Source organism: Palaemon carinicauda, chromosome 1 (genome assembly GCF_036898095.1).
Source record: "Palaemon carinicauda isolate YSFRI2023 chromosome 1, ASM3689809v2, whole genome shotgun sequence".
Classification (NCBI taxonomy): domain Eukaryota; kingdom Metazoa; phylum Arthropoda; class Malacostraca; order Decapoda; family Palaemonidae; genus Palaemon; species Palaemon carinicauda.
The window spans coordinates 48,261,562-48,319,061 of record NC_090725.1 but is presented as its reverse complement, the minus strand read 5'-3'; the positions used below and the strand labels follow the sequence as shown (position 1 = coordinate 48,319,061).

Below are 57,500 nucleotides of genomic sequence, written 5' to 3'. Positions count from 1 at the left end.
TATTTGATGTTTGCTGTTTTAATGTAAATAAAATAATTTCTTATTTCAAAACACTTATTTTTCTCTATAACCTTAAAATAAAGAGAAAGAAAATAGAAACGAAACAATAATAAAAAGGAAAGAAAAATAAACCAAAAAAATTTTGATGTTTGCTGTTTTAATGTAAATAAAATGAATTCTTATTTCAAAACACTTATTTTTCTCTTTAACCTTAAAATAAAGAGAAAGAAAATGGAAACGAACAAATAATAAAAAGGAAAGAAAAATAAACCAAAAAAATTTTGATGTTTGCTGTTTTAATGTAAATAAAATGATTTCTTATTTCAAAACACTTATTTTTCTCTATAATCTTAAAATAAAGAGAAAGAAAATGGAAACGAACAAATAATAAAAAGGAAAGAAAAAAAAAACAAAAAAATTTTGATGTCTGCTGTTTTAATGTATATAAAATGAATTCTTATTTCAAAACAATTATTTTTCTGTATAACCTTTAAATAAAGTGAAAGAAAATGGACACGAATAGAAAAATAAAAAAACAAAAAAACAAAAAGGAATGAAAAATAAACCAAAAAATAAAGGGCAAAAAAAAAAAAAAAAAAAATACCAGCAAGGACACTGACTGAGATAAGATGAAACACTTGTAAATATTTGTAAACAATTGGACTGTGATACTTGTACATATTTGATGTCTGCTGTTTTTAATGTAAATAATAAAAAGGAAAGGAAAATAAACCAAAAAAATTTTGATGTTTTCTGTTTTAATGTAAATAAAATGATTTCTTATTTCAAAACACTTATTTTTCTCTATAACCTTGAAATAAAGAGAAAGAAAATGGAAACGAAAAACAAATAAAAAACAAAAAAAAGGAAAGACAAATACACCAAAAACATTTTGATATCTGCTGTTTTAATGTAAATAAAATGCTCTCGTATTTCAAAACACTTATTTTTCTGTATAACCTTTAAATAAAGTGAAAAAATGGAAACGAATAAAAAATAAAAACAACAAAAAGGAAAGAAAAATAAACCAAAAAATAAAGGGCCAAAAAAAAAAAAATACCAGCAAGGACACTGACTGAGATGAGATGAGACACTTGTAAATAGTTGGACTGTGATACTTGTACATATTTGATGTCTGCTGTTTTAATGTAAATAAAATGCTTTCTTATTTAAAAAAATAAAGGGCAAAAAAAAAAAAAAAACACACACGAAAAAGAGACGTGTCTTTTATTTAAAAAATAAAACAACTATGCAGCTCATGGAGGTACTACAATTTTTTTCTTGCCAAGGGCCAGCACCAGCAGGGGACATGTAGTAATGTGAAAGGTAGTCTCGCTGATCCTTTGCATCGTTCTGGGTATGATGGCCGGTTAGAGGCACCAGCCCCTGCAGGTGTTGCTCAGTCCTCCATCCACCAGAGATCAGATCATGTGCATCAGGATCTTCGTAGTCCACTTCTGAAATTGCGTGTGGGTATCTGATGAGGATGAGGTTGTGCAGGACACAGGCACACATGGTGATCAGGTTGATGGTGTAGGGGTTCTGCTGCATCTTCGTCAAGAAGCAACGGAACCTTTGACATAAAATTCCAAAGGCATTCTCCACGACACGTCGGGCACGAGACAACCTGTAGCTATATGTGCGTTCTCGTAGGACTTGTGACCGATGGGAGAATGGGTTCATCATCCAGGTTCGGAGAGCAAAGGCGTCATCCCCTACGAAGTGATAGGGCACTGGGTGGTCATCATTAGGAAGTGATTTTGGTTGAGGCAATCCAGCTCTGTTGTCTTCTACAGCATCATGCAGGGAACAGTTACTCCATGTTCCTCCATCCGACTCACCACCCTCTGCCCCAACATCCACATAGAGGAACTTGTAGGTAGCATCTGCCACTGCCATCAGTACAATGCTGTGGAAGCCCTTGTAGTTGTAGTAGTAAGAGCCAGCATTGCGTGGCTTTTTTATGGCGATGTACTTTCCGTCCACAGCCCCCAGACAGTTGTGGTTATTCCATCTGGAGCTGAACCTGGCAGCAACTTCCTTCCAGTCCTCTTCAGTTTTGGGGCAGCGCAGCACTTCATCCTTGTAGACCGCGATGACGGCTTTACACACCTCAGGTATGAACTTGCAAATTGTACTTGCTTCAACCCCGAAGCTGTACTGCAGACTTTGATAGGAATTTCCAGTGGCTAAAAAGTGGAGGGTGGCAGCAAGCTTGAGTCCAACTTGAAGCGGTTCCCTCATGAAGGTGGACTGTTTCTGGAGGTGAGGGGTTAACTTCTCAACCATCTCTTGAAACAGGTCAGGTGTGATTCTGAGGTAATTTTTGTAGCCCCTTTGATCTTCCTTGTGGAGTTCAGTCAATAGACTGTCATACTGTCCAAACTCGTGCCTTCTGGTTAACCATTCCCTGACCCACACTTTCCTTTGTATCTTTCTTCGAAGTGGGGTTGCCTTTTGTTTCTCTTCTTCCTCTGCCAGCCTTTTCTGCTGCTCTAAAACAATGGCTAGAGCAGCTGCCAGGTATAGGTATCTTCTCCTCTTTGCAATGGTGTCTCTGACAGTAAGCATTGTTGTCTCTTCCAAAGCCAATTCAAGAATGTCCTCGGGTTGGAGAAGCCCCGTTTTTATATGGCGTGGCCAAGTCGGCACGACACCATCCGAATTGTGTTAACTCGTCGTGCCAATGCGGGAAGTGTGCAAACTATGCGTGAACTCGTCGTGCCAGTTCGTGTCAATGTGGGCACGCACTTGTGAACTATTCGTGAACTCGTCGTGAACTCATCGTGAACTATGCGTGAACTCGCCGTGAACAGTGCAGAAACCTCCCAGTTCGTGCCACAAAATGTCACGACTTGCCACGACAAATTCGTGGCAAAAAGTCGTGCAAGTGTCAGCCTGGCTTTATATGAAGTTGGACTATAAACCAATTTTCTATGATCTTTTTGAGGACTTGTCTTACATCCACAATTTGCTGTTTATCTTGAGGGCTGAAAATCAGGCTAAAGGAGGTAAGAGATTTCTGATCCAGGTGTGGAGCTTGTGAGGCTTAGGGGCCATCTCTCAGAATAAGTTGCTAGCTGCTCAAGTCTATCAGCGTGTCATGTGCCTTTAGTTAATCTACTCCGAGGAGTGGGAAGGAGATATGTGTAGTGATCAATGTCCATAAGACGATATTTACAATAGACATACTATGAACGTTGGGGGATGGATTTAATCGTTCATTCCGGGTAGCTGGGAGAAAATATTTTCATTACTATTATTATCATTACTAGCTAAACTACAACCCTAGTTGGACGAGCAGGATGATATCAGCCCAAGAGCTTCAACAGGGAAAATTAGCCTAGTGAGGAATCGATATAAAGTAATAAATAAACCACAAGAGAAGTAATGAATAAGTAATATAAAATATTTTAAGAACAGTAACAACATTACAATAGACCTTTCATATATATACCATAGAGAGATTTATATCATCCTGTTCAACATAAAAATATTCATTACAAGTCTGATCTTTTGAACAAATTCAACAACCTAATAAGGAACATCATTCCATAACTTGATCACAACTGGAATAAAATTTCTAGAATAGTTTGTAGTATTGAGCCTTATGATGGAGTAGGCGTGGTTATTTGAAGTAACTTCATACCTAGTATTATAAGCGGGATGGTACTGTGTAGGAAGATCAAAATGCAAAGAATGGTCAGATTTATGTAAGTTTTTTTCATTTCAGCAATTCTCTCTGGTTTGAATTTGGTATTTAGGGTATTTTGTAAGAGGCTTGCATAATAGCTAAGTTCGCAGTTAGTATTTCTTTTTGGTGAGGTGACCTTATATCCTTCAGCGACCAAGTACTCTTTCTATGATTAATCGTTATCCATTTATACAAAAGTTTTCCAAATGCTATAAAATTATAGATTTCTAAACTCTTGGATAAGAATTTTGGGGAGGCTGAAAAAGATTTGAAAAAAAGATGAAAATACATCCTAGCTTTAATCAGTTCATTATTATTATTATTATTATTATTATTATTATTATTATTATTATTATTATTATTATAACTAACCTATAACACTATATGGAAAAGCAGGATGTTATAAGGCAAGGGCTCCAATGGGGAAAATAGGGTGTCCGGTAATTACATCGCCGTAATTTCATCGCGGTAATTACATCGTGGTAATTACATCTCATGCATTTTCACCGCAATATAGATACATCGCAATATATCACATCGTCTGTAATTTCATCGTCAGGTAAGTAAACTGCTCAAAGCCAGTAATAAATGAACAATAAAACATAAACGTCAAATTTAATATTGTAATAATTGTTGATGGGATCTAACTATCTAACTATTGGAAAACAGCCAGCTTGTTGACTTTTCCTAAAACAGAAATTAATCAGAGAAATTTTCCGTTTATTTTAGCAGCTTGTCTTCATTTGATAATAACTCGGACTAAGCCCTTCAAGATGCCTCTGGAGTATGTTGTAAGCACAAGGAATAAGAAAAAGTTAATTGACAATAGTCATCTATTTGTGAAAGAGAAAACAAATGGCGAAAAAACTATTTGGAACAATATATAGCAGGCGCGGAACCTCCCCGTAAAAAAAAAAGAAGTATAAGGATACAACATTAAAAATTCAAAGAATAGTCAACGATTTTGAAAATTACGAACTATTGAATTATCTAAGAGGTATCGCTCATAACTTGTCGTTTTGAGTACAAAGAAGACCGTTTGTCAGATTTTTTGTTTTTAAAATGGTGTGTTTATTTTATTTTGCTTTGTTTTTAGAATGACGTTTGCGCTTGAATTACTTTTATTAATAAGGGCTGCTTTGCATTATAGCCTATGTATTAGTATATAAATAGATAAAATAAAATTTTTAATGGAAGTTGCTTTCTTTTTCTTTCTTTAAAATGTATGAATGAATTTATGAAATTTAGGCTCAAAAGCTAAGCACTGGGCAGCAAAGGTCATTCAGCGCTTAAACCTAAATTAGATATATATCAAAGTTTGTTAAAAAATAAATAAATTAATTAAAAACTATAATAAAAATCTGAATCAATATATATATATATATATATATATATATATATATATATATATATATATATTTATATATATGGTCTAAAATCTATCATAAAACTCTTATTAAAAATATACTATTATAAAACCATAAAAGCAACTATAATTTGTAGAATACATCTATTTTCTTTAAAATAAGACTGGCGTCAAACAGCTAATAGTTCTCGAAGCCGAACAAAAAATGAATAGCTTATTTAAAATCCTATTAATACTAAATATTTATTTTTCCTTTTTCAAATAAAAATTTTCGTGGTTAATATAAAGACAACCATGAAAAGCATAAAACAACTAAAAATTTATAATCTTTAAAAATTCAAGACGATGAAATTACAGACGATGCGATATATTGCGATGTATTTTTAAAGCGGTGAAAATGCATGAGATGTAATTACTATGCGAAGTAATTACCACGATGTAATTACCACGATGTAATTACCGCGTTGAAATTACGGCCATGTAATTACAGGAAAGGAAATAAACAAACTAGGCAGTATATCTTCGCAATCCATGTTAGCCAACGCTTATATGTGTATAAACGGATGAGCAGCCTGGTGGAGTAATGGAGTATTGGATGTAGAGGAAATGCTCCCCTAAATCTCAATGAAGTTACTGGCAGCTGGGTGACGGATTGAGTTAATGGCGATTGACAATATGTCACATCGGCTTCTACTTTCGAAGCCTGGCAGATGATCTTACTAAAATGAGTATGTACTGGCAGGGGTCACTTGCTTAGTTAGATACTCACTGCGCATCACAAAGAACTGGCTATCCTTTGATGAATTTAGCCAATGAATCCTCTATGGATTTAGTAAAAATAACAGTATGTAGTGGGTTGCTAAGAATATCCCAGTTTAAAAATATTAAAGAACATTAGAAAATTGGTAATGGGAATGTTAGAACCATGAATCAGATTGGAAAGTTACAGCAAGTGGAGAAAAATTTTATGAAATTTAGTTTGAATATTTAGGCTGTAAGTGAAACACATTGTAAGGAGTTAGTTGAAGAAGTCTTAGACAATGGCAATATATATATATATATATATATATATATATATATATATATATATATATATATATATATATATATATACTAAGGTAGAACAGATGGAGTTGGAAGAGAAGGGGTAGGATAATAATGTTACCAAGAGCAGAAAAGGCATTAACGGAATGGAAAGCTGTAAATAGTAGAATGTTACTTGCAAAGTTTAAATCAAAGCAGTGCGATATGAGTATTATAGTTTACTATACACAAACAAATGATTCCCTCGAAGAAAAGAAAGATGAATACTATGAAGAACTGCAGAGTATAATACATGAGATTGCAGAGAGATATATGAAAATTGTGATTGGTGACCTCAATGCCAAAGTTGGAAGGGATAATCAAGTATAGTGAATGTAATGGGTGTTGAGGGGCTTGGTGAAGTTGCAAATGAAAATGGGGCACATTTTATAAGTTTTTGTTCAATAAACAATCTTGTTATTGGAGGTACTCTTTTCCAACACAAAGAAACCACAAATATACAGGGACTTCGCCATGTTGCAGTTACAAAAATCAAATATACCACATACCTGTTAATAAGGAAAGATGAAGGACTCTGAGTAATGTAAGAAGCTATAGAGGTGCAGATATTGGAAGTGATCACCAGCTGCTCATTGCCACACTGAAATTAAAACTGAAAGCACCCAAGAGAAATGTAGATAGAATACCTAGGTTTGATACAACCGAGATTCTAGAAGGTGAACACAGAGAAACATTTGCAATTAAATATAGGAATCAATTTGCATACTTAGAGACATTAAGAGATAAAGAGCAGACAATTAATGAAGAATGGTGTGAAATTAAGAACAGCTTAGTTGGTAATGAAGTTTTGGGACATGAAGTTACAAGGAGAAAACCATGGATAACAGAGAGAAAAATCTTAAAGAGTTTGGTTTAGTAATACAAAATATGTACTCCCAGCTACATGATGAACTGGGAGCAAGCAAACAAATAATCCTACTTTAACATAATTTGTATTGGAATCAGGACAACAGATAGGGTGATGAATTCCTAAACAAGATCAAGGAAAACTATCAGAAAAGACCAAAAACCTAACAAAGAAAAGATGAGAAGTGAGGGTAAAATCTAAGATATTTGAAATAGAATTAGCAGAACTATCCCTCCCTCCATATTTGTAACCACAATCAGACCAAAATTGAGGAGACACTAAAGGAAGGAAGAAGCCTCAAATTAATGAAAAAAACTTGGAACAGGGTTCCAACAGACATTTGCTTTAAAGGATGAAAATTTTAATACTATTCACAATTGAGATATAGTGATAAAAATTACAGAGAATTTCTATACAATGCTATACAATAGTGATATAAGAAATACACAAATAGAAATAATGAAACACCTGAGCCGGTACCAAACATAACAGTAGGAGAAGTAAAAACAGGATTGAAATGCATGAAAAGAGGCAAAGCAGCAAGAAAAGATGGCCTAGCAATTGAGTTGAAAATAGATGGAGGCTATTTCATAGTGGTAAAACTGGCTGAACTCTACACCAAATGCCTGTAAAAATACTCTATACCTACAGCTTGAAAAAAACTTTATCTTTATACTAATTCACAAAAAGGGAGACACAAAAGAACTGAAAAATTACTGTCCAATATTTCTTTCTCTCCGTGATATATAAACTACTTATAAAGATCATATTATGCCGAATAGAAAGACAGGTAGACCTCAATCAACGAAGAGAGCAGGCAGGGTTTTAGAAGTAGGTATTTAACAACTGACCATATCCATAAAATTAATCAGCTAATGGACAAAACCCTATGTATGGAATTTATAGTCTATGAGAAAGCTTTTGACTCTGTCAAAACCTCAGCAGTAGTGAGAGCCCTTCAAAAAATGAATAGAAGAATTCCGTGTTAGAACACTTGAAGATCTTTATACAGGAAGTACAGCAATCCTAAAACTTAATAAGGATAGTGAAAAAATTCTGATAATAAAAGGAGTTTTAGACAGGGATATCCTATCTCTCCTGAATTATTCACAGCATGCCTAGAAGAAGTTTTTAAGAATTTAAATTGGGAAAATATAAACATCAATATTAATGGGGAATACATTGACAACTTATAATTTGCAGATGACATAGTTGTGTTTGGTGAACCATGGAAGTAAATACAATAGACAATAGAAGATTTGGATAGAGAAAGCAGAAAAATAGGGCGACAAATAATTATGAGTAAATATAAAATAATGTTCAATAAAAAAGCAAAGACAACAATAGAAGAGTTATGGATGAGCCTCTAGTGATTGTTAATGAATATACGTACTTAGAACAGACAGTTAATGTTTCCCAAGGACACGTGACCGAAATTAAATGAAGGATAAGCATGCGATGGAGATCATTTGGTAAACAAAATGAGATTATGGAAAGTAAAATACCAGTATTAAATTATGCATCAGAAACTTGGAGACTTACTAAAGCCTTAGAACATGAGCTACTTACAACTCAAGGAGCTATTAAAAGAATAATGATGAGAATAACACTAGGAGACAGAAAAAGAGCAACATGGATACGAGAGCAAACTAAAGTGGAGGAAAACCATGAAATGGTGCTGAATGTTGACGAAAATAAAGGTGACTGCATATGCTGAAATTACGACTGGAATGACAGACAACATCAGTATTACCAACCTCAATTAATTGATTCATAGGAATAAAGATACCACAGTCTTTTACACGGGCTTTTGTCACCAGTCCACTCTTGGCAACAGCTTCCACGACCTGGAAGCCTTCTGTGACCATACCGAGAGCGTTGCTGAAGGTCCTATCTGGCCTTCTGAGGAAAATGTGAAATCTAGTTGACAACATCTCGCCTAAGACTCCTCCCTTCTTGTCTCTGATACACAATAAACCTGTACAACAGTTTCCGAGGCCTTTTACGATGGTTCCTCCTTTAGAGCCGTCACTTCTCAGGTAATCACCTCCGCTAAGGCGTCCTTTTTCATTCTGGAAGAGCTCGGTGTTCCTGTAGGAGACGCCCTTTTGCCCTGAGCACATCAGAAACATTTGACGGGTCAGAGGATTGTAATGTGGGAGCTTTATAAACACTCTTCCTAGTGATGTCTTTTCATTGGTCTCAACTTCGATGAATACTGTTCTCTCTCTGGGCCCCAACAGCATTTCAATATATTGGTACTGTGGAGAAAAGATGTTTTTCATTAACTACTCTTGTTGGTTTACTTGTAAATATAAACAGACTTTTATCGTTTCGTAATGTTTTATATAAATAATTTACATATACAGTATACATGTATATATACATATATACTGTATATATATATATATATATATATATATATATATATATATATATATATATATATATATATATATATAGTATTGGCGGTCATTGCGCCACCTTTCTACCAAACAAAGACCCCACCAGCAAGGACTTCGTCGGCCGGCCACGAGTTTTGGGACCCTACCCAGAGTCTCACCCACCCCCCAACCCTCCTATACCAGTCTACTCCCCTTTGAGGTCTCATTTTTCAGCCATCTTTACTTCACGTGGTGACGTCAAGATCCCAGGAGAAAGAGGAGGCCTATGGATGTGGGTGTCAGGACACGTGACCAAGCCTGACCAATAGGACACCCCCAATTGGGGGCCAAGTGGGGTTGAATCTACCCAGGAAGAACTGGGTATCTTTCTTCGTGACTCAACCTCCGTGAGGGAACGACATCTTCTTCACCCTCAAGACACCAGGGAGGCAGGACCTCTGTTTACATATCCTCCACAAGGGGGGAACCAGAGTCCTTTTTACTAAGGAAAGGTGTCTGATTTTGAGATCCTCATTATCCTTACCCAACCTCCCATCCCTTCTAGATCACATCCCATTTTTCCTTTTATCCTTTAAAGAAAGATCCTACCTACTGAACCTTTTAACCTATTCCCTATAACCAAACCACGTGTGCCGTTTAGTCCTAGTCTTAATCAATTCACCCTGTGACAGTGTTGATTCCCATGTGTAATGTTTAAATCCTCAAGCTTTGCATTTTCATATAATTTGCTTAAAGGTTTTAACCACACGACTTCATCGTGTTCCCAGCCAGTAGAAGTAAGTGTGCTGTTAATGATTTAATTTATCTCCCTTTCCAGGGAACGTGATTGCTGTGCTGAAGTTTCATCCACGGTCCACCAAACTCCATTCGAAGCTCCTCGTGGCTTAAATTAAAATATAATTATCTGTTGTGCTCCCCTTTCTTTTATTAGTTTTTATTTGAATATTGTTGTAAATACATATATTTGTCAGTATTTCTTGTCTTATTGCTGACTGGCAACCTTTCTCATTGTTATTTCTTTTTTGTTATGGCCCTTGAGTCCCTTAAGCAAGGCCGGACTCGAACCATGGGCCCGTAACATACGGGCGACCTTGCCAGGATTCGCTAAGGCAGTAATTTCAATTTATTGTTATTAACGTAAAATTCCCCCTTTTCTGTCTTTAGCGACTTGATGAATCTCAATTTCATTTCAAGTAAATTATATTATCACTGGAGTTAGAACCGTGGAAGAAAACAGCAAAAGTATTCCATTTTCATTGTTAAAGTTTTGTGTTTATTTGTGCGTGTGTTTGCACCGCAAACTCTTTTGTTTTAAAGCCCATGTGGTAGACTCTAGTCCTATTGTTTAGCAGGATAGCCAACGGCATGAGAAGAATTTGTGTTCTGTTTTTTCTGAGTGTTTATTATCACAGTGGTTAAAATTTTTCATTTATTAAATATATTGTGCATTACGTGAATGCGTTATTTTGTGTTTAAAAAAGAATAAGTGAAGTGAAATTTACGAAATTTTAGGACAAAAAACGTGGCAGGCTGAGCACGTGTTCACTTAAAACATGGGCAACCTGATATAACTCAGCCCACAGCCGAGTTTCCGAACGAAGTCAAGGTTTGTTATTGTTTGTTTAGTTATTGTTAACGATTTCTATGCAGACCCGAGATTTTAGCCGAATTATTGTGCGTTGGTAAGTGATTCACGCACATATCAATCGAAACGGGACAACTCATCATCGCCATCTCATCGCCAGCCAACTCACAAAAGTATTCCATTTTCATTGTTAAAGTTTTGTGTTTATTTGTGCGTGTGTTTGCACCGCAAACTCTTTTGTTTTAAAGCCCATGTGGTAGACTCTAGTCCTATTGTTTAGCAGGATAGCCAACGGCATGAGAAGAATTTGTGTTCTGTTTTTTCTGAGTGTTTATTATCACAGTGGTTAAAATTTTTCATTTATTAAATATATTGTGCATTACGTGAATGCGTTATTTTGTGTTTAAAAAAGAATAAGTGAAGTGAAATTTACGAAATTTTAGGACAAAAAACGTGGCAGGCTGAGCACGTGTTCACTTAAAACATGGGCAACCTGATATAACTCAGCCCACAGCCGAGTTTCCGAACGAAGTCAAGGTTTGTTATTGTTTGTTTAGTTATTGTTAACGATTTCTATGCAGACCCGAGATTTTAGCCGAATTATTGTGCGTTGGTAAGTGATTCACGCACATATCAATCGAAACGGGACAACTCATCATCGCCATCTCATCGCCAGCCAACTCACCACCGCCAACTCATCTCCGGCCCAACTTATCCCCGGCCCAACTTATCTCCGGCCCAGCTCATCTCCAGCCCAACTTATACCCGGCTCAACTCATCACCGGTCCAACAAACACACACACACACACACACACACTGCAAGGCAGTGTAAATAAAAACGAAACAACAGTTACTCAATTACCAATCCTACTATTTGTAAATAAAAATACCGAACTATGAAATCAAAGTTTGTCAACAAAAACGTTAGTAATTTTTAACCTTTCAACGCATGACGACAATTACTCAATTACCAATTAGAAAAAAAGTACCCAAGTATGAAATCAGATGTTTGTCAATAAAAACGTTAGTAATTATTAACCTTTCGATATATCACTTTGTTTTACATTCTTTCAGTAAACCCATTACAATGGAGACAATTTTAAGTCAGAGAGGCAAAGCGAAATTTTCTCATGATTGCAATTTGATAATATTTGGAATCACTTATAGCAGGCAGTTCACCACCGGCCAAATTAAAAAAGTACAGGGATACTGATTCCCGCATTCTTAGAATTGTCCAAAATTTTAATGAAAGGACTCCCATTGAATATTTAAGAGGCATTTCTCATAACATAAAATAATTTTTTTTTTCTATATTTTCATGGATTTTTTGTCTTTAATTAAATGGTGTTAATTTATTTTTAGTGTCATGAAAGAGTCAAACTTGATTCTGAATAAAGGTGTTTTTAATATTTTCTGAATTTCATTAATCACTGCCGGGAATGAGTTGGGCCAGGGATGAGTTGGGCCAGGGATGAGTTGGGCTGGGGATGAGTAGGCGGTGATGAGTTGGCGGCGATGAGTTGGCGGCGATGAGTTGCCGGCGATGAGATGTACCCCATTCCATATCAATGATTTAATTTTGTGCATGAAATATATTATCATTTATCTTTAGTGCTAGGATACAGGCTAGTCTCATATCGAAACTCTTGGCTTACGAATCACGTAAACGTTTAAGGCAGTGAGGCATAATTCTGTAGAGTAACGGTAAGAACACGTGGCATTCCTTATTTCAATTTTTTCCTTTGACAGTAAGGGTATGTAATTTCATTTTATTACTTTTCGTGGGATATTATTTTTATGTAGATTTTTTGAAAGGGATAATTTTCGTATGATTGTGTAAAAAATTGTTAACCTAAAGATAAAGGATTTACGACATCACATTCAATTTAATTTTTTATTTTTCAGTCAGGGTATAGAATCATTTAGATAAAATATTTGGGAAGAGTAATTTCTCAAATTCATTTTTTTTTACTAAAGGGAAAGTATATAAAAGGGGTAATTTTCTTAACGAAGCATTAAGCAAACTCAGTGACATTGTATGTTTTATTTAATTTATCATACTTTAAGTATAAATACAAACTTTGCTTTAAGTCACAGAGTTGCAAGTGGTGGAGTTGCAAGAACGCACCCACACATTTTTACAAATCCATTTTTTTTCCTTATGACTAGCATAGGAGGGACACACATCGTGGAGATTCCATTTTTTTCCTTATGACTAGCATAGGAGGGTCACACATCGTGGAGATTCATTTTTCCCTTGTGACTAGCATAGAAGGGTCACACATCGTGGAGATTCCATTTTGTTTCCTTATGACTAGCAAAGGAGGGTCACACATCGTGGAGATTCCTTTTTTTTTCCTTATGACTAGCAAAGAAGGGTCACACATCGTGGAGATTCCATTTTTTTCCTTATGACTAGCATAGAAGGGTCACACATCGTGGAGATTCCATTTTTTTCCTTATGACTAGCATAGGAGGGTCACACATCGTGGAGATTCCATTTTTTTCCCTTATGACTAGCATAGAGGGTCATCCATTGTTGTGATTCCATTTATTTATGAGTAGCATAGAGGGTCATCCATTGTTGTGATTCCATTTATTTATGACTAGCATAGAGGGTCATCCATTGTTGTGATTCCATTTATTTATGACTAGCATAGAGGGTCATCCATTGTTGTGATTCCATTTATGTATGAGTAGCATAGAGGGTATTTAATTCCTGTGATTCCCTTTATTTATGACTAGCATAGAGGGTCATCAATTGTTGTGATTCCATTTACTTATGACTAGCATAGAGGGTCATTCATTGTTGCGATTCCCTTTATTTATGACTAGCATAGAGGGTCATCCATTGTTGTGATTCCATTTATTTAGGACTAGCATAGAGGGTCATCCATTGTTGTGATTCCATTTATTTATGACTAGCATAGAGGGTCATCCATTGTTGTGATTCCATTTATTTATGACTAGCATAGAGGATCATCTATTGTTGTGATTCCATTTATTTATGACTAGCATAGAGGGTCATCCATTGTTGTGATCCCATTTATCTATGACTAGCATAGAGGGTCATCCATTGTTGTGATTCCATTTATTTATGACTAGCATAGAGGATCATCCATTGTTGTGATTACATTTATTTATGACTAGCATAGAGGGTCATTCATTGTTGTGATTCCATTTATTTATGACTAGCATAGAGGGTCATTCATTGTTGTGATTCCATTTATTTATGACTAGCATAGAGGGTCATTCATTGTTGTGATTCCATTTTTAAATGACTATCATAGATATTCACCCATTGTTGTGACTCCATTTTTTTAAGACTAGCATAGAGATTCACCCATTGTTGTGATTCCATTTTTATGACTAGCATAGAGATTTACCCATTGTTGAGATTCCATTTTTTTTAAGACTAGCCTAGAGATTCCCCCATTGTTGTGATTCCATTTCTTCCTGACTAGTCTAGAGGGTCACCTACTGTATAGGTGTGATTCCAGTTTGTTTTGTCTAGCATAGAGGGTCACCTATAGTTGTGATTCCATTTCTTATTGTGTAGCACAGTTGTCATATATATCGTTACTTGTTTGGACGCATTACAACCGGACAGCCTAAGCTCACCCATTGTCATGACCCTGGTTCTCTAGTTAGGGTCCAGTTTAATTACTTGCAAGGCTTACTATTTGGTGATAGTTCTTTCTCGAGAGGCATTTTTTATAGCCTTTGTGCATTTTCCCCAGCTCCATCTTCATCCTTCCTTCCATGAGACTCTTGCCTAAGGCTAAAGCGTCTTTCCCCTCCGTGTAATTTCTTGCACGGTCAGCGTCGTACCTTGTGCTGTTGAGTTTGTTCTTGTCGCTGTCTCCACAAGAAATTAGCAAAATGACTGCTGCTGAGATCAGTGCATTTGTGGATTTGGCAGAACGACAAGGCTATGAGGGGGAGGCATTGCGAAGGTATGTGCGGGAACTCACGGATGAAGCCAATGCCCGGAGAAGAAAGGAGCAAGAAAGGATGCAGAATGCGAGAGAAATAGCGAGAGCGTATGAATTAAAGAAGCAGGAAATAGACGCTCGATTAGCCCTGCTCAATAACTCGCTACCTCAACCTAATGGTGCCAACGACCAGCAGGACAACTGCAGAGAGAACCAGTGCCTTGAAGGAGTCACCAAAGATCTCCCTACAGTGGAGTTCCAGATAACCACGCCTAATCTCCATAGGAAGTGCGGACTAGGGGGAATGAGCGACATCGGACATGAGGCCTATGATTTGCGCTTGGGTCAAGAGCCTATGACGGTGGTACGAGTGCTCCTCAGATGCAAGAAGGCTCCCTAAAGCTTTGAGGACGAGACCTGCAGGGGAAGACGACTGGCTAGGCACCATTAACCTTAGGGAAATACCTTGGCTAAGTGAGGAGGCCCAAGAGTTTTCCTCCTCCAGCAGGAAGTCTGAGCCTCATACGCCAGAAGTTAATTCTGGTGAAGGTGTGCTGCATCCTACCACAGGGGATGGAGCTATTTCCAGTACCATGCCAAAGGTCTCAGAGGAGGGCCAGGAGTCTCCCCCTTCCAGAAATGAGTCTAAGCCTCGTACCCAAGAGAGCTCCCCAGCTAAAGCAATGATGCTTCCCACCAGGCCAGAGGTCTCAGAGGAGGACCGAGGGGAAACACCCATAATTCCAGAGACCCCAAGGAGCCAAACAGAGCCCATCAGATTTCAGCTGTCGGACGAGATGCTGGAAAACTACGGGGAAGCTGCCGATTCAGACGAAGCAGAAATGATTACTCTCTCAAAGGAGAACTTCCTGCAGAAGGATGGGGTGCTCCTCAGAATCACCCAAGGCCCTCATGATCCTGCTGAGGCCCTGTGCCAGCATGTAGTTGTCCCCCGTAATTCCCGCTTGTCGGTGCTATGAATGGCCCATGAGGGACTGGGAGGGCACTCTGGAGTGAAGCGCACAACCCAACTGCTGCAGCCTCATTTCTTCTGGCCGGGCTTGCAGAAGGGTGTTGAGGCTCCCGTAACCTCTTGCCACCCGTGCCAAGTCATCGGTAATTTAAAGGAAGTAGTGCCAAGGGCATCGCTCCAACTCAACCCACTGACATTCCTAAGGGACCATAACCCAGCAAGTTACTTGACTGAGGTACATAGGAAAAATAAAGGGCTCATGAGGTGGTGCATAGACCTCCAGAACTACAACTGGAAGGTCAAGCACCTAGAGCTTAGATGAGAGAGATGTGCTCTCCAGGCATTAGTGCTCAGTTCACAGTGCCATGTCCCCAGTAAGTTAATTTATTTTGTATGAAAAAATGTTAATTGGCCTTGGTGTCTCCCCAGGTAGATAAAGTTGAAGAGCCATTTTGGCTTCATTATTTACATTTGATTTATTTTTATTGATTTATTGTATCCTTTTGCATAGATGTCAATTTTCTTTAATTTTATGACTACCACTGCACTAGGTCACTTAACTTTAACCATTTTTGCATTTTAATTTTCAATTTTGCATTTTTCAATTTTTCAGTTGCTGCCTCACAGCTAGCATACTTATTTCTACATGGCACTCAAAGTTAATTTACTATCAAATTAAAGTAAAATTATGACTCTAGTTGCAGCTTAAGTATTAATTCATTATCGTGGTGAGACTCACTGAGGAAGGAGTCATTAAAGCTAGTGGCTTCAGACCTTGCTTGCAGAGTTCTTGTCCTGTTTTAGGACAAAATCTCTGCTAAAATGGGGGGCTGTTAGTAATGGCGGTCATTGCGCCACCTTTCTACCAAACAAAGACCCCACCAGCAAGGACTTCGTCGGCCGGCCACGAGTTTTGGGACCCTACCCAGAGTCTCACCCACCCCCCAACCATCCTATACCAGTCTACTCCCCTTTGAGGTCTTATTTTTCAGCCATCTTTACTTATCACGTGGCGATGTCAAGATCCCAGGAGAAAGAGGAGGTCTATGGATGGGGGTGTCGGGACACGTGACCAAGCCTGACCAATAAGACAGCGGTCAGGCCAATCCCCCCTACCACCCCCAATTGGGGGCCAAGTGGGGTTGAATCTACCCAGGAAGAAATGGGTATCTTTCTTCGTGACTCAACCTCCATGAGGGAACGACATCTTCACCCTCAAGACATCAGGGAGGCAGGACCTCTGTTTACATATCCACCACAAGGGGGGAACCAGAGTCCTTTTTACTAAGGAAAGGTGTCTGATTTTGAAATCCTCATTATCCTTACCCAACCTCCCATCCCTTCCAGATCACATCCCATTTTTCCTTTTATCCTTTAAAGAAAGATCCTACCCACTGAACCTTTTAACCTATTCCCTATACCCAAACCACGTGTGCCGTTTAGTCCTAGTCTTAATTAATTCACCCTGTGACAGTGTTGATTCCCATGTGTAATGTTTAAATCCCTAAGCATTGCATTTTCATATAATTTGCTTAAAGGTTTTAACCACACGACTTCATCGTGTTCCCAGCCGGTAGAAGTAAGTGTGCTGTTAATAATTTAATTTATCTCCCTTTCCAGGGAACGTGATTGCTGTGCTGAAGTTTCATCTACGGTCCACCAAACTCCATTTGAAGCTCCTCGTGGCTTAAATTAAAATATAATTATCTGTTGTGCTCCCCTTTCTTTTATTAGTTTTTATTTGAATATTGTTGTAAATACATATATTTGTCAGTATTTCTTGTCTTATTGCTGACTGGCAACCTTTCCCATTATTATTTTTTTTGTTATGGCCCTTGAGTCCCTTAAGCAAGGCCGGACTCGAACCATGGGCCCGTAACAATATATATATATATATATATATATATATATATATATATATATATATATATATATATATATATTTGTATATATATATATATTTGTATATATATATATATATATATATATATATATATATATATATATATATATATATATATATTTATATATATATATATATATATATATATATATATATATATATATATATATATATATATATATATTTATATTCAAAATGGCCAAACACTAAGATTTTAACTAAGATTTTTGGGCTCAAGCCATGTCGTCCTGATGGAAGCTTCCTATAGACAGCTTTCTGAGGGATATTTGGTTACAGTGATACTCCAAGAGAATTGACCATAGGTCTCCAGAATTCTAACTCCTGGCGCGAGTATCCTTAAAATTTTCCTTGAGGATATTGCATAATATCAGGGGACGTATATCTTGATACGACACATGGCAATCTTCACCCTGAATAAAGTTTTCGCTCTGAGGGGGAAAAGTGGCGAAATCGAAGGGGAGCCGTTATCAAGGTTACCCTTCCTCCCCTGCTATTACAAAGCCGAAAATGGCGGCTCATTCCTTATTCAGCAGCGCTTTCGCACGGTGTATCTCCCTGCTTATCTAGTGTTCTAGACTGCTATTTTGAGGATTTTAACATGCATTCTCCAGCATCTTCTGCCTCTGGAAAGTTGAGTATTTAATCTTTCCTGTGTATAATTTTTAGCTCCCTTCTCACAGTGAAATTAGGATAATTTTAATGTGTTTATCGGAGCATAGCCAGTAACCGGAGGCGCCATTTTGGACACTGTTGTTCGTCATACATGCCTTATTTAGTTAGCAGAACGACATTCCCGGTATTTAGCTTTAATGAATTATAGCTATTTAGGCAAAATTATACTAGTGAAGATAAGATCATGCACATATTTTTCCTCTTCCTTAAATGTATCGATCGTATACGTTAGAGTCTCGGTGATATAACGTAGCCGAGATCTCACCCTGCGCTGGGCTAACCTAGCCTACGCGCTTTACTATACTTTCATACATTATCCCCGTTTACTCTCGTGTATCATTTTATCAATTCAACAGGAGATAATATATCTCCTAGAATTAATTATATAATTCTATACTCGTCTCTTCCGGAGATTTAAGGGTAAACCCTCCTTCCCTCTGAGTGCCGCCATTAGGCAACAACCCTATCTTGGTCTTGCCATAGAGTAGTATACTTTGGCTTGACTAGGCTAGTGTTTTTCTGTCTTCCCCCTTGCCGGCGAATATCCCGGCTTGGTTTTACGACAGTAACTCAGAGTATTCAGTCTTTATGCCGACAACTCGGCGGCCGGGGGAGTAGTCACTCCCCTGTCGGCTTACAATTGCAGGCATAGGAAGCTTAGCTTCCCTAGTCTGCATCTGAAGTGGTAGTACGATGCCGCCACCTTCTCCCTTGCGATCTAGAAGACAAGTCTTTTTTCGGCAAGGTCCTGGGCTGAAGAATCTATATTCTTCTGCCGCCCAGGACGGCGCCGATACTGAAACGATGTTTCTTTTGTGACTGTAAATGGCCGGCAATCCTGCCGCCTTCTCCCGACACAACATACAAGACCCTTTCCCTGCCCCTCTCTGTCCTTTAGCGATAGCCTAGCCATCGCATGTCTTTTGCCGGTGTCCTACAATCTCCCCGCTTGCCGGATAGACTGTGGTGCCGACCGGGCTCCTACATAGGCAGCTTGATAGTCACTATGACCTTCCGCATACGGACGCAAAGCTCCAGGAAAGGTTGTGCCGGCCATGATGGCTGCCGGTGGGAGACCCTTTGTCTTTGAGTGATCTTCAGTCCTCCCTTGGACTGCCATCCAATCCCTGAAATCAGCAATAGAAGCAGATCTTGTGGCTGGGTGGAAGCTAGAATGATTCATTCCCCCCTTTCATTTGAACCCTCATTCTGGAGGAAGGCAGTAGGGATAATAACACCTACACCCTTATCTATTGTACTAAACTATATTAATAAGGCAGCCCTTCTCTCCATGCTTTCTCTCTCTCTGTCGGCTAGTGCTGTCAGGTACTAACCTAGCCGGCAGCATGCTGGCTAGACCGGTGCCGCCAGGTACTAGCCTAGCCGGCAACATGCCGGCTGAACTACAGTATATGCTTATACAGTAGCCAGTATTTCTGCAGTATAGTACATACTGCAGGCAGAAAACTATAGTATATATCATACAGTAGTTTATTTTTTCCAACATACCCTGTGTATCCTTTCACAGTCTATTGTTGAGACCAATCTTATATTGAAGTGAAGTATTCCCTCAATACACTGATGAAAGTCATCAGATCATAATTTACCCCATAATATTAATACTTTTATGAAAGGATCAGTGCTAGTATACACTAATTCTAACTCTAGAAGTTAGAACCCTTCTCCTTTGATTTTCCTTTAATAAGGAAATTCTAATATTAATATTGGGAGAGGTCACAGCAATTGGCTGGACAGGAGGCACAAGTATGCATCTTTCCTATTTCCTTTCTAGCTTACTATCCTAAGCTATAATGGTTAAGATACCAAAAAAATTAACACATGACATTTTTTATTTATCAAGTGTGATAAATTACCGCATACTCATTTCACTTTCCTTTCTTTACAGGAGGTGCAGAAAGTGAAATGTGAGGTGATCTAATGTAACCACAAAAGTAGGAGCTTTTGTGGTCACACTATGTGTAGGTCTCATGCCGCCTGCGTTGTTACCACCGAAACCTTGAGGTATTGGGATCCCAAGAACTGCAACGTCTGCTTGGCCTTGGTGGCCGAGGGTTTCGGCGACCCCAAGTCAACGGAGTTGGGGGATGCAGCATGCGAAAAGCTTCGGAAATGGGTACAAGGGTTCCAAAAGAACTCTCCTGGGCCGTACCTTCCCAACGATAGGATGCGAAGCTTGCTGTTCCCGAAAGCAACAGCTGATGCCGTCGTACCCCAGGCACGACCCGGGCCTCCCTGCATCCAGATCGCAGTCGAGGCTGATGTTACTGAGGCATTGCAAGGCATGGACATCCACCAAGAGGAAAGGATGTTTGAAGTGTCCACGGACACGAAGAAGGATCTCCTTCGGGACGATCCTGAGGAAGAGTTTATTCTACCACCCGGAGGAGATGAAGACTACGACTCAATGGAAGCGGAGGAGCCCCCTCTGGCCGTGTTGGCAGTAGAACCGACACCGTCTACATCTTCGGCTCCTACCCCTTCATTGGACACAATGGGTCAGGCAGTTTTGGCCCACATTACCGCCCAAATGGAGAATCTACGTAAGGAGAACGTAGACAGGGAAGCAAAGATGACAAGAGAGTTCCGCGAAACGACTCGGACCGTCACCTCCCGAGGGTCTTACAAGCGACCCAGAGTACAGGACCTGGAACCCTGCTCCGAGACCAATCCCTGGAGGTATGCAGAGTTTATGTCGATCACCAACAGAAAATTCTGCATTTCGGAGAAGTTGGGAGCCATCCACCTGGACGACATTGAGTTCTGGCCAAACTTCAACAGTTACAGTAAAATTATCTTAATGATTTTTTAACTGATTCTGAGTGGCCACTAATCTTTTCTTCCCTTTCAGGTAGAAAACATTTTTATCTGTATATGTTGATATTATAATTCTATTACAAATTTTATTACACCTTCTGTTCCATTTGATTATCGATTTAATAAATGGTGAAAGTGTAATTGCGTCTTATTTCACCCCACATGTAGCTAAATAAACTTAGCCGGAGTCTTTTAGTTATTTTCCTAAGTAAAATTCATACCTAAGGTACTTAATCATATGAACAAAAAGATCTGAATGATATTTATATTTGTTCCTATATGAATACAAACCTTGTGCTTCTATCGTCAAGTATGACATTTCCCTGCAGGGGCAGGAAGCCCTAACATTTGTTCCATGCTTAGTGGTAATGACGTATAACGGTATCGTCATATATTTCAGTGGTCTGGATGACCATATAGAAGCTAGCTCAAGGTTGAGGCACTTATACAAAACCACATATACAGTACTTTCAAGTAATTCTCTGGTAAGCTTCCATCAGGACGACATGGCTTGAGCCCAAAAAACGGATTTTGAAGCAAAGCGAAAAATCTATTTTTGGGTGAGATGGCCATGTCGTCCTGATGGACCCACCCTCCTTTTCTAAGAAAAGGATTATGTAATAATCCCCTCCCGAAACTACTATATCTGTAGCACCATGCTCAATGCTACAAGGAATGATCCCCCATTTTGGGCCCTGTAATAGTAGGATAGGAAGTGTAACCTTGATAAAGGCTCCCCTTCAATTTCGCCACTTTTCCCCCTCAGAACGAAAACTCTATTCGGGGTGAAGATTGCCATGTGTCGTATCAAGATATAAGTCCACTGATGTTGTGCGATATCCTTAAGGAAAATTTTAAGGATACTCGCGCCAGGAGCTAGAATTCTGGAGACCTATGGTCAATTCTCTGGGAGTATCACTGTAGCCAAATATCCCTTAGAAAGCTGTCTATAGGAGGCTTCCATCAGGACGACATGGCCATCTCACCCTATAATAGATTTTTCGCTTTGCTTCAAAATCTGTTATTTGGATAAAACTGTAGGATGACTGTGTTATTTGTGAGGAACTACACACAGATATGGCTCAGACAAAGAATCAAGAATGTTTGGTTAGGGCTGCAGGTACGACTTTGGCTCCCAAACCCTGGCTCCAGGCTGGAGAGGCCATTCATTGCCCATGCACCAATAGTGCAAAAGCTTGCATTATAAAGTAGAAATTCTGTGCAGTTGGACAGAAAGATAGAGGCAAGGAAGTGAGAACGGAGGTAATGTTGCTGCTGTTCTTAAAATATTCTATTGTAATTGTTCAATACTTCTCTTAAAGTTCATTTATATCCTTGTTTCCTTTCCTCACTTGAGTTATTTTACCTTGTTGGAGCCCTTGGGCTTATAGCATCTTGATTTTCTGACTACGGTTGTAGCTCAGATAATAATAATAATAATAATAATAATAATAATAATAATAATAATAATATAATCTCTGCTACAGTAGCATTGATGTTGTACTTTTCTTACTAGTTCTAATTATTTTCTTTTCTGCATTACTGTATTTCGCCAGTAACAAGGCAAAGTTTCTCCTTCATCGTTGGGTAGGTAAATATAAGGTAAGTCCTAAATCAGGTTAAACTCAAAGAGCAAGTAAAAATACAATATTCAGTGACGTGTTTAGAGAGGTATTGACTTCCATCCTCAGGCTAGTGTGGTTGAAGCGGTTCTGGTAACGTCCTTACTTATAGCAGTTCTCGCTTGTAGGAAGAGGCGGCGAATTTACTTTGGCCACCTCCTGTGCCTGGTGCTGAGACACTAGTGACGCAAACGCGGCAGAGATTTCTTATTGGGTGAGGTGCTCGGCGGGATATTCTGAGTCTCATTCAGGCACACCGCCTACTATGGAAATCATCTTGGCGAGAGCATCCGCCAAACATAACACAGAAGTCAGAAGTCGATAGATAGAATGGTTACTCATCACCTATAAGTGAGCGGAGTGTAAGCCTGACTGAGACTCTGCCTCTCTCGGTGAAGGCCTCAGCCAAGGAAAATTGGCCACCCTGCTTATGTTACTACTTGTTCGGCCACCGGGGTTGGAAGTGGTCTATGTAATTTCCCTGCCTCTTTCTATAAGCCAGGGCTACCAAATACAAGATCATTACCAGCACCACTTCAACCACTCCAGCCAGAGGAAGGGAGGCGATACATCTTGAAACGCGTCACTGAATATTGAATATTGTATTTCTACTTTTGTGAATTAAACCTGTTCTAAGACTTACTTTGGATTTACCTACCCAACGATGAAGAATGAGTTTTGCCCTATTACTGGTGGAATGCAGTAATGTAGAAATGAAAATAATTAGAACTAGTGAGAAGATAGAGTACGAAATCAATGCTGCAGAGGTAGAGATTATATTCAATGAAACTTGCATTAAAGGGGGCTCACCACTGAAATAATAATAAAAATAATAATAATAATAATAATAATAATAATAATAATAATAATAATAATAATAATAATAATAATAATAAAGGCGAAAACGGGATTGCAGACTCTCAAGCAATACCTACAGCGAGACGCTTGAGGTTAACTGTTAGGTTGTAATTGAATAATTGCCATATTCCCCTCTGCAACCTTGTTCATACTTACCGGTACTTTTATTCCATCACCAGGTGGTGTTCCTTCGTTCAGAGCAGGGAGCAGAAGTCGTCCATTGACGAGAAAAAGACGAGACCACCTGTGTATTTCGTCCTCTTGAAAGATGGCATAAATAGGCACCTGTGACTCGGCTAAACGTTTGATATCCTGAAAAAAGCATGTATTTTTTAAGATTCAATTTCAGCTTTCTTTCTTTTGACAACCAGACTCATAGTTTATATACCTCTGTAAATATTATTCTATTCAAATAAATTACACGAAAAGTGTTGCAATTTGCCCATGAATGAATATACATACATGATTATATATATACATATATATATATGCATATATATATGTATATATATACATATATATATATATATATATATATATATATATATATATATATATATATATATATATATATCTGTATATATATATATATATATATATATATATATATATATATATATATATATATATATATATATATATATATATATATATATATATACATATGTTTATATATATTTGTGTGCGTGCGAGTACATACTTGTGAGAAAACAAAATCATTTACACCTAACTGGCCTTCCACTTGTATTTAAATGTATAATTTCTTCAAATGTACCTTGTACACTTGTTTGTACACTGATAGGATACATTATTACTATACCATAGAAGGAAAGCCTATTTTATTATTTCAATATTAAAATTATGATTAAAATTAACTGGATTCTTCCTTACCATACTGAAATGTACCAACATGGACGGGCGAGCCTTTGTCAGTCTTTCCTTTTCTTGTTTAATGATGGGTTTCAATTCCTCTTGGAAATCAAGCAGCTCTTTACAGGCAGTTGTAATCTCTTCGGGAAAATCTGTAGCATGAAATGAATCTATCATCTTTTTCAAGCGATCATTGGCCTTCCTTACTTCTTCAGCATTTCCTTCACTTGTCCCAGCCAGTAAAGGTTCCAATTTCTTCACTAGACGCTGATGACTTCTCTCCTCAGAGCAGTGTTTCAGAAAAAAGTTGTGCATCCTAAACTCGAGCTGGAAGTCCTCTGTCATGGTGTCAATATCCTTCTGGATATTCGTAGCAACCTCATCATATTTCTTCCTAATTTGATATAAAGCGTCAGTCAACTGGAGGACCCTACAGGTGCCCCTTGGGGGTAGAGGATGATCTAAAACCAAGCAGTTTTCACAGACCCAAACATTACAAGAACGGCAGAATAACACTTTAGGGCTGTCGTGGGCGTTACACTTCCAGAGTTCGTCGTTAATAGGATGATTAGAAACATCACCAAACAATACAGCCCTGTTTCCAGAGCCGAGCTTAATTTCTTTAGTTTTACAAACCCGGGTGAGTCTTAATAGTTGGTAATTCACGTGCAGTTTATCTTTTGTGTCACTTTTTTGCCTTTTATGGCATTCTGGGCATGATTTCTCTTCGACAAGCATGGCCTCGATGCATGAAGTGCACATTGTGTGTCCACATGAAAGGTTTCTGGGCATATGGTCATCACAGTAATTACTCTCACATCTTTCACATTTCAACAACGGAACCACAACCTAAAAAAAGTTAAAACTTAAATTGTGCAATCTATAAATGGGAAAATAAAATCTTTAATTTCAGTTGTTTAAACCAATGTTATGGTTTGAATGGTTTGATTTAGTTTTTATTTTAATAGTATATGAATGAAGGAATGCAAGAGACAATTCAACAAGCCATTTAGAGATGAAGGAATCTGTTTCAAAACGAACTATTATAACGGACTCAAAGACGTGAGTGTACTATTGCAAAATGTAAACAAAAAGTATTGTTCCAATGCATTCATTCATTTTTAACTATAAACAAATACAAATAAAATGAACATAAGATTACATATGTTTATGAGTATACAAAATTATATGAATGGAGTGCGTATGAGCACGTGTTTTAAGGGTAGGCCTATGTTAATTCTTTTGAGCTACATTCAATTCCCAATGCTTCTTCGATATTACTTCCGTTAGCATTTAAATTTTCACCTCTTAATGCTGAGCAAACGTTAAACAGATCTTAAAATTATCATATAAAGAATCAAGCAATTTTTCGACTAACAAGACTCTTTAGCTATGGAAAGCAGCTTTTCTAGGAGAAGGAGACTCCAAAATCAACCCATTGTTCTCTAGTCTTGGGTAGTGCCATAGCCTCTGTTCCATGATCTTCCATTGTCTTGGGTAAGAGTCCTCTTGCTTTAGGGTATATTCAGGTGCACTATCCTATATTTTTTTTTCTGCCTGTTTTTTTTTAATTGTGTGTTGGGTAGGCTTAATAGAAAGGCCATGGGTGCCTGGTGGTTTATCAAGAAGTTGTCTTTTCCCTGTTTCTTTTCAAAACCAACCTTACTCTCCTCCCTTCAGCTGAAGTGGCTATCCTGGAGGGTATTTAGCCTTCCATGGTGTATCGGCTCCTCCACGTTGTTCAGTTTTTCCGACGTTTTATCCATAGTCTATGGATTTTATCATTCACTTTATTTATATTTTTGTACATATTGTTTTTTTATCATTACTGTTAAATCAGCTTCTAAGTATGATGCATCTTTTTTATTAGCTTTAATTCTTATGCTGTCTGAAGACATTGAGTGAAATCTGGAACAAGTATGTCCTAGACTTCGTCAGTGTCGTCTACTGAATTGCAATATTCGTGGTCTTCCTGCAAATATTCAAGACCTTACAGTTGTGTCCAGACAGTAAGACATTCTTTTGTGCACTGAAACATTGGTTTATGAGGCACTCATCTGAGATTTTTATAACTGGTTTTAAGAAGCCAATAATTTCGAAACGGGATGCCATTCCTAAGGCCAAGGGAATGGCTGTGTATATCTGGACTGAGTACCCTGCTTCTCATAAGCCCTGATATGAATGTAGATGTCATGAAATTCAAGTAATAAAAGTTTGTGGCATGCATAACAACTATTTGTGTTCGATCTATTGGAATCCAGACATGAATAATTTTATTTTTGATTGTCTTCTTACCATTATGGCTGTGATACAAGAAGATGATGGATAGTCCTCTTTTTTGTTTGTTGGAGATTTTAATGCTCATCATATGGAGTAGTTGAATTATGTTTCTCCTGCTGATCTCCATGGCTTAAGAGCTTTGGACTTTGCCCCTAAATAAAGCTGTGAGCAAATCATAAGTAAACCTACTCACAGGTCTGGTAACTGCTTGGACCTCTTATACACCAACTCTCCTGGCATTATAACAAGTAAGGTTGATTCTCCAGTTGAGACATCTGATCATGCCTTGATTTCATTAATAGTGATGACTGAGCATCCTTTTCCTGATGTATCATACTCATGTAAGATTTATAGGAAATATCAAGCAGACTGGAATGGCATTTTGAATGATCTTTTGGGCTAGAAATAGTCACATTTGTATAGTAGTGTTGATACTGTTGTTCCTGTGAATGAGAATCTAGTCATCACTATTGATAGGCATATTCCTTCTTGTGTGCTAAGGTACCGAGTGAAAGACAAACCATGGTTCAATGACGATTGTAGACATGCTTATTTGGAGAAGTAGGAGGCCCATTATCTTTGGAAGGGTAACAGATCAGATATGACTTAAAATTACTATACTTATCTTGAAGCTTTTGCTCAGAGAGTTTATGCTTCAACTGAAAGGAATACAATTTAACCATAAAAGAAACCTTTTTTTTGGTACAACCCGGGAACATAAGTGGTGGACTACCCTTAAATCTGCGGATTTTGTTTATATGTATCAGCTCCTCCTTTAATTGAAGCAAATGGCTCTGTCACTCACTGTCCAAAGGAAAAAGCAATCGTTTGGCTGATGTGTTTGACACTGAGCAGAGGAATGAGAAACTAGATATTCCTCATTCCTGTTTTCCTGGGGTAAACAAACTAGTTTAGCTTTCCAAGCTCACGAAATTGAAGCTCTCTTGATGGACCTTGATGCTTATGGAGGTGTAGACCAAAATGGTATTTTTCTTTTGTTTTTCATGTCGACTGCATATTTATTAACTCCAAAGTTATGTGTTATTTAGAGATTGTTACCAAGAAGAGGAGCTTTAAGCATTTTTTGGAGAATTGGTAATGTTACTCCATAATGAAAATATGTTTGTGGCAGCTCAAGTGCAACTGCTTCCCACCCAATTTTCATAACTTCCATGTTATCTAAATTTTTTTCAAAGCCTTTTGGCAAAATGTATTAATTGGTTTGCTGAAGGTAATCATCTGTTCTCTAGTTTGCAACTGGGTTTTTGTAAAGTCCTTCGAGCATGTAGTGCCCTTCTTACAATCTCCAATGCTGTACAGAAATCCCTTGATTGTGGACAGGAAGTTTGTGTGATTGGCCTTGATTTTAGTACTGCATATGGCCATGTTAATCATGAGGCACTTGTTTTTTAAGCTCAAACAGTTGGGAGTGGGTGTGTCATTTCTTGGCATCATTATTGAATCTTTAATAGATCATGAAGAGTTGATGATGGGCACCGTAGTGAGTATAGGAATGTGATATCTGATGTTCTTCAGGGTAGTGTTCTTGGCCCACTACTTTTCATACTATATACACATGACCTGTGGTTTGGCCAAGAAAATAAGCTAGTTACATTTACAGATGATACTACTCTCTTTGCATCAATTCCATCTCTTGAATTTAGATCTGGTGTCACTGAATTCACTAATAGAGATCTAGCTAAAATTAGTGCATGGGGCAAATTATGGGGCATGAAGTTGAATCCTAACAAAACTTAAAGTATGATTGTAAGTAGGTCATGGACAGTGGTTCCTTAACATCTGGATTCAGCGTTGCTAATTTTTTTTTATTTTTTTTTAACTCCGTACAACTCTTTAAAACTTTAGGCATAATTGTCGACAACAAATTTACTTTTGAAAAACACATTAGGTCAGTGACTCCTTTAATTGAAAAAAAAAAGGATTATTAAGAAATTCCTAAGGTTTTTGGTACTCAAACTATCCTGAAGAAGTGTTTTAATTATTTCATTCTACCATGTTACCAGTACTGTTTTCCTACCTGGTCTTCAGCTGTTGATTCTCATCTTAATTTGTAGGAAAGGAACCTTCGGTCTATTGAAATTTCCAATTCCTGATCTATATATTAATCTCTGGCATAATCGTTCATTTATTTCGTTATGCCTGTTGTATAAGGTTTTTCATAATTCTGATCATCCTTCACATTCAGACCTTCCCGGACAGTTCCATCCTGTTCGTTATACTCGGCATGCAGTTAATTCTAATAGTTATACCTTCTCCATCATAAAGCTCAATACTACACTGTATTCTAGAAGTTTTATTCCAGCTGTGACCAAGTTGTGGAATGATCTTCTTAAACTTGCAGGAAGTTTTTTTATGCTGTAAATTATTTTAAAATATTATATTTCAATTCTTTATTACTTCTCATAGCGTTTACTTATTGCCTTATTTCCTTTCATCACAGGCCTATTTTTCCTTGTTAGAGTCCTTGGGGTTATAGCATCTTGCTTTTCCAACTTTGGTTGCAGTTAGCTAATAATAATAATAATAATAATAATAATAATAATAATAATTCCCCCAAGAACAGTTGTCAGGATACTACAAAAAAGGTGTGTCGCCATATACAGTTTCTCTAATAATTTTCTCTTACTGTTGCTATTAATTTTTCCCTTACGGATCGCGTGTCTTCAATAGAAGCTTAATATCATCTTTAGAAATAGTTACGTTTAAATTTCTAATATTGCGAACCGAATATTTGATTAATATGTTTAAGTTTACAAGTTTTCGAAAAGCTTCACTATCCGTTATGTCGTCATAAATTCATTCATTACAAGGTCCTGGCACTGGCTGTTGACACGGGTTGACCTAAATTAGCGTGCGTGGTAAAGGACGGAATAATTAATTAATAACAGAAAAATCATCTTCAAATAATAAAACAAAATACAGAGTATTGGTTTAAAAGTTTAAAATTAGAAGAAAATTATATAGACGAAATAGATGTGAAAAGATAAACAGTGATATAAAACAAAGGCTGAAGTCACCGAACAACGTGTCGGAGCTGTAGTGAAGCGAAAAGGTGAAGTGAATAGAAAATCCACGTAAGAAAAACCAGTAAATAAAATGAGTTCACAACAGAGTAATGAGATATGCATGACTGCAAAAATAATGTTAGAAAACACGAAGAAGGACTAATATGCGACGAGTGCGATATGTGGTACCAGTGGTACCGTACCACGCCATGTGCCAGAAAATATCCAGAGCTACGTATAGGGCTCTTAGAGAGCACGAAGAACTAATGTGGATTTGTAACAATTGAAAACAAGAATTAAAGTGCAGTAAAAATAAAATGAAACAGCTAGAAGAAGGAAACAAAATATTGAACGAAAATCTGAGAGAAATAGCAGAAAAAATGGTAAAAAATGAGAGAAGAAATTATCGAAGAGGTGCTGAGGACGGTGAAGAATGAAATGATGGACGAGGTCGTGAGTACAGTAAATACCAGGTTTAGCCAGAATGAATTTGGAGATGTAGGACAAAATCAGGTAGAAGTAGTTAAATCAAAAGTACTGCAGGAACTACAAGAAGAGGAAGAAAAAAGGCGAGTGTGCAATTTAGTGCTGTATTATGTACCAGAAAGTGAAAGGGAGGAAGCAGAGGAAAGAAAGACTGAGGATACTAATTGGTGTGAGGATATTTTCAGAAATAGTTTAGAGCTAGAGCAGATAGAGATGGAACAGGTAATAAGTCCAGGGAAGTGAAATGAGGGAGGGAAGGGATGACCTAGGTCAGTGCTTATTAAATTTAAGAATGAAGAAATGAAGTGGAAAATCCTAAAAAGTGCTAACAAACTAAAACATGAACGGAATCCTTTGAAGAAAAGAGTAGGTATAACAAAGGACATGACAAAAAAGGAACAGAGGTTATGTCAAAACTTAGGGAAGAGCTCAAAGAAAAACAAAATAATGAAGAGAATGGCTGCGTAATAAAAAACGGAAAACTCCTCAGAGAACAGGGGGCCAGAAAAAGGAGGTAGAGATAGGGCCACAAGAAATTATCATTATTATCATTATTACTAGCCAAGCTACAACCCTAGTTGGAAAAGCAAGATGCTATAAGCCCAAGGGCTCCAATAGAGAAAAATATCCCAGTGAGGAAAGGAAATAAGGAAATAAATAAATGATGAGAACAAGTAAACAATAAATTATTATAAAACAGTAACAACGTCAAAACAGATGTCCTATATAAACTATTAACATAAAAAACAGATATGTCGTATATAAACTATAAAAAGACTCATGTCATCCTGGTCAACATAGAAACATTTGCTCCAACTTTGAACTTTTGAAGTTCTACTGATTCAACTACCCGATTAGGAAGATCATTCCACAACTTGGTAACAGGTGGAATAAAACTTCCAGAATACTGTGTAGTATTGAGCCTCATGATGGAGAAGGCCTAGCTATTAGAATTAATTGCCTGCCTAATATTACGAACAGGAGAGAATTGTCCAGGGAGATCTGAATGTAAAGGATGGTCAGAGTTATGAAAAATCTTATGCAACATGCAAAATGAACTAATTGAACAACGGTGCCAAAGATTGACATCTAGATCAGGAATAAGAAATTTAATAGACCGCAAGTTTCTGTCCTACAAATTAAGATGAGAATCAGCAGCTGAACACCAGACAGGAGAACAATACTCAAAACAAGGTAGAATGCAAGAATTAAAACACTTCTTCAGAATAGATTGATCACCGAAAATCTTGTAAGACTTTCTCAATAAGCCAATTTTTTGTGCAATTGAAGAAGTCACAGACCTAATGTGTTTCTCAAAAGTAAATTTACTGTCGAGAATCACACCTAAAATTTTAAAAGAGTCATACAAATTTAAAGAAACATTATCAATACTGAGATCCGGATGTTGAGGAGCCACCGTCCTTGACCTACTTACAATCACTACTTTGAGTTTTGTTAGGATTCAACTTCATACCCCCACAATTTGCACCATGCAGCAATTTTAGCTAAATCTCTATTAAGGGATTCACCAACCCCAGATCTACATTCAAGCGATGGAATTGATACAAAGAGAATAGCATCATCTGCATATGCAACAAGCTTGTTTTCTAGGCCAAACCACATGTCATGTGTATATAGTATGAAAAGTAATGGGCCAAGAACACTACCCTGTGGAACACCGGGTGCCCATCAACAACAACTCTTTGAGATCTATTATTTAAAAAATCAATAATAATGCTAAGAAACGACCCACTCACTCCCAACTGTTTGAGTTTGAAAACAAGGGCATCATGATTAACACGGTCAAAGGCAGCACTAAAATCAAGGCCAATCATACGAACTTCCTGACCACAATCAAGGGATTTCTGTACAGCATTGGAGATTGTAAGAAGGGTATCACATGCTCTAAGGCCTTTATGAAAACCAAATTACAAACAAGGGAATAGATGATTACCTTCAGTAAATCTATTAAGACGTTTAGCCAGAAGACGTTCAAAATCTTTAGATAATAGGGGAGTTATGGAAATTGGGCGGTAATCAGTGGGATTTGAGCTACCACAAACACATCTAGAGGAGTAACATTACCAATTCTCCAACAAGTGCTAATAGCTCCTTTTCTTGTTCAATTGCGCAAAATAACAGATAACTTTGGAGCTAAGAAATCTGCAGTCTTTATAAAAAACAATGGAAAAATACCATTTGGGTGTACACCTCCATAAGCATCAAGGTCCATCAACAGAGCTTTAATTTCACGAGATCGAAAAGCTAAACTAGTTAGTTTAGGCTCAGGAAAACATGAATGAGGAACTTCAAGTTTTTCATTACTCTCTTTACTGTCAAAAACATCAGCCAAAAGGGTTGCCCTTTCCTTTGGACAGTGAGTGACTGAGCCATCTGGTTTAAGTAAAGGAGGAACTGTTGCATCTACACCAAAGACTGCAGATTTAAGGGTAGCCCACCATTTATGTTCCTGGGTTGTACCAGAAAGGGTTTCTTTTATGGTTAAATGGGAACAGAAAAAGTATTGTATACGGATCACGCAACAGCCCAACAGAAAAAAAAAAATACTGTAAGAGAATTAGTTTCAAAATGATAAATATACAAGGCATAAAACAAAAATACATAGAAATGGAGAGTCTCCTAAACGATAGCTTTGATATCAATATAGTAGTGCTAACTGAAACACAACAGAAAATAGATAAGATTAATATAAGTGATGGCACAATTAAGAAGGAGAGTATGAGGGATTTTAAAGATAAAAAAGGAGGGGGGTTAATGGTGATATACAAAGACGACAACGATATAGAAATGGAAAAAGTTAATTCGAAGAATTTAGATATATTAGATGTAAAAGGGAATATCATTAAAAAGAAAATGAAACTTATTGTAGTATATATGGATTGTGGTGGGGATAGGGAAGGTAAAGAAAGAAACTTAGTGATAAGAGCAGAGTTAGAGAGAAAAAAAAATAGAGGAAGTGGAGGAAGATGAAGCCCTAATTATAATGGGAGATTTTAATGGTCATCTAGGTTTCTTGGGATACCAAGAGGAAAATGAAAACGGAAAGAAAATTCTCGAGGTAATAAATAATAAAAACCTTATATTGTTATATATAGATGAGAAATGCAAAGGAATATATACGTGGGAGAGGCGATCAAAAAAGTACCATAGACTTGATGTTGGTAAATAAAGAAATGTATGAATACCTCGATGAGATGAACATAGATGAAGAAAAGATAAAGTAGATATATCTGACCACAATCTGGTTGAGGTAGAGATCAGCGTAAAAACGAAATTAGAAAACTACAAAAAAAGGATTTTGGAAAGAAAGTATATATTACAAAACAGACGAAGAAAGTCTTAGGGAATATAGGGAAGAATTAAATAATAATATAGAGAGCAGAGATGGATAAATTTGATGAAGTTGTAGAAGAGGCAGCAAAAAGAAAGCTACAAGCAAAGTACAGACGGAGAACAACTAGAAAAGAGAAAGCAAAGATAGAACCAGAATGGAAGACCAATAAAATCAGAGAGGAAATAAAAAAGAGGAAAAAACTTAACAGAGAAAAGCGATACCTACAGGAGAAGAAAGGGGAAGAGCGTCTCTGCTGTATAAACAACAAAAAGAGAGAACGCAGGTCGTAATAAAGGAAGCAATGTGGGAAAATGAAAAGAAGAAGGCTAATGAAGTAAGGAAGGATAGCAACAAAATATCAAAAAATATTGACAAACTAAAACGGAAAAAGGAAAAGGAAGAAGATATACCATCATATGACGAAAATGGAGAAAAACTATCAAAAAGAAGTAGCATAGGAACTAATGGATAGGTTCTGGGGGGAAAAATTAATAAAAAGCACGACAATAAAATAAAAGAGGTATGGAATAGTGAAGAAAGACAAAGATATATAGAAAAATTAAAGGAAATAGAAAAAGAAGAAAATTCATTAGGTCCTCATTCCCTATAGAAACAAGAGAGCACATGGATATGATAGCACCATTGAAAAGAAAAATAACACCAATGAATATTCCCAACTTAACAGAGGAGAAAGTTAAGAAAATTTTAGGAAAAATTAAAAATAAAAAGGCAGCAGGTCCACATGAACTGAAACCAGAATTATATAAAACTATAGCAAATGACAGCAAATGTTTGGAAATCATTACCAAGTGCCTACAAAATGAAACAGAAGGGAAGAACAAGCCCGAAAAGTGGAAAAAGTCTAAAACAAAAATGATAAAAGAGGTAAAGAAACCCACAGTAAAAGATTTAACACCAATTGCCCTTACAAATGCTTCATACAAAATATATATGGCTCTCATGAAAGATGAAATAGAAGAACACCTAGAGAGAAATATGGAGATGGAAGAAACGCAAACCAGGTTCACAAAAGGAGGAAGAGTAGAAATTAACATATTTATTTTACAATACTGTGTAGAAGAAAGTTACAAAAGGAAAGTTTGATAGTAATTTCAATAGATTTCAAAAAAGCTTATGATTCTATAAAGAGGGAAAAAAATAATAGAAATTATGAAAGAATATTGAATACACCCAAATGTAATACATGCATTGGAAGAAATCTACGCAGGAGACAAAACCAAAATAAACATAGGATATGAATTAGAAAGACTTTGAAGTAACGAGTGGGATAAAACAGGGATGCACAGGGTCAACTACTCTATCTAAACTAATTACATATAAAATAATAAATTAATTAGAAAGAAAAGGAAAAGGCTTTGCAAACGAAATAATAAAGATTAGGGCACTGTACTTTGCAGATGACGGTCTAACTGTATCAAAAAATATAGTAGATGCTGAAACAAACATAAGAATACTAGTAGAAGTATGTAAAGAATGTGGGTTAGAAATAAAAAAAAAAAATAGGTCATATAATTATATATAGTATGAAAGAAAAACCGGAAGAAATAAAGGGTATTAAAGTAACAGATAGCATAAAATACTTAGGAATAGAGATAGAAGGGAAAAGAAATATGTTTAAAAAACAAAAGAAGAAAATGATGGAAAAGGCTGAAAAGCTAGTCAACTTAACCTACTCAATTATTCCGAAAAGCTGCCACAAAATATTAATAGGAAAACCATTTGGAAAAATGTAGCCTAACCGGGAATACTATATGGCACAGCAGACAGTGAAATAAAAAGATTACAACAGATTGAAAACGGAGTAGGAAGAAAATTTTGGGAGCACCACCATATGCAGCAGTAGCAACACTACGGGGAGAAATAGTAATGTCCGAAATGAAGACTAGGATAGCAGGAGGAAGGCTAAGGTTTGTAAAAGGGATAAAAGAGGGGAGAAATGATTTGCTGAAGAAAATTCTGGACGAAATGAAAGAAAATGAAAATAACAGGTGGATGAAAGAGACTAGGAAATGGATGAAAGATATGGAAATGAACGATAGAGCCTTTAGGAGAATGGGAAGAGAAGAGCTCAAGGCCAAGATCAGAGAAGTAGGTGGTAAAAATTGGAGCGATGAGATAAAAGAGAAAAATAGTTCAGAAATATACAAACAAGAAAAAGGTTAAATAGGAGAAGAAATGTTTTATGATAACAAACCCGATTCTATTATGTATAGAGCTAGGGCCAACTGTTTGAAATTAAATGATAGGAAAAGACATGAAGTAGGAGGTAGGGTAGAATGCAAGCTATATGGGGCAGTTACTGAAAACCTCGCCCATTTCATTCTTGACTGTCCAGACCTCAGCGACGAGAGAAGAAAAATAGTGGAATTACAACAGCCGTACGAAGAAGAAAAGAAGATAATAGGAAACGTGCTGTTTAAGAAAGAAGGAATAGAGAAAAGAAAAGAATATATTTATCAAATGAGGAAAAGAGAGAAGAAAATAAACAACTAAACTGAACTGAACTGAAGTGTATAATTGTATAATTTGTATGAATAAATAACAACGTACATAACATTTGAAACTATGGCTGTCTAAGACTCATTTGCATTGGTACTTACCTCATCGTGAGCTTTCAGAGTTTCTTTTATAATATTAATATCCTTGTCACAGCCTGTGTTGACGCAGCCAATATTATCGAGAACCATGGCCGAGGCCGCCATCTCGCGTTCTATTTTGCCTTATAACTTTTCAATTAAATCACTACTTCTCACAGACAATCTCAAAGAAACACCTGCAGCGAACACGCTTAGGTATCTGCTAGCCGAGTGGAGAGAGTTCCTTAGGTTATATGCTCATTGTGGTGAAAATTGGCAACGCTCCTGCCCGCGAACGTCCGTGCGTAATACGTGTACATTCTCGAGGTGAGTGATGCATTGTGGGAAGTGGTGCTTGTTGAACGACGTTGCGTTGTGAACAATGCTTTTCATTTCGAATGAGGCTTTTGCATTTAAATAAGAATATCTTCTATACTACCAAAGAACTTACAGTGATTTCAAATCCACAGAAGATAATGGACAATAATGACGGAAGACTATCTGAATTCGAAGCTTACGTACCATTGCGCAACATTCATAACGGTACCCAAGCAGTTTAATCATCAAATTAGGAAAAGATTTTGACCTTTGGTTACTATCGAATACGTGTCGTTTCCAAGTGACTGTACCAGTTTACCACTCCAAGACTAGAACAACCGATATTCAAATATTGCACCACTTTAGACATGATATATATATATATATATATATATATATATATATATATATATATATATATATATATATATATATGATTGTGCATTTGTGGGTTTGTGTTTATTTACTGTAAGGGCATGTAAGAGGTCTTTGTCATGCAGTGTACTAGAAAAAAACTGCATTTGCTGTGATATATATACACACTCACACACACACACATATATATATATATATATATATATATATATATATATATGTATATATATACATATATATATATATATATATATATATATATATATATATATATATATATATATATATATATATATTATATATATACATGTATGTTTGTGTGTGTGTTTATGTTTATATACATATAAGTATGTGTGCTTGTCTATTTACAGTATATATATATATATATATATATATATATATATATATATATATATATATATATATATGTGTGTGTGTGTGTGTGTGTGCAAGTGTATATATATATATATATATATATATATATATATATGCGTGTGTGTGTGTGTGTGTGTGTGTGTGTGTTTGTAAGCATTTGGAAGCTTGTGTGTGTTTGTACACAATGCTAAGATTTACCGCCAGGCGACATATCTTACAAATCCATGTTTGCCAACGGTTATATTCGTATAAGTAGATGAGCAACCTGTCGAGGTAATGAGAGCTTTGGGTGTGGAGGAAATGCCTCTCTAAAGCTCGATGAAGTCACTCACTGGAATTATTATGGACCGTCAGGGGTCACTTGCCTTCCTTAGGTAGGCATTGCGCATCACAAGGAGCTGGCTATCCTTTGATGAACCTAGCCAATGAATACTCTCTGGATTTAGTCAGTCAATAGAAATAGAAGATGACAGAATGGCCCACAGTCCCAGGTGTAGTGGTGTGCTGAAAATCTCGAGGTTTTATAAAAACTAAAGAAGAATAGAACATTGGTAATTGGAATGTTAAAACCATGAATCAGATTGGGAAATTGCAGCAAATGGAGAGTAAATTTGTTAAATATAGTTTGTTTATCTTAGCCCTAAGTGAAATACGTTGTAAAGGGATTGGTAAGTTAGACCATATATATATATATATATATATATATATATATATATATATATATATATATATATATATATATATATATATATATATATATATATATATATATATATATATATGTAACATAGTTGTTATATATTTCTAAATTATTTAAGTTTTTATATATGTATAAGGTTAAATATAGACGTATTGTTATAAGGTTAAGTATAGACGTATTGTTTTCTTTCTTTAATAGTTTGTCTCTTCACTGGTTGTTATGTTAGTGTTTATAATGGACTAACGGCTGTTTTATATTTTCAAGTGGTGTGGGTTACGTAGCTGCGCTCCTGCGTGTACGGAGGTATGGAGGGGCTTTTTGGAGGAGGGTTCCTCAGTGTGTTTCTGAACCTCCAACCTTGAAGGGCACGACATTTGCGATTGGATCTATATTATTCCACGCCTTTGCAGAGCCACATTGTGAAGCTGTTGAGCTTGTTTTGGATATCCTTTCTCTGCAGCAAGGACGTTTCATCCTACATTTTGTGTACTGCCCTTGGTTCAGTAAAAGCCAAGGGGACCTCTCTGTCCCAAGGTAATAGTAATTATACCTGTATCAAATTATCATGATCACAACCTGTGATAATCAGCCAGCTGATGTCATTTGTGGAGCTTGTGAAAGCCATTAAATCAATCCAGCCATCGTCAACTCATTAGGAATAGTTAGATTGTATTTGTTAGGGTATTCTTACTTTTCGTTTGCCTCCTCCTTTCTGGACCCTCTCCCCTTTTAGTATGCTTGTGTTGATGACCTTCCTTTAATTGTGTAATTGTTTTCTTTTACAGGGAGTTTAAGAGTGAGTGTTTATTATTAATTATTGTATTGTTGAGGTTCAGGTGTTATTTCTGTCTGGAACTTATGTATTAAAATTAAGTATATTTTTTGTGGTATTTTCTTTGTCCCCTTGAATTGACTTTGCACTCTTATTGAAATTGTATACTATTCCACCTTTTGTGGACTTAGTATGGTAATATAGTGAATACGGTTTGTTAAAAGTTTAGTGTTTTTGTGTGGTGGTCAAGCCAGCCATCACAAAATGGCGACCGTGACAGGATCTTTTCGTTCCTAAGTATTCACCGGTGTATGTGCAAAGTAAATTCTTGGGGTTGTTTTTCAGGCAGCATATTTTCACCTCCTCGTGGTTTTTTTTTTTTTTTTTTGTATATTTAGTATTGTGTGAATAATAGTGGTCATTGTGGCTAATGTACTAGAACTCCTTAGCGGAGAGGGGTGGCAAGAAGGGCTTGCAGAGTTGAATAGGGAAGACTTGGAAATTGTAGCAGAACATTTTGAATTGGAATATGATGTGTCCATAAGAAAGGGTGTATTGCTATTGCACATTTATGATTATGTTAAAACTGTAAAGGCTGGTGGGGAACAAGTGAAACCTGATAAAGCACTGTTGTCTGTAGAAATTTTGGATAGGCAAATTGCTCTGAGGCAGATGGAGTTTGAAATAGAAAAGTTTAAGGCGGAGGAAAGAGAAAAGGAGAGGCAGCATGAGATTACCATGAAAAACTCAGGTTCCTCTTCTTCCTCTCCCCCTTCCCCAAATAGGTCAGTAACGCCTGCTATTAATTTAGCGTGGGCTCTCAAATTTGTGCCTAAATTTGAGGAAGACAATATTGCAGAGTTTTTTGTATCATTTGAGAGGATTGCAGCAAGGTTGGAGTGGCCCCAAGAGTATTGGACCACTCTTATACAAAGTAAATTGATTGGAAGAGCTCAGAGGGTGTATGTAACTCTGGAGGAGGATCTGTCATCAGATTATGAGTGTGTGAAGGCTATCGTCTTGAAGGCCTATGAGTTAGTCCCTGAAGCCTATAGGCAACGCTTCAGGAACTTAGAAAAAAGTAGGGAGCAAACTTTTATTGAATTTGCAAGATCGAAGGAACAATATGCTAGTGATTGGCTCAAGTCCAAGGAAGTGGTAAATTTTGAGAAATTGAAGGAGTTAATGTTGGTGGAGGAGTTCAAGAGGTGTGTTCCGGATAAACCGAAGGTTCACCTCAAAGAGTTAAAACTAGAGACCATTCAGGAGGTAGCCATCGCTAGTGATGAGTATTATTTGTCTCATAAGAGTGAGTTAGGGGGAGTAACAAAAATTGTGAAGTCTGGATGGGGTAAAGTAGGTAGGAATAATAATTCTAACAATAATAATAATTCTAACAATAATAATAATAATGCAGGGATGTTTACCAGAAATAATTATAGAGGTAATGATCAGGGCAATGCCAATACTAATATTAATTTTTCTCCTAACAGGAATAATAGACCTAAGATATATAATTCAGAGAAATTGAAAACATTGACGTGCTTCTTTTGCAATAAGAAGGGGCACGTAAAGAGCATGTATTATGCGTTTAGAAAATCGCAAAATGCTAATGTTAGGCCAGTGATGGGTGTGGAAGAGAGGGAGAGAGAACCTACCCCAACAACATCCGCTGATCAATGACTACCTGGTTGTTTTACAGATATTTGTCCTTCGGTAGTGTCTCCTTCGCCAATTCGTCCGAGAAAAGACGAGTGCGTATTTTGCGTGATACCGGTGCAGCCCAGTCTTTGATTCTAAGGGAGGCATTACCTTGCAATTTTGTACCAAAAAGTGGGGAATTTGTGTTATTGGCTGGTTTTCCTGATACGGTAAAATCGTATGCCATGGAATATTTTAATTTAATCTGCCCTTCCTTTGCAGGGAATTTGAAATTGGCCATCGTTGATAAATTTCCGGTTAAAAATGTTGATGTTGTGATAGGGAATGATGTTGCTCTAAAGATTAATACTTGTCCCATACTGATAAACCCTGATAGTGAAGTAGCAGCAGTTACTCGTTCTATAGTGCTAGAGTTGTTGACGCTGCAGAGTCAATAATTGATCTAGATTTAAGTAGTTTAGAACGTAGTGATAGCATAGTTGTAGATCTTGGGATTTTGAAGGACAAACTGAATTGGACTATTGAAAAGCTTATCAAAGCTCAGAAAAAGGATTTTCTGGATCTCCTTATTGAGTCAGGTGAGGTGACTGATATAACCGGTCCCAAATTTAAAATAATTAAAAATATTTCATATAGGTTGACTAGGCCTATGGAGGCTGATAACTTTGATTATGAAATTTTGAAACGGATAATGGTTCCATTTGTTTACAGGAATGAGTTGATATCATTGGCGCATGAAAGTGGTTTGGCCGGACAATTTGGCATTCATAAGACTTCTGGCAAGTTGTTAATGAATTATTATTGGCTGAAGTTGAAGGCGGACGTAAAGAAGTTTGTCAATAGCTGTGATGTTTGTCAGAAGGTCGGTAAACCTAATCAGCTTATTCCAAAAGCGCCTCTATGTCCTATTCCAGTGGTTTCCGAACCTTTCAAGGAGGTCATTATTGATATTGTTGGACCATTACCAAGGACTCGTAGTGGAAATGAATATATTTTTACTATCATGGATAGGATGTCTCAATATCCCAAGGCAATACCACTACGTACGATAAAAAAAGTGTTAAAATTGTAGATGTACTAATTGACTTTTTTTACCAGGTTTGGGATGCCTAAAATTATTCAATCGGATTGTGGTTCTAATTTTGTTAGCAGGTATTTCAGAGATAAAATGTCAGAGTTAAATATAAAACATGTGACCTCTTCTCCATATCATCCAGAAAGTCAGGGAGCTCTGGAGAGATTTCATCAAACCCTGAAATCTATGGTAAAGAAAAATTGTTTGATTAATGGTTCTGAATGGGATAAGGAATTACCTTATTTGTTGTTCGCTTTTCGTTCTGTCCCAAGTCAGTCTTTAGGTTTTTCGCCTTTCAGCCTTGTGTTTGGCCACTGTGTTCGAGGTCCTCTTGATGTTGTTCGAGAGTCCTGGGAGGGAGACGTCCCTGAGATCAATTTATTAGATTATATGTCTAATCTAGGTGATAAGTTAACAAAGGCTTGGAAATTTGCAGGTGAAAATTTATTGTGTAGCCAAAAAAGAATGAAGTACTTTTTTGACAGAAGGTCTAAAGCACGTGACTTTGTGGTAGGCGACAAAGTTTTGGTTTTGTTACCCATTCCTGGAAATCCATTGAAAGCATCTTTTTCAGGTCCTTGGAAAATTCTGAAAAAAATTAGTGAAGTTAATTATTTAGTAGAGACTCCCGAGAGAAGGAAACCTTTTCAGCTTTGTCACATAAATATGTTGAAGGCTTATATAGAACGGGAGAAATTCATTCCCGTGGCAACCATAGGGAATGCTGTAGTTTCCGAGAACGATAAACTTTTTTTCTTTTTCAGAGGGTGAAAGTATTGATGATAATTGTTTTAATGGAAGTGAATGGCGTTCAGATAATAAGAGTTCTTTGAAAAATTTTTCTGGTATGGTTTCCCATTTAAGTAATGAAGAACAAAAGTCTTTAAAGAAATTGGTATTTAATTATAAGGAATTTTTTCGGATGTACCGGGAAGGACTAATGTCCTTGAACATGACGTGGACGTAGGTAGTGCCACTCCTGTGAAACGATCGCCTTACAGGTTGAATCCCTTTAAAAATGAGGTTGTAGCGAAGGAAGTTGATTATATGCTAAAACATGACCTAATTGAACCTAGTCAAAGTCCTTGGTCATCACCTGTTGTATTGGTAAAGAAACCCGACGGTGATTTCAGGTTATGTTTTGATTACCGTAAATTGAATGAATTGTCCAAGTCTGATTGTTACCCATTACCACGAATTGAGGATTGTATTGATCGTATGGGTAAGGCCAAGTACATTAATAAATTCGATTTGCTGAAAGGTTATTGGCAGGTTCCTCTTTCGAAGCGGGCAAGGGCCCTGTCCGCTTTCGTAACACCCCACACTCTAAAAAATTAAGGGTATAAAAGGGGTAGAAAAAGGGTATTTCTAGTGGTTAAAATAGCATACCCTATCGGGGTATATAAGAACTATAATATACCCTATACAATATACCCATATCAAGGGTATAACATATACTTGAGATACCCTTACTTAGGGGTGTATCGTAGGTAAAGAATACCCTTTTACAGGGTACTCTATACGACAAATACCCGTGTATATTAATTATAATTTTATAATTAATATCTATTCCACCATTATATAGGTGTAGTTATAGCTTATAAGTATATAAAGTAATAAGGTCAATGATTTTAAAAGTTTGGTTTATCAATTTATTATTTCCATTACACTTGAAAATCAAAAGTATATATATAATATATAAAGAGTGATGGCAGAAGCTGCAAAGCAAACCGTACGCAGAAATCTGTGAAAAGAAAATATTTGTTAGTGTGTGTGCCTAAATATATATATACATATATATATATATATATATATATATATATATATATATATATATATATATATATAGAAAAGAAAGGAAAAAATATCATGCATAAATACCTATAACTGTCTGCTACCTCAAGTCAAACTGATTAAGAAATCCCTGGCGTCAGTGTTTGCTTACAGACTACTCGTTATCGTAATGTTATTAACGTTTAGCTGAATATGTTGTTTATGGTTTTTTTTTCCTCCCAGACAGCTTGGCGCTCTCTCTCTCTCTCTCTCTCTCTCTCTCTCTCTCTCTCTCTCTCTCTCTCTCTCTCTCATAATTAAGTACTAATGATAATTATTTACTTATTTTCCCCGGTGTTAGTAATAATGATTTTTTAGACTATCACAGCCTGAATGCAAAACTAATGATGATGTCTGACAATTTTTATTCGTAACCACTGTTTATGCTTGCATAGATGGACAGTTAGTGTTCTTACCTTGGTTAACAGATGAAATGCAGTGTAGATATTATAATCCCGATGACGCTAATTGGAGCAATTTATCTTCACTGCAGAGCAGACTAGAGTCCAGACGCCACTGAAATTTCCCGCCAAATTCCCGGGGTCTCGAAGAATCTCGAGACGGCAACAATACAAATTGCCAAGTACCGCATTTTGTAGGAACTTGCTTCAAAACTATCCATAACTCAAAACCAATATGTTGTTAGTAACTTTTTTGGTGTATTACACTATCAGTGTAACAATATGGTGATTTAATACAGAGTAAAAGTTCATTTCTTGACATGATCACACAAACTTACCAAGCCCATTTTAAGACAAAGTACAATAGAGGGTATATTATTCACAAAAAATACCCTGCCTCCTGGTGTGGAAGGGTATTTTTGAGCCTTAGGGTGTTTTACATGTATATAAACCCCAGCTCAATCGTTATACCCTTTCTGTACCTTGAACTTTTTACAGTGCAGGGACTGTTTCAATGTAAAGTGATGCCGTTTGGTATGAAGAACGCGGCTGCCACCTTTCAGAGGTTAATGAATACTTTAGTCTATGGTTTAGAAGGATGTGTAGTTTATATTGATGATATTGTTATTTATAGTAATGATTGGGAAACTCATTTAAAACGTATTAGGGCACTGTTTGAGGTTTTGAAGAAAGCAGGTTTAGTAATTAATTTAAAGAAAAGTGAATTCGCAAAGGCGAGGGTCGTATATTTGGGTCATGAAGTTGGTAATGGTAAAGTTACTCCTAAGCAAGCAAAATCGAATGTATTGAAAAAATGTTAATCCTTAAGTGCAGGAGGGATGTCAGAAGATTCCTTGGGTTGGGTGGGTACTACCGAAGGTTTGTTAGAAATTTTTCTGACATTGCCGATCCTTTGACTAATCTCTTAAGAAAGAAGGTAGCATTTGTCTGGACGGATGAAACGCAAAGGGCTTTTGATAATTTAAAAAGAGTATTAATTAATTTCCCTGTCTTAAGAGCTCCTGATTTTGACCCTCCTTTTTCTCTTGCCACGGATGCAAGTGACGTTGGTGTAGGAGCGGTGTTGTTGCAGAATGACGAGCAGGGAGTTTCTCATCCTGTCGCATTCTTTTCAAAAAAGTTGTCTTCCGCCCAACGTAGGTATTCCACTGTGGAGAAAGAGACTCTTGCTTTAGTATTTGCTATTAACCATTTTCAGGTTTATCTCTCCTCCTCAGATACACCTATTAAGGTCTTGACGGATCATAATCCCCTGACCTTCATCAGCAGATACAAGAATAAAAATCAACGATTGATGAGGTGGAGTCTCATGCTGCAAGAGTGGAATTTAGAATTTTCCCACATCCCAGGAAATGATAATATCGTTGCCGATTTTCTCTCTCGCAGCGTTGAATATTAGTTGATTGTCAGAGGGCTATGCAGTTATTAAAGGTAGTATCTGTATCGTTCTAATTATGGTGTGTGTGCTGTTGAAGTGGGCACGTAGTGAGTAGAAGCAAATGTATATCTAAGATTTATTAATCATGGTTTCTTTACAGAACACTATAATGTTTTGGTTATATTATATGGGATCTTTAAGGTCAAAAGGTGAGGGTGATCACTGGTACTTGCTAATGATTGATTAATTAGGTGATCTAAGCTTTTGAGGTGTCAGGTACGATAAGGTTTATAATAAGTTAAGAAAAGGAGATAGGCACTAATCTGGTTATTCTGTATTTTCAGGCTAATAATTACGCTTCATCGATTTTGTTTGTTTGTTTGCGCAGGGGAGTCTTGTGGTGGTCTTCTCTGTGTCGTTCGGTGTGTGTGTATGTATTGGACACTATGGTGATAAGTGTGATATATAACACTGAAATAGGCAGTGGTTTTTGTGATCAACATTTGTTAATAGTGAGTAATGTGTATCCCTGAAAATGAACAGTGTATTGAGTGTGGAAGAGGTTATAGCCTTTGGACTATATATACAGAATCCGGTTGTTAGTGCAATGACTCTTTATTAAGTTTATTAATGGTATGAGTGATGTGAAATTTTTAGGTTGGGTATCTATTTATCGAATGGTGATGTTTTGGCTTTCTGGTTTTGGAAAATTTACTTGTGATTAATACTTGGTTTAAGATTTTTTTAGTATTGGTTATATATTGCTATCCTTGTGAGCTGCAAACCTTGGTACTTGCCACCCTCTTTCCTTTTGTTTGTCATGTTTTTGCAGTTTGTTTAATAATTATTTTTGTGTTGGTTTAATATTTCAATATGTGATAACCTGTATGTTGTAATTTAAATCACTTTATAAGAAAACAAAAAATTATTTTGGATTTTTTTTTTTGTTGGGTGAGGAGGTGTAACATAGTTGTTATATATTTCTAAATTATTTAAGTTTTTATATATGTATAAGGTTGAATATAGACGTATTGTTATAAGGTTAAGTATAGACGTATTGTTTTCTTTCTTTAATAGTTTGTCTTTTCACTGGTTGTTATGTTAGTGTTTGTAATGGACTAACGGCTGTTTTATATTTTCAAGTGGTGTGGGTTACGTGGCTGCGCTCCTGCGTAAACGGAGGTATGGAGGGGCTTTTTGGAGGAGGGTTCCTCAGTGTGTTTCTGAACCTCCAACCTTGTAGGGCACGACATTTGCGATTGGATCTATATTATTCTACGCCTTTGCAGAGCCACATTGTGAAGCTGTTGAGCTTGTTTTGGATATCCTTTCTCTGCAGCAAGGACGTTTCATCCTACATTTTGTGTACTGCCCTTGGTTCAGTAAAAGCCAAGGGGACCTCTCTGTCCCCAGGTAATAGTAATTATACCTGTATCAAATTATCATGATCACGACCTGTGATAATCAGCCAGCTGATGTCATTTGTGGAGCTTGTGAAAGCCATTAAATCAATCCAGCCATCGTCAACTCATTAGGAATAGTTAGATTGTATTTGTTAGGGTATTCTTACTTTTCGTTTGCCTCCTCCTTTCTGGACCCTCTCCCCTTTTAGTATGCTTGTGTTGATGACCTTCCTTTAATTGTGTAATTGTTTTCTTTTACAGGGAGTTTAAGAGTGAGTGTTTATTATTAATTATTGTATTGTTGAGGTTCAGGTGTTATTTCTGTCTGGAACTTATGTATTAAAATTAAGTATATTTTTGTGGTATTTTCTTTGTCCCCTTGAATTGACTTTGCACTCTTATTGAAATTGTATACTATTCCACCTTTTGTGGACTTAGTATGGTAATATAGTGAATACGGTTTGATAAAAGTTTAGTGTTTTTGTGTGGTGGTCAAGCTAGCCATCACAATATATATATATATATATATATATATATATATATATATATATATATATATATATATATATATGTATATATATATATACATACATACATACATACATACATATATATATATATATATATATATATATATATATATACACACTGATAAGATATATATATATATATATATATATATATATATATATATATATATATATATATATATATATATATATATATATATATATATATATATATATATATAAAGAACAGATGGAGTTGGTAGAGAAGGGGCAGGAATGATGACACCAAGAGCAAGAAAAGGTATTAAATGAGTGGAGAGCTTTAAATAGTAGACTGAATAACCCCCAGAATACTTACAAGATTATTTTGTATGATCTGGTATGAGGAGTCGAAACCTGATGAATGGGAGTAGGAGACCTGACTGATTACAATAATTACAGAGGTATCATTTTTACATTAGTTATGAAAATATATAGTATACTTATTGTAAAGGGACTGGAGGGAAAGATTGATGAACAGCTGAGAGATGAACGAGCAGGATTTCGAAAAGGTAGAAGTTGTATTGACGAAATTTTAGTTTTGAGACATGATGTACAGCAATGCGTAAAATTTGTAAATCCACGTTTTGATGTCATTTGTGGACTATGAAAAAGCCTTTGATCGTGTGCACCGGTCAATTTTGTGGAGAGTCCTACGTTATTATGTTCATGAGCATAGCAAGTGCAAGTTAATGTTAATGGAGTCCTATCAAATGAATTTCCAGTGAACAGTGCAGTACTCCAAGGGAATGTGTTGTCACTTATGTTCGTACTTCTCGTGGATTTTGTAATGCGCAGAACAGTCGGAGAAGGATTGGACTGGAGTGGTAATAGCAAATTAGCAGACCTAGAACATGCTGATGATACTGTCCTTATTAGCAGAACACCACAGGATTTGCAATGTTTGCTTACCATGATGCATGAAATATCACACGAGATTTGGCTGAAGATAAATAGAAGAAAGACAGAGATGATGAGAACAGAGTATGCAATGAAAGATAGAATATCATTGAAAGGAGAAAGTATTGATGAGGTAGAATCATTTAAGTATCTAAGATTAAAAAAAATCAGACAACGGCTAGGTTAAGTAAAATTTGGAAAGCAAATCGCCTGAGATTACATATAAAAGTCAGGCTATAAATCAGTTTGGTGAGATCGGTGTTACTGTATGGACAGAGTCATGGTATGCCAATGAAACAATATTCAAAAGATTTATTAGATTTGAGAACAAAGCCCTCAGAAGAATATTGGGAGTTGAATGGCAAAATATGATTAGAAATGAAACTATAAGAGAAATTACTCTGGTGCCATATGTGGATGAGATCATAGTGACTGGTAGATGGAGATGGTTTGGGCATGCTCTTCGCACTCCCCAAGAGAGATTAGTTCACCAGACTTTCAACTGGGCTACTCAAGGAACTAGAGTTGGCCTACATTGCTGAGGACAATGAAATGTGATGGGGGAGATGATGAATGAAGAGTTATTGAATTAAAAGCTCACGATAGAGACGACTGGAAAAATCTAACTGAGGCCTTTCGCGTTAATAGGCGTAGGTGTTGGTGATGATGATGATGACGGTGATGATGATGATGATGAACATTGAGATAAAAATTTTGGTAAAATACTAATATCAGATTATTATTATTATTATTATTATTATTATTATTATTATTATTATTATTACCCCCTAAGCTACAACCATAGTTGAAAAATCAGGATGCCACAAGTCAAGAGCTCCAACAGGGAAAACAACCCAGTGAGGAAAGGTAATACTGAAACATGGAATAGTGTACCAGCTTGTACAATAAAGCAAGAAAACTCTAACCAAAGACAGTGGAAGACCATGGTATAGAGCAGAGGTTCTCAATGGGGGTGAAATTCCCTTCTAGGGGTGAATTTTGGGCTTTCAGGGGGTGAATTGTGACTGAAGCAAGTTTATGGTCGAGGAGAGCAATTATAGGCTTTGGCGTAACTGGCCTGTCACGTGGGCTAGGATTATATCATGTGCTGGCCCAGAAAAAATGGATTAGACAGTAATATACAAGTGACCACCCAAGTTAATCCTAGGATTGGAAAAGGTACTGAGGAAGACACAGGTAGCTAGGGAATTAAGTAGGTCCCAAGAAAATTACTTGGCAACTCCAAGGTTGGGAACTCCTGGACTATAAATAACTGAGAAGCTAATATCAAGGATCAAGTTGTGCAGGAGATAAAGTCTTCAGCATTTAGCTTATTTTCAATTAAACTTGATGAATCAACTGATGTGGCATCATGTTCCCAGTTGATGGTGTTTGCAAGGTATGTTCACTCAGGTTCATTTAAAGAGGAGTTCTCTTTTGTTCTACCAAGGCCTCTGATATTTTTGAGAAGGTTTCATCTTTTTTTGAATTAGAAAATCTTTCGTGGGATAATATCAGTGGGTGTTGTACAGATGGAGCACCAGCTATGTTACAGACATAATCAGAATTCCAAGTATGTGTGAAAAAGCGAGCTCCAAAAGTGAAAGGCATTTATTGTATGAGCCATCGTCAGACACTAGCCTCAAAAGCACTTCCTCCCCCGCTAGAGAAGGTTTGGGATCAAACAATTAAAATTGTAAATTTCGTCAAAGGAGGGGCTCTCAACTCACGACTTTTCAAGCAGTTATGTACTGATATGGATGCAACCCATCTTTCGCTTCTTTTTCACACAAATTCGTTGGCGTTCAAGAGGAAATGTAACTGAGCGAGTATTTCAGCTTAGAGATGAGCTCAAACTGTTTTTTGAAGTGCAAGGTAAAACAGAATTTCCTGCCTGGCTGAGTGATGAGGAATGGATCATGCGTCTTGCCTATTTGGTTGATATAATTGAACAACTGAATAAACTGAATCTTCAGATGCAAGGAAGGAATACAGACTATAGAATTCGTAGATGCCTTGGAAGCTTTCATGAGCAAGCCTGAAAATTAGAAGAAAAGGGTAAATGCAGAAAATGTAGCCATGTTTGAGAAACTGTCATCCATTCTTGATGTTTGTGGTGAAGACAAGGTGCTTCCACAATTTGTAAAAAATGAAATTTTGTAGCATTGGACAGCACTGGAAAATTAATTCAGATGATATTTTCACGAACTTAGTGATGATGAGTTGGATTTAGTCAGAAATCCATTCAAACTGTCCGTTGAAAAAGTTCCTGATGATTGTTAAGATGAGTTTTTGGAGTTAAAAAGTGATTCGGGTGTAAGAGATATGTTCGATGAGAAATCAACAACAGAATTTTGGCCTCTGATGTGCGATTCCTACCCAAAAGTGGCAGAAATGGCTATCCGTGTATTGCTTCCGTTTATATCAACATATCTTTGTGAGTCAGGCTTTTCAACTCTGTTACAAATTAAAACGAAGCATCGCAGTAGATTAGTAGATTAGAGGTAGAAAATTACCTGCATTGTGGCCTTTCAAGCACTCATCCGGGTATCCCAGAATTGGCTAAAAAAAACAATCACAGGTTTCGTCAATCGATGAAATGTAATCTTCTGAATAAAAATAATTGCATCAGCTTCAGTTTGGCCTGTTAAGTAGTTCTTATAAATTAAAAAAAAAAAACTATTTTACTTTCATTCAAATTTGCATATAATTTGTAATATTCCATTATAAAAATAATCCATGTAAAACTGTAAATATATAATTCAGTTTGAAAAAAGGAAAATAAAAGGATTTTTAGTAATATTTGCATATTATATACAGTGCACTTTTTGAGACAGACAAATTTGGAAAAGACGGGAAGTGGGGGGGGGGGGGGGGGGGAATGACATCATTGCAAATGGTGAAAGGGGTGCATGGGCCAAGAAGGTTGAGAACCCCTGGTATAGAGACTATGGTACTGCCTAAGACAGTGGAAGACCATGGTATAGATACTATGGTACTGCCCAAGACTAGCGATCTATATTTTGATATAGAAGTGTCCTAGAAGAGCTGCTTGCCAAAAATGAGGAATCTCTTACTCTCTTAATATTGTGACTTAACCTTATATAAGTAAATAGCTTATATGGGCGTTATATATGCTTTATTTCTATGTAAAAAATGAAAAAAAATTATATATAAGGATATCGTATTCATATAGGAGGATGTGGTCACTAAACTGTGAGCTTTTTTTTTTTTTTATAATTCCTGATACCATATATTAGAAAAAATGGTAACACTGGATTACTGGAAACAGACCAAAGCTCAGATTTGAATTGTGAGTTTGGATAGATATGATAATATATTTTACAATGTTTTTTTTTTTTTTTTTTTTTTTTTTTTTTTTTTTTTGAGAAAGTTTGTAATATAGATTATTTACTTGTGCTCTAACCAACCGACTCTGTGACGTAATCCTGGCCAGTGGGCATCCTAAGCCTTATTCTAATTTGAGATACTACCGCTTGACTGGCCAGACAGTACTACATTGGATCCTTCTCTCTGGTTACGGTTCACTTTCCCCTTGTCTACACACACTGAATAGTCTGGCCTATTATTTACATATTCTCCTCTGTCATACACCTGACAACATTGACATTACCAAACAATTCTTCTTCACCCAAGGGGTTACTGGACAGTAATTGTTCAGTGGCTACTTTCATCTTAGTATGAGTAGAAAAGAGACTTTAGCTTTTGTAAGCAGCTCCTCTAGGAGAAGGACTCCAAAATCAAACCATTGTTCTCTAGTCATGGGTAGTGCCATAGCCTCTGTACCATGTTCATTCCCTGTCTTGGGTTAGAGTTCTCTTGCTTGAGGGTACACTCGAGCACACTATTCTATCTCATTTCTCTTCCTCTTGTTTTGATAAAGTTTTTATGGTTTATATAGGATATATTTATTTTAATGTTATTGTTCTTAAAATATTTTATATTTATTTTTTTCCTCTCCTCACTGGGCTATTTTCCCTGTTGGATCCCTCGGGCTTATATCATCCTGCTTTTCCAACTAGGGTTGTAGCTTAATAATAATAATAATAATAATAATAAGAAGGGCGGGTATCCTAAGGGGTCTTGAACTGCCAGAATTATTCGAAATCATAATGTTTTTCAATGAATAACTATGTAGGCAAAATGCAAATATCCTAAAAATGAACAACATTCACTCATAGTTCAAGTTATAGTTACAGCTTATATATGAAAGATCTAATTTGATGTTGTTTCTGTTCTTGAAATATTTTATTTTGATTGTTTATTACTTTTCTTGTAGTGTTTTTTTTTTTTTTTTTTTTTTTTTTTTAAATTATTTCCTTTCCTCAAAGGGATATGCTTCCCTGTTGGAGCTCTTGGTCTTATAGTATCCTAATTTTCTAACTAGGGTTGTAGCTTAGCTTGTAATAATAATAATAATAATAATAATAATAATAATAATAATAATAGTAATAATAATAATAATAATAATAATAGTAACGAATTTTATTTTAATTTTCATTCCTTCTTATATCGTTTATTTATTTCCTTATTTCCTTTCCTTACTGGGCTATTTTCCCTCGTTGGAGCCCTTGGGCTTATAGCATCTTGCTTTTCCAACTAGGGTGTAGCTTAGCTAATGATAATAATAATAATAATGATAATAATAATAAGCGTCTTGTAACTGTGTGACACACTGACCGGGACAGAGTAAAATATGCGACCTTCAGACTGAGTCTTGTTGTCATTTTCAATGATTTCATTATCATACCCTCCCTACAAAGTTATCGTTACCTGAAAATATTATCGTATAATACTAAATTTATCTACCAACATCATGTGTTAATTGCTACTGATTCCTGTAATAGTGTAGAAAATGCAAAACATACATCATATCAGACACTATTTCATCGTGCACATATGTAACTTATCGTACGAATGGCATCACTAACAAACTTCAGTGGAGATGCCAAATGCATCGTCATCGGATAATGATGATAAAAAACCCAAGTACAGAGTTGAGCAATGCTATGTAAATGGATTATTATCTCCTCTCTAAAGCCTACACTTGTAATTTGTATCAATATCTTTATGAACATGAAAGTGTACATAGATTTAAACCATATAAGAATAGCGTTGCTGCAATTAAACATTGGCGATTATCAATAAGTAAGAACTCGCCTAACATTATGCAATACCTGTGTGTACTGCAGCATTCCTCTTGATATTTGACGAGGTCAGAAATAGACGTCTGAGAATCTTATCAATTAAATGATTGAGTAGTGTTACAGACATGCTATTGGAATAAAAAAAGGACCAAATATCATCTAATAATTTTTTATGTAGCATTCCAGAGATTTGATATTAAACTATTACCTTTTTAATAAAACAGATTCCAATTTGGTGCTTTTATTTGGTAAAACGAACAGTCATAAATACACGCATGAACACACACGCACGAACACACACACACACACACGCACATATATATATATATATATATATATATATATGGTAAGTAGTAGGTAGGACAGGGCACCAGCCACCCGTTGAAATACTACCGCTAGAGAATGATGGGGTCCTTTGACTGGCCAGACAGTACGACATTGGATCCTTCTCTCTGATTGCGGTTCACTTTCCCCTTGGCTGCACATACATCGAATAGTCTGGCCTATTCTTTAAAGGTTCTCATCTGTCCTCATACACCTGGCAACACTGACATTACCAACCAATTTCTCTTCACCCAAAGGGTTAACTACTGCACTGTAATTGATCAGTATCTACTTTCCACTTGGTAAGGGTAGAAAAGGCTCTTTAGCTATGGTAAGCAATCCTTCAGATGTCAGGATGCCAGAAAACCTCAAATCAATCAATCTTCTAGGAGAAGGACACTCCAAAACCAAACCATTGTTCTCTAGTCTTGGGTAGTGCCATAGCCTCTGTAACATGGTCTTCCACTGTCTTGGGTTAGAGTTCTCTTGCTTGAGGGTACATTCGGACACACTATTCTATCTAATTTCTCTTAATCTTGTTTTGTTAAAGTTTTCATAGTTTACATAGGTAATATTTATTTCAATGCTGTTACTGTACTTAAAATATTTCATTTTTTCTTGTTTCCTTTCTTCATTGGGACATTTTCTCTGTTGGGGCCCATTGGTTTATAGCATCCTGCTTTTCCAACTAGTGTTGTAGCTTAGCAAGTAATAATGATAATAATATATATATATATATATATATATATATGTATATATATATATATATATATATATATATATATATGTATATATATATATATATATATATATATATATATATATATATATATATATATTTCATTTCGGCCACGCTCAGCAGCATTGCCAGATTTATAACTACTCAATTTCTCCCTGTCATTCGGGTAGAGGAGAGAGAGAGAGAGAGAGGGAGGGTAGTCATATGTTGGCTAGAGGGTTTGTAATTAGGAAAGGGGGGATTGGGCTGGGAAGAGTTGAATATGTGTGTGTGCATATTTAGTCTTTTTGACGGGTTGTGAGCACTATTATTATTATTATTATTATTATTATTATTATTACTAGCTATGCTGCAACCCTAGTAGGTAGAGGAGGATGCTATAAACCCAAGGTCTCCAACAGGGAAAAATAGCCTAGTGAGGAAAGAAAATAAATAAACTTTATGAGAAGTAATGAACAATTAAAATGTTTTAAGAACAGTAATAACAATAAAACAGGGTTTTCGTATGTAAGCTATAAAAAAAAGACTTATGTCAGCCTGTTCATCAATAAACATTTACTGCAAGTTTAAATATTTAAAGTTCTATCGATTCAACTAACCAATTAGGACGATTATTCCAGAACCTGTCACAGCTGGAATAAAACGTCTAGAATACTGTGTAGTATTGAGCCTCATGATGGAGAAGACTTGGCTATAAGGATCAACTGCATACTTAGTATTACGAACATGATGGTACTGTCCGGGAAGATCTGAATGTAAAGGATGGTCAGAATTGTGAAAAATCTTATGCAACATGCACAACGAACTAAATTTCTTCAGGAATAAGAAATTTAATAAACCATAAGATCCTGTACAACAAATTAGGATGAGAATAAGCATCTGAAGACCAGACAGAAGAAAATACTCGAAACAAGGTAGAATGAAAGCATTAAACCATTTCTTCAGAATAGATTGATCACCGAAAATCTTTCAAGACTTTCTCAATAAGTCAGTTTTTGTGTATAATTGAAGAAGACACAGATCTAATGTGTTTTTCAAAAGTAAACTTCCTCTCGAGAATCACACCTAAAATTTTAAAAGAGTCATAGAGAGTTAAAGAAACATTATCAATGCTGAGATCCGGATGTTGAGGAGCAACTGTCCTATATCTACTTACAATCCTACATTCAGTTTTGTTAGGAATCAACATCATACCGAATAATTTGCACCATGCACTATTTTTAGCTAGATATCTATAAAGGGATTCAGCAACCTCAGATCTACACTCAGGAGATGGAATTGATGCAAAGAGTGTCATGTGTATATAGTATGAAAAGTAATGAGCCTAGAACAGTACCCTGAGGAACACCAGATATCAAATTCCTATACTCACCATGGTGCCCATTAAAAACAACTCTTTGTGATCTAATTGCTTAAAAATTCAATAATGATGGTGAGAAAAGGACCACCCACTCCCAACTGCTTCCGTCTGAAAACAAGGGCCTTATGATTAAATGGTCAAAGGCGGCACTAAAATCAAGTCCAATCATAAGAACTTCCTGTCCTCAATCAAAGGATTTCTGTACAGCATTAGAGATTGTGAGGGCATCACATTCTCCAAGGCCTTTACGGAAGCCAAATTGCAAACTAAGGAACAGATGATTACCGTAAGCAAACCTATTGAGACTTTTGCCAGAAATTGTTCAAAAACTTTAGATAATATGGGAGTTATGGAAGTTGGGCAGTAATCAGTTGGATTTGAGCTACTGCAAACACATTTACATCGTGGAATTACATTACCAATTCTCCAACAAGTACTTAAGGCTTCTTTTCTTGCCAACTTGTGCCGAAAACAGATAACAATGGAGCTAAGAAATATCCATTCTTTATAAAAACACAAAGGAAAAATACCACTTGGGTCTACACCTCCAAAAGCAACAATGTCCACCAGGAGAGCTTCAATTTCACAAGATCGAAATGCTAAACTGGTTAGTTTAACCTCAGGAAAACAGGAATGAGGAAGATCAAGTTTCTCATTACTCTGCTTACTGTCAAACATATCTGTCAAAAGGGTTGCCTTTTCCTTTGGACAGTGAGTGACAGAGTCATCTGCTTTAAGTAAAGGAGGAACTGTTGCATCTACACCAAAGTGTGCAGATAAAGGATAGCCCACTACTTGTGTTCCTGGGTTGTACCAGACAGGGTTTCTTTTATGGTTAAATTGAATTCCTTTTCAGTTGAAGCATAAACTCTCTGAGTAAAGCTCTAAGCTGAGTAAAATTATTCCATGTCATATCTGATCTTTTACCATTCCAACGATGAGAGGCGTCCAGCTTCCTCAAGTAAGCCCGTCTACAAATATAATTGAACCACGGTTTGTCCTTCACTCGGTACCTAAGCACACGAGAAGGGATACGCCTATCAATAATGTTAACTAGATTCTCATTGAAAGGAACAACAGGCTTAAGACTATTATACAATTGTGACCAATTCAATCCCAAAGAATCACTCAAAATGGCCATTCCAATCTACATGAGACTTTGTGTAAATCATACATGAGCATGATGCATCAGGAACAGGCTGCTCAATCTTCACCACTAATGAAATCAAGGCATGATCAGATGTCCCAATTGAAGAACCAACCTTACTTGTTATAATACCAGAAAAACCATGTTGCGTCATTTTTCCCGACCTTACGTCAATTTCTTCATATTAAAATAATGATTGTCTACTGTTCTGTACGTCACATGGAAGCTTTTTACTATTACCCCACCTTACTATACTGAGAATATTTTTAATGTGGCCAGTGGATTGTGTATATTCAGGTATAAAATGTAAAACACAGGTTTAAAATTACGTCTTCTTCATGAGGAGTTTTCTAATTTGAAAAATCCTTTCTTCATGCAACTCTTACTTTATCAATCAAAATTAAGATAATTAATTTAGTATCTTGGTGCACTAAGTGACACCATGTCTTAATAATTCCAGTAGTTGTCCTATCATCTACATTAGTATCACACTGTATTCTAGAAGTCTTATTTAGGCAATGACCAAATTGTAGAATAATCTTCCTAATCAGCGAAAGTCTTTGTGTT

General features: G+C 36.5%; 1 protein-coding gene across 1 annotated transcript; it reads right to left on the bottom strand.

Moving 5' to 3' along the window:
- Nucleotides 1-6,187: 6,187 nt before the first annotated feature.
- Nucleotides 6,188-36,942, bottom strand: LOC137648053 (uncharacterized). Its single transcript, XM_068380996.1, has 4 exons — nt 36,459-36,942; nt 24,712-25,539; nt 23,977-24,132; nt 6,188-9,272 (listed from the first exon to the last, which is right to left on the bottom strand). The coding sequence occupies exons 1-4, from the start codon at nt 36,558-36,560 to the stop codon at nt 8,661-8,663; spliced, it is 1,698 nt and encodes a 565-aa protein (XP_068237097.1). The 5' UTR covers nt 36,561-36,942; the 3' UTR covers nt 6,188-8,660.
- Nucleotides 36,943-57,500: the final 20,558 nt, after the last annotated feature.

Excerpts from the sequence above, each read along its gene's own strand:
- LOC137648053 (XM_068380996.1), bottom strand. The coding sequence starts at position 36,560 with ATGGCGGCCTCGGCCATGGTTCTCGATAATATTGGCTGCGTCAACACA. Across the intron at positions 24,133-24,711 it reads TGTTGGTACATTTCAGTATG|GATATCAAACGTTTAGCCGA; the intron begins GTAAGGAAGAAT and ends TGCTTTTTTCAG. Across the intron at positions 9,273-23,976 it reads GTGATGGAATAAAAGTACCG|TACCAATATATTGAAATGCT; the intron begins GTAAGTATGAAC and ends TTTTCTCCACAG.